Source organism: Ascidiella aspersa, chromosome 4 (assembly GCF_963924565.1).
Source record: "Ascidiella aspersa chromosome 4, kaAscAspe10.2, whole genome shotgun sequence".
Classification (NCBI taxonomy): domain Eukaryota; kingdom Metazoa; phylum Chordata; class Ascidiacea; order Phlebobranchia; family Ascidiidae; genus Ascidiella; species Ascidiella aspersa.
In genome coordinates this window covers 18,736,235-18,799,094 of record NC_139450.1, presented here as the reverse complement: position 1 = coordinate 18,799,094, position 62,860 = coordinate 18,736,235, and the positions used below count along the sequence as shown (strand labels likewise).

The window sequence follows — 62,860 nt, the reverse complement described above, 5'->3', positions numbered from 1 at the left end:
TAAGGCAGTGTACGCCTCTCTGTTAGCACCTGTTGTGCATGTTGCTCCAACCAACATACCAATATCAGGCCTAAACAACTAGCAAAACTTTCGATTTAATAGTTTGCGTATTAGGCACATAATAGTGTGTTTAATATTGTTTGAAACTACAGATTTAAAGTCTGTTTTAACAGTAATTGCTCGGACCAAGCCATGGTAAAAATTTACCGAGTAAAAGTTTGCAAAAGTATAGCAAACCATAGGCGTTAAACTATTTTAAGTCTTTAGGAGAATAATAATATTTGCTTTTCAAACACGTAAGCTGGCCAAAATGTAATAAAATGGCCATACACATTATCTACGTAAATTCTATTTATCAAATATATGTTTCGATCATTCCCCAAATACTACGCCATATTTGAACCCCTTTCGCATCTAAGTGGGGAAGTTTTCGGCCCATATCTGTTTTTGCTTGCAGAAACAAGTTAAGGAAAATGAAAAACAAAACATGAAATATATAATATAAAATACACAATACAAAATATTAAAAAATAAAAAGTATAAAATAAAAAATTAAAATTAAAAAATGAATATGAAAAAAAAATTGAAAAAAAAAAAATAAATAAATAAAATCAATTTAAAAAAAAAATTAAAACAAAATAAACACTAAGCCCTGAAAATATACCCCCCTGACAAACTATACAACAACCGCACCCCCGTCTAGTTATATGGGCCGAAAATTTATTTTCGGGACATATATTGTTTTTGCCGCTATTCTTTTTTGGTTTCCTATGGTATGTTTCAGACCGAGTTTTGTCCGAAGCTTTATAGAAAAAGTAGACATCGTAGAACCTTCAAATTTTCAGACATGGCGTAGAGTGGTATGTAGGTGCTTTGTAAAAGTTTATGAGGCTGCACTCCCAGGGGCCTTTGCTTGGGGGGTAAAAACCTGAAATAGTGCGTTTTAGCACTTTGTAGCTAACGACAGCCATCTAGCAGCAGAAAAACTTTCATACAGAATTCGTTCATATTCGCTTGCTTTGTCCAGCTCGCGTCGCGACGAGGCGGCTGCTGGCATCCCTGCTGCGCCCTATTGTCCCGCGCGTGCAACATTTGTGTTGGAAATGGCTTGCCTAGTAAAACTATGCACATGCGACTTGCCTTTCATAAAGAGGCCTCTCTAAGTAAAAAAACCTATTGCTCTTACAACACAAAATATTTTACCACCGCAAATTTAAATGAGAATCCTACAGGCAGTGTACACATCTCTGTTAGCACATGTTGTAATTGTTGCACCATTCAAACATATCAACACCAGGTCTAAGCAAATATAATTATACAAGGGCCGCAACAACAAAAAGCTTAAGTTTAACGCATTCTTAACGACGACGTTACAAAGCTACGTCATAACATGGCGTCATAAATAAATAAATCTTGCGTTTATTGGATTTAAATTGGCAAAACTTTCAATATAAAACGTGGCTTATTAGGCACATAAACGTGTTTGCATATTGCTCAAAACTACAGATTTAAACTCTGTTTCAACAGTGATTGCTCAGACCAAGGCATGGTAAAAATTTACACAGTAAAAGATGGAAAAAGTATAGCAAACCATAGACGTTAAATCATGTAAAGAGAATGAAAATATTGACTTTTTAAACATGCTAGCTGACCAAAATGTAATAACATGGCCGTAAGCATTATCTACGTAAATTTTTATTGATCAAATGTATGTTTCGATCATTTGCCAAAATCTACGCCATATTTGAACCCCCTTCGCTTCAAAGCCATAAGTTATTATATTATTATACACAACTTATAATTTTGTGTAGATATGTTGGATTGGAGTAACATACAGAACAGGTGCAAATAGCAAATATTCTCCAAATACGATGTTTCCAATATTCTCCAAATCGTATTTCATCGTATTGTCGCGGTAATACACAAAGAGGTAAGGCCGTGAATAAAGTTTCACCCACCGTACAATTAACGGAGGGAAGCATTTCGAGTAGGGATGTTCAAGGCAGAATAACGGCGACACATTTATAATGCTTGCTTTAAATGCGGCGTCAGCGTTTTTTCGGGCGACCAATTACTTCGCATTAAGCTTCGCCTAATAATCAAGTGTCAATAGGGTGTATTTACCGCCGCAAATTTAAATGCGAAATCTTAAGGCAGTGTACGCCTCTCTGTTAGCACCTATTGTGCATCTTGCTCCAACCAGCATACCAACATCAGGCCTAAACTTATCTAGCAAAACTTTCGATTTAATAGTTTGCGTATTAGGCACGTAATAGTGTTTTTCATATTGTTTGAAACGACAGATTTAAAGCCTGTTTTAACAGTGATTGCTCGGTCCAAGCTATGGTAAAAAATTACCTAGTGAAAGTTTGCAAAAGTATAGCAAACCATAGGCGTTACCATTTTTAGTCTTTAGGAGAATGATAATATTTGATTTTCAAACACGTAAGCTGGTCAAAATTTAATAAAATAGCCATATGCATTATCTAAGTAAATTCTATTTATCAAATATATGTTTCGATCATTCCCCAAATTCTACGCCATATTTGAACCACTTTCGCATCAAAGGCATATTTTAAGTGGGGAAGTTTTCGGCCCATATCTGTTTTTGCTTGCAGAAACAAGTTAAGGAAAATGAAAAACAAAATATATAATATAAAGTACACAATACAAAATATTAAAAAAAAAATTAAAAAAAAAAAATTAAAATAAAGTAAAAATTGAAAATAAACACCAAGCCCTGAAAATATATCCCCTGACAAAATATACAACAACCGCACCCCCGTCTAGTTGTTTTTGGTTTCATATGGTTTGCTATGGCATGTTTCAGACCGATTTTTGTCCAGAGCATTATAGAAAAATTGAACATCGTAGAACTTTTAAATTTTCAGACATGGCGTAGAGTGGTATGAAGGTGCTATGTAGAGGTTTATGAGGCTGCGCCCCTAGGCACCTCCAATTGGGGGACAAAAAACAAAAGTGTTACGTCATCGTTTTAGTTCATAACAGCTGTCTACTACTATCTAGCGGCAGAAAAACTTCAATACAGAATGCTTTCATTCACTTGCTTTATTCAGCTCGCGTCGCGACGAGGAGGCTGCTGGCATCCCTGCTGTGCCTCATTGTCCTGCGCGTGCAACGTTTTTGTTCGAAGTGGCTTGCCTAGTAAAACTAGGCGCATACGACTTGCCTTTCATAAAGAGGCCTCTCTAAGTAAAAAAACCTATTGCTCTTACAACACAAAATATTTTACCACTGCAAATTTAAATGCGAATCCTTGAGGCAGTGGACACATCTCTGTTAGCACCTGTTGTAATTGTTGTACCATTCAAACATATCAACACCAGGCCTAAACAAATATAATTATACAAGGGCCGCAACAACGAAAAGCTTAAGTTTAACGCATTCTTAACGACGACGTTACAAAGCTACGTCATAACATGGCGTCATAAATAAATAAATCTTGCATTTATTGGATTTAAATTGGCAAAACTTTCAATATAAAACGTGGCTTATTAGGCACATAAACGTGTTTGCATATTGCTCAAAACTACAGATTTAAACTCTGTTTCAACAGTGATTTCTCAGACCAAGGCATGGTAAAAATTTACCCAGTAAAAGTTGGAAAAAGTATAGCAAACCATAGACGTTAAATCATTTAGAGAGAATGAAAATATTTGCTTTTTAAACATGTTAGCTGGCCTAAGTGTAATAACATGCTTGTACGCATTATCTACGCAAATTCTATTTATCTAATATATGTTTCGATTGGAACACTATATACGGATCTGTTCATAAGTTTAATGATGAAAATAACGGCCCAAATAGACGTTAAAAGCGACATGCTTTATTTTCAAACGTTTCGGCATTTCTAATGCCATCATCAGTGAAATTGCCGAAACGTTTGAAAATAAAGCATGTCGCTTTTAACGTCTATTTGGGCCGTTATTTTCATCATTAAACTTATGTTTCGATTATTTCCCAAATACTATACGACGCCATATTTGAACCACTTTCGCATCAAAGCCTGAAGTTAAGTGGGGAAGTTTTCGGCCCATATCTGTTTTTGCTTGCAGAAACAAGTTAAGGAAAAAAATATAAAATATATAATATAAAATTTACAATACAAAATACAAGATATCAAAAATAAAAAAAATAAAAACACCAAGCCCTGAAAATTTACCCCCTGACAAAATATACAACAACCGCACCCCGTCTAGTTACACTTGTCTTTTGCTTCAAAAATGAGAAAAATCACAGACGAAAGAAAAGTTTTTCAAGATTAGTGGGAGGAGTTATATTTTGTCACCGCGGTCAGAGGTACTAGTTATTGCCTTATTTGCCGGCAGAAGATCGCTGTTATGAAGAAGTATAACAAGGGTTTGCACTTCGAAACCATGCACCGCGATAAATAATATGCTTACCAGGGCAAAGTAAAAAAATAAAAAGTTAAACCAGCATTTTGCAAACAAAGAATTTTCTTTGCCAATATTAGGCAGTCCACATCTGCAAGCAACTCTAAGATTTGTTTCTGCTGACAATTTAAAGCCTAATATCGAGATCCTTGTCCTTGAAAAACGCTGACAGTAAAGCAGCCAGAACAAATAACTATAGCCTAAAATCAGCCTACATGTGTTTATATTTTATTGTGTTCTATTTATTGTGAATTGCGGCCCTTGAGCATTCGACACGTCCTCATTTGGCCCTCAGAGTAATTTGAGTTTGAGACCCTTGCTATAAATAGAATACAGCAGGAATACGATCTCTAGGCCTACCGTTATACACAGTCACTACACATCAAACGCAACATTGATTAAAATTAGCTAAAAAATAATTAAATTAATCGCTAAACAACGCAAGGTTTTCTTATTTATTACAATTCACAATCATATTTTTTTTAACATATTTTAGATTTTTTATAAATTTAATAAAGACAATCCTACTAATTCCAAAAAACCTTAGATTACATAGGGTTAATGTGGGACTAATTATAAATATCTCTCTTCAAAACAAGAATGCAGTTGTAATAGCTATTTCATCTGCAAATCATAATTACCTAAAAGATAACAAGGTGTTGCCAAAATAACCTATTGTTTTGGCCTAAAGCAGGGAACCTATGGCTCGCGAGTCATATATGGCTCTTTTTGTGACACCTTATGGCTCTTTTGATAAAAAAATCTTGATTGCAGAAAAATCTATCATTTCTCAGCATGATCTCTAATAAAATTGCACGCGGGGCTAGCTATTTCTACTATTTTTATTTTTTAACACAAATTTTCGGCGCTCCGCGCGAATCCTATTTGTTTTTCGAGACTTTTATCCCGTTCGAAGGAATCTCTTAATATCTAAAAGGCCCTATTCTTTCAACGGAAATGCGTAATCAAAGTTGCGCAAACTTAGCTTTGGCCTATTCATTTTAGGTGCATATCTCTCTTTTAAAAAAAAACTTAACAAACGGCCTTGCTCAATTTACTATTTTCTGCCAATTGCCAACCTATAACTAGATGTTAAAAAAGTATTATATAACTCTCATGGAAATAGAACCAAGAAATATATTCTTATGTGGCTCCCTTAGCTAAAAAGGTTCCCGACCCCTGGCCTATACAGTTGATATGGAGCACGAAAAACCTTTTTTAGGGCAACGGAAATGTGTGTCATCACATAACGTGGTGTTGATATGTTGGATTGGAGTTGCCACCAGATTTCGCATTTAAATTTGCGGCGGTAAAATAAGTTGTTTCTTAAGAGCATTTAGTAATTTTACTAAAGAGAAGCCTCTTTTTAAAATGCAAGTCGCACGGGCCCAGTTTTGGACGAGCCACTTCGCACAATGAAAGTCTCACGCGCGGGACAATAAAGCGCAGAAGGCGTCGCTTCGTCACTTCACAAGCTGGACAAAGCAAGCGAATATGAACGAATTCTGTATGAAAGTTTTTCTGCTGCTAGATGGCAGTCGTTAGCTACAAAGAGCTAAAACGCAATATTTCAGGTTTTTGCCCCCCCCAAGCAAAGGCCCCTGGGAGAGCAGCCTCATAAACTTCTACAAAGCACCTACATACCACTCTACGCCATGTCTGAAAATTTGAAGGTTTTACGATGTCTACTTTTCTATAAAGCTTCGGACAAAAATCGGTCTGAAACATGCCATAGGAAACCATAGGAAACCAAAAAAGAACTAGACGGGGGTGCGGTTGTTGTATATTTTGTCAGGGAATATATTTTCAGGGCTTAGTGTTTATTTTCAATTTTTACTTTATTTTAATTTTTTTTTTTTTTAATTTTTTTTTAATATTTTGTATTGTGTACTTTATATTATATATTTTGTTTTTTATTTTCCTTAACTCGTTTCTGCAAGCAAAAACAGATATGGGCCGAAAACTTCCCCACTTAAAATATGCTTTTGATGCGAAAGGGGTTTAAATTGGCGTAGAATTTGGGGAATGATCGAAACATATATTTGATAAATAGAATTTACTTAGATAATGCATATGGCCATTTTATTAGATTTTGACCAGCTTACGTGTTTGAAAATCAAATATTATCATTCTCTTAAAGACTAAAAATGGTTTAACGCCTATGGTTTGCTATACTTTTGCAAACTTTCACTAGGTAATTTTTTACCATGGCTTGGTCCGAGCAATCACTGTTAAAACAGGCTTTAAATCTGTCGTTTCAAACAATATGTAAAACACTATTATGTGCTCAATACGCAAACTATTAAATCGAAAGTTTTGCTAGATGTTTAGGCCTGATGTTGTCATTTTTCCCAAAAGACTTGAGTCAAGCAATTCATTTGAAAACAGTGACTTAAGTGCAGTACAACCAAAGAAATCTCTTTGAGTACAACACTATACGAAACCGAGCGGGCCTTCAATATTTTTCGCTAAAAGTGTGATTGCTGGAACGATGTAACCAATACAAGGACTGTGTAAAAATTTCAACTCTGTATCGTCACAACTTTCGGAGATATTGCCCAAAACCTATTCCAGCGCGCCAAGTTCGCGCAGGTCCTAAAATATGTTAAGCATAATTTTTCGTATTTATCAATGAAAGTATTAAATATCTAAAATTGAATGAATATTACTCCACGTATAAACTCATCTTTTTAGTTGGCATTTAGTGACGTTATGTTTAGAGGAAAAGATTGAGCACCCCTGTGTAAAACAAAAGTCGGTGTCTTTGGTTATAAACGTTGATTTTATATCAGTGACACTATAGTATATTAAAACAGTTTTAATATACTATAGTGACACCCGCCGCACATAACAGTTTTTTTACACCTTCCTTTGGTCGCTGGTCTAGAATCATACGACAACTAACGTTATTTGGGTTAGGGTGTGGGTTAGCGTTTTGGTTTGGGTAGGTCAAGCTATATTATTGAATAATAATACTTGACCCACCCTCACCCAAACACTAACCGACACCCCAACCCAAATATTGTACTTTGCTTTAAAAATTGTTTCAACACTGGTAGGATTCTATAGACCAGCGCCCACCTATGTCCTTTATGCATGTGGCATTCAGAAATGAAAAGGTTTGTAGTTTGTACCGGTACTCATGTCATGTCCATTAGTATCGGCATTATTGTAGTAAACCCTTAAAATAGGCATTATGTAGTTTTTTTTTTAATTTCTGCAAGCCAATGAGGTTTGAACACAAATCGAGTTACTGTTTACTGATTGTTAGTATTTGCTCTTATCATAAGTTAGCAAAGAGTACTATACCAATTAGCATAACTGCGGAGTCGGACTCAGGTTATTTTTAACCAACAGTTATATATAGACAGTTTAATGAGTCAAAAAGTGCAGAAAATAGGCGATAGACTGCAATGCGATTTTTTAAAATTCTGTGTTAAAAACATTTATTTTTGTTTCAACTTTTATAGCTACTTTAGCTATGTACATTAAGTAAGTTTAATTTTGAAAGTTTCAGATGTCTCAAATTTATAAATGGTTGTTGTTGTTATATGTGTTTGGATTCTTACATTTATAATTTGAAACAATATTTTTTTATATTTATTAGGAAAATACATCCGTTATAGTCAAGTGGGGTAAAAAAAAGAATGATTTTATAGCTAACTTGTCTGTCTAATTTTTGTTTTTAGCAGTTCATAATTGTAATTTTTAATTCTAATTGCAAAAACTGCACTTTTCCATAGTTTCTTGTCCCCTGAAGCAGTAAATTACCTCAACAATATGAGTTTTTGGATTCGTGGGTCAGTCCCACGACAACCTGGAATTATTTGCTTTCTATTTTTTATAAAGAAAACTGTTAAGTTGCCTTTATTTTATCTTTTTCATCACAAAAATCTTCAAAACATTCCCCTATGTTATGGGACAAGTCTAAAATACTTGCCCAAGCCTACTTCTGTGGTCTGCACTTGCTAGGGTTCTGGGACACTTGTTATATTTTCTGAAAATATATTTTCTACTTTTTCTAAGGTAAAGTTAAAGAGGTTTAACATCTTGAGGTAATTACTTGTAGGAGCCAGAGCAGTGCACACGTCAGCTTGTATTTTCGAATGACCGAGCGAGTGACCGCTCGGAAAGAGCACGATAGAAAGACGTGTCGCGTGTAGCATGTCGCGTAACACATATAATAAAAGGATACGCTACAAAACCCCCCACCAGTGCGTTAGTCACGTTCGGTAACGAGCAGGCACAGTAATAACACGACCACGTCGAGTTAACCTCGGTCGAATGGGAAAAGAGGGTTGCGGTGGTATGCATGGAATATCGGGACGTTGCGGTAAACATTGGGTAAAAGTGGGGCGAGTATTTTCCATGTTTAATAAATCATTATCAGTGTAAGCCGGTTTAAGTCGGTCAATCGAAACAGTATCTACACGGCCATTAGCATTAATTTTGAAAAATTTACTGTTTCTTTCTATAACGTTAAACGGGCCGTCGTAAGGACACTGTAAGGGCGATCTATGACAGTCACGACGCACGAAAACAAATTTACACGTTTGAAGTATACGCGGTACACTACTATGCGATTGTCTGTGTCGTGATGTCGCAATGGCGCGAACGTTCTCCATTGATTTCCGGAAGTTGGACAGGAATGTTGTTACCTCCGCTGTGGTTGTAGTGGTGCCGTGTGACGGTGGTGAGAAAAACTCCCCTGGTAACCGCAGTGTCGTGCCGTACACCAGCTCTGCGGCAGAACAACCAATGTCTTCCTTCGGGGCCGTGCGAATGCCGAGCATGACTGCAGGAAGTTGGTCCACCCAGTGGTTGTTGTCCAATCGGGCTTTGAGTGCTGCTTTCATTTGCCGGTGGAGTCTTTCCACTATTCCATTGGATTGCGGGTGGTAAGCGGTGGTTCTTTGGCGATGGGAACCTAAGAGGGAGTTTAGGTTTGCCCATAGGTTAGACTCGAATTGACGGCCTCTGTCGGAAGTTATGGACTGTGGTGTACCGAAACGAGATACCCACGACAGCAAAGCCCTGGCACACGACTCTGACGTAGCATCCACCATCGGGATCGCCTCCGGCCACCTAGTGAAACGATCTATAGAAGTAAATATGTAAGAGTAACCCTGCGACATCGGAAGCGGTCCGATGATGTCCACATGAATTTCTGCAAACCTTTTGTCGGGAAGCGTAAATGAACCAAGCTGTGACAATGTATGGCGGTGAATTTTCGCCCGCTGGCATTGTAAACACGTGCGAGCCCACAGCCCAACATCTTTGTTTAAGCTATGCCAAATGAAACGATCGGAAACTAGTTTACGAGACGCGCGAATACCTGGATGTGAAAGGTTGTGTAGTACATCAAAGACAATGCGCCGAAATGCTAGTGGCACAACGGGTCTGGGATAACCTTTGGAAACGTCGCATAAAATAGTATCGCTAGATCCAAGGAGCGGAAGATCCTGAAATTTAAGTGACGTTACAGCTGTTCGGTATGCACGAATGTCACGATTACCTTTTTGTGCTGTAGCCAAAGCGGCAAAATCTATCGCAGGAGACATCGTTGAATTTATAGCAACGCGAGATAATGCATCTGCGGCAGAATTGTGAGTGCCCTTAATATGTCGAATATCCGTTGTAAACTCTGAAATGAAAGACAAGTGACGAACCTAGCGTGGAGAAAGTTCGTTGGAGTTTCTATCGAACGCATGACTTAATGGCTTTTGGTCAGTGAGCACTGAAAATTGTCGTCCTTCTACAAAGTATCGAAAATGCCGAATGGCCAAATATACTGCGAGAAGTTCGCGGTCGAACGCACTGTACCTGGTTTCGGCGGGTTTTAGTTTTCTGGAAAAGAATGCAATCGGTTGCCACTTGCCATCGAGGTATTGTTCGAGAGATGCGCCCACAGCAACTGCAGAAGCATCTGTTGTTATTCGTGTTGCCGCATCAGGTTTGGGATGTACCAGCATCGTTGCTTTGGCAAGTGCGTGTTTTGATGCTAGAAAAGCAGTTGTACAGTCGTTGTTCCATACGAAATCGTTGGTTTGCCCACCCAGGGCAAGGTGGAGTGGGTGGAGAATTGTTGCTGCTCCTGGGATGAACCTATGGTAAAAGTTTAAGAGTCCCAAATACTCACGAAGGCCTTTCTTGGATGTCGGTTGCGGGAAATTCTTAACAGCTTCAACTCTTCCGGCAAGTGGCGCGATTCCTTCAGTTGAAATGCGGTGTCCTAGAAATTCAAGCTCTGAAGTACCGAACTCGCACTTGTCTGGATTCACGACAATGCCGAATTTTGCAAGCCTTTGAAACAATTGACGCAAGTGCCGCCGATGTGCACTTTTGGTCGGACTGAATACAAGAATGTCATCTAGATATACAAAGATAAAATCCAGCCCTCTACATACCTCATCCATGAAACGTTGAAATGTCTGGGCTGCATTGCACAACCCGAATGGCATACGTGTGTACTCAAAAAGGCCGAACGGCGTAATAATGGCGGTCTTTGGTACATCTTCTGCTGCTACTGGAATGTGGTGATAGGCACGGATGAGGTCTATTTTGCTAAAGATTTTCGCTTCGTTTAAGTTAGCAGATGAGTCCTGTATAAGAGGAATCGGATATCGATCAGGAATAGTTCGACTGTTTAGATTCCTATAATCGCCACATGGCCTCCATTTGCCGGACTTTTTGCAAACCATGTGCAAAGGCGAAGCCCATGTACTAGACGAACGGCGCACGATTCCTAAGTCTAGAAGGTTTTGGAATTCCGCTTTAGCGATTTTCATCTTTTCAGGAGAGAGTCGACGTGCCTTTGTATGTACTGGGGGACCATTAGTTACGATGTGATGCTTAATATTGTGTTTCAAAGAAACGTCATTGTAAACCGCGCTTTGAATAGAAGGAAACTCTTTAAACAGTGTTCCAAATTCATTTGGGGCATGGGTTAATGCTACCAAACCAAAAGAAGATGAGCGGGAAACACCAGCGGAAACACAGTTAAATGTTTTAGCATCGATAAGTCGATTTTTACCAAGGTCGATTAGTATTCCGTTATGTCGAAAAAAATCTGCGCCGAGAATCGGTTGCGTGACTTCGGCTATAATAAAAGACCATACATACTTTTTGCTGAGCCCGATGTCTAGGTTGATCGACCGCGTACCAAATGTTGCGATGGTGCTTCCGTTTGCTGCAACGAGTTCCAGCTTTCTTTTACAACTGTTGCGATCCATTCTTGTGGCAGGAACAACACTAATCGCAGCACCGAGTCCACGAGGTACCTTTGTCCAGTGGTGCGGTCATTAACGTGAAGAAGGCGGCGAGAACAACCAGCGGCACTAGCCGCCATTAGTGGCTGGTTGAGGCGTTTCCCTTGTACTCGCAGGGAGAAACGCACTTTTGTGCTTTAGGACCGAATCGCCTGTGGTACCAGCACAGTCGAGCGTCGTGCAGGTTTCTTGTTTGCGGCGTATTGCGCTTCAGAATTGCAATTTCTTTTTGCAGTTGATTGACTTGGGCCAAAATGGGTGACGTGTCCATCAGGTCAATCATGTTGTCAGCTTTCTGCGCCAAAGCTGATAATTCCAGATCAAGTGTGGCCAAAACTACTCGCAAATTGCCTGGTAATCGTTGAAGAAAAAGTTCGCGAAGCAAATTTTTCGAATCTTCTTCGCCCATAAGATGTTGCATTTCTCGCAACATTTCTGAAGGCTTGCGATCGCCCAGGTCTTCATGTCGAAGAAGTTTCTGTAAGCGTTGATGCTTGGTCATCGAAACCCTGCTGATGAGTGCACATTTTAACTGCGCGTAAGGATCCGCGTCATCTGGGTTTTTTATAATGTCCCGCACAACGGCGGCGATTTCGGGTGACACTGCTGCTACCACATGATGGTACTTTGTTTTCGATAGTGTCACGCCTTTCACACTGAATTGTGCTTCTACTTGTAAAAACCATAGTTCGGCGTCTTGTGGCCAGAATGGCGGAATTTTAACAGCAACGGCTGCGACATTTTCTTCGTCCATCATAGAATTAAGTTAAGTGCGTTGAACATAAGCTAGCCTACAACCTAGCAATGTGTTGTGGTTTTACCTTGCACTTACTTTGCTTGCCGGGGTCACCATTTGTAGGAGCCAGAGCAGTGCACACGTCAGCTTGTATTTTCGAATGACCGAGCGAGTGACCGCTCGGAAAGAGCACGATAGAAAGACGTGTCGCGTGTAGCATGTCGCGTAACACATATAATAAAAGGATACGCTACAACTATTTTATGTTAAGGCAAATTTTGATCAATTAACCTGAAAAGAATAACCTTAGAAGTTTCAATTTAATCTATTTTGCTTAATTGAGCATAGTAATGGACTCCAGCCATAAGACCAAAATAAGAACAACTTCAAAGTCAGAATAAAACACACTTCGGACTAAGACCAAAATAGTACTAATACCTAATAGTAGTGATACAAAAAAATCGGATTAAGATCTAAACCAGTCAGAATAACACCTAAATGGCCAGAATCAGGCCTATACAACATTTTACATAGCTAGCCCCAAACCCCACCCCTCAGTACATCCCTAACTCCCCTAATAATTTCAACTGAAGTTCTTATTCTGTTGCAGATATTATGGTGTATTTGACTTTATTATGTCGTTAGTTTCAATACTGTGGTTTTATAGATTTTTCTGCTTTAGGTCTTATATTCCCTTTTTTGGTCTTATTGTGTGTTCCCATAGTAATACCTTCATGTGGTATTAAATCGGATCGCATCATTTTGTTGAAAATAGCGGGTACCGGAATCGGAATAATATGTCAAGTCCCTATTCGTGACTGAATAATTTCTTTAAATGTTTCACAATTTTCTTTAAATGTTTCAAAACAATTTTATGGGGTAAAAAAATACAATGGGGTAATAAAAAACAGTGTTTTTTACCCCGTTCCCATAGAATAGCAAAGTAAGGTATTTTTCGTTCAAAAGATCAATGTTACATCACAACACAGAATACAGACCATTATCATAATCTTGGTTGTTTAAGAGTTACACAAAAGTTTCTAATGGTTTTGCAAGACTTTTACCATACGAATTTAACAACTAGTGCTTAAACGAGCATAAGTTTATCCAGAGATAAAAAATATAAAAATAAAGATGGTTGATGCCTTATTTTTTAGGTTAAGAATGTAATTATTTACCTAAAAAAATACTCTAGTTGTGATGGCATTTTTTTTTAACCTTGAGTGACTATAATTAAATCGACTGTTTATTATTACATTTTATGCTTGGCTGTCAAATTAAATATTTTATTTTTAACGGGAAATGGAAGTAATATTTTTATATTGGATTTTAATGAGGTTTTACGTAATTTATACAATATATTAGTTCAATCATAAAAAGTACTCATTTTGTAGATATTATTACTGGTAATGATGGGTTCGGTATCATGTGTTCGTTTGAATTGTGATGCATATTTAACATGTTTGATGCATGCTTTGTCCAATGAAACTGAAGAAGTTATGGGTTTATGCATCGGTGAAATGCTGGAAAAGGTAGGATGTAATTTGTAATATTTAAATTCATCTTATTAGTGACATGTTGAATTGAATTTTTTATCAACATTTATTTTCTTTCCTTTTGACTGATGTTTTTAGATTACTGGCTGTGAAATAGGCATTTATGCAGTCCTGCTTTTAAGAAGAATGGACAAAAGAAAAGACAGAGTAGAAATTTCCGTTGAACAACTTTCAAATGCCTCTTCAGTAGCAGAAATATCCTTTTTTCAAGTTAATGAACCCTCTGTTATATACTACTTTTTATCACTTAAATATTGCTAAAAAGTTACAAAAATAGTATTGTTAACATTTCCTTAATTTGTGATTGTTACGATTTAGCGAGAACAACAGGCAAAAATCTCCGCATTGTGGGATGGTATCACTCTCACCCTCATATTACTGTGTGGCCGTCTCATGTTGGTGAGAAATTCATTTCGTTTTTGTTGTTGGCAGTTTTGAAAGTTTTTTTTTACAATGAGTCCAATTTAGCAATTTACATAATAGAGAAATTTAAGTATGTTTTCTATTATGTCTGTTATAAATCGGAGAGAAACAGATAATTTGGGTAATTGAAACACATACATACAGTTTTTTGTTTGTTTAGATGTGCAAACTCAGGCCATGTACCAAATGATGGACGAGACATTTGTAGGATTGATTTTTTCCTGTTTTAATGAAAATAAAGCCAACCTGGTAAGATACTACATGCTGTATCAATAATGGCTTGATAAAGGCTGATATGTTGTGCTACATATATAGCACCATATAATACTAGTATGCATTTTAATAATATAAATATTGTACCAATGAAACATGAACACACATATGTGTGTTTACAACTGAAATCTAGCCCTTCTGAAGCTGCTTTTTGACCAACCATTACGGCTTACATATCATTAGTATACCGAAAGCCATTGCAGACTCTTTACTGAATCTGTCGATCAATGATGCAAGCAGGGCAGACTAGAAAAACAACTAGCCTGCAGTGAGGTTCAAACTCACGACCTCCGGTCAAGCTGGGACTGTCGCTCTACCAACTGAGTTATGCAGGCTCAGAAGGGAACGAGTCGAGAAACAACCAATGCTTGCTCAATCTGTTAGTACAAGCAACTTCAATTGAAGGGGATTCACAGTACCATATCATTATCCAATGAAACATGAACACACATATGTGTGTTTACAACTGAAATCTAGCCCTTCTGAAGCTGCTTTTTGACCAACGATTACGGCTTACATATAATTAGTTATAATTATTGTATTAATTATTTTTATGTATAAAGCACCAAAGTGTTGGAATGATATGCTTTCAATCATTGTCAAGCACTACTGAAACACACAAGTAAGTAAACTCTATTTAAATAAAGGCATGTTATTAAAGTAGAACTGTTTTTTACAGATATCAAAGAATTGAAGTGCCTATTTATCTAGAGAGAACACAGACTTTAAGTCAAGCCAGTCTTGAAACCCTAACCAATCTTCCAAAGACATTAATGCAAGAGGACAGTGATGCATATGATGCTGCCATAAAGTATGCAATGTGCTTTTTGGTATAAATATTTAACTGCTTAATCTTATTTAAACATTATAACAGTTATTTTCCCAAACAACCAAGACAACTATTTCAGCTTAAAATTAGGGTAAAATGTTTTCACTACAAACAAAACCATATAAAAAGTCAACCACTGTAAATACTATCATGGACTTTTCTGAGAAAACACAAACAATTATACCTATTTCTGTGTTATCCAAGCCCTCCCATAACACTTGTTTTAAGCGGCGCAAGTATTTCACAAAGAAGGTCTCTGAAGTAGGGTTGTTCAAAGCAGGGAGTCGAACCGTAACCGAACCGGAACTTTATCAACCGGTTTTGGGCCATTTTTTCGTGAACCGTAACCAAACCTAAACCGTTTTTTATGAGATTTTAAGGAGCTGAACCGCATATTTTGAAAGAACCTGAACCTTAACCTAACCCGAAACTGTCAAAAAAGCGGTTCACTCCAGCATGACGTTAGAACTCGTATTTTACATAGTTAAGTTATGCAATCGTCAAAGTTTTATGAAAAAAAAATAATGTTTTTTAAATAAAACGTTGCTTTCACTTTTTTTGATAGTTTATTAATAAGCTGCTTGTTTTTAATGCGTCACGAAACTTAGATTTATTACGAGTTAAAATTCAGTAATTATTATCTATATTTAATGACCAACGTTTTTAGGTTGAACGGAACAATTATTGTATCCGAACCGGAACTTTATAAACCAGTTTTAAAAATAAATATAGTCGAACCGAACCTAAACCGGAAAGTCAAACGGTTCGACTCCCTGGTTCAAACTAGAATGTTGAATCCTTGGATTCGAATCCAAATGGGATGCGCATACAATTCTGCCGTTTATTTCGGGTAGTTGAAACCGATAATATTTTTTTCCTTTTACCACAGGTGGTTGTGCCTGATTGTACATACACGCGTGGCAAGTGTGGATTAGGGTCGTTTTTTTAAAAGCAGGAACGAATTGCTGAATAGACCGTAGTGTAGTGTTGCATTGTACTCGCTATATTGGTAGTTTTTGCAACAACCTGATCATGTTTACAAAAATGCTTTAAATGCAAGTTGTTAACAATGTTAAACATTTCAGAATTTTTTTTTAAATATACACATGTTAGCAAATTGTTTTACGATTTAGTGCTGTGACTGTAGGCCATGTAGGGTAAATATGAATAATCCCTTCCCCCAAACAAAATAGAAGTTAAATAATTTAATAAAAAATATATTAGCATTCGATATTCTGGATTCATTATTTTAGATTCGAACCTTAAGTTCTAGAATCCCCTGGGATTCTACTTTGAACATCTCTTCTCTGAAGTCGTAATGAAACCACAAATTTAAGTTTACTGTGGAATACTTGAAATCATCGACACATGAAAAAAAAAGAGATTAACAGAGCAACGTCGCCCATACTCCGCCCTGTTAAAGCGAGACGCCGGGCGAAAGGGTAGAATAGAAAGAAAGTCGTGTCCTCCCAACAGAAAAAATTTGTCTCTTTCTATGAGAGAAAGTTGCACATCTTTCGCGAGCGCCGTTAAGTTTTATTAGCAAAGGATATTTTCACTTATGACGCAGTTTGGTGCCGGGAATATTTGCTTGAATATTACGCAAGTATAAACAATTGCTGTTACAACTTGTTTTACGTTTGTTAGTAATTCTGGTTCGATAAATGTTGCGCGTTTTCACCTAAACCATCGACTGTAACATGCGGCTTCAGCCAACTTTTATACCACGCCAGTCAATTAGATGTCACTTTCCCATTTTTTGTCAGGGTTTTGCTCATCGTCCTAAGCGGCAATGTTTTTAATGTAATTAGGTCAGGCGTCTTAAGATAATGCAAAACCAACATCAAACGCAAAACAACGTTTTTCGTTTCTTGTTTGGTCGACCGTAATGGAAGGATAATTAAATTTTTCTCTTTCGCCTTTCGTTATTCGTTCAGGTTGGCTGATTAGCAAGGGTGTATTCGACAATTGACAACTCAAAGTCAAGCCGTCTTACTTTTTTATCGTTAAAAACGTCGAGTTAGGCGCAGCTAATGTTTTCGCTGTCTGTGCTAATATCTGATGTTGGTGTAGCAACGGCATTTTTTTAACTGAAGCAGATTCTCTTAAGAGGTTGTTAACTGTGACTTTCAAAGTGGCCTTTTTTATGTAATGGTTGTTACCGCAAAATTATTCTCTATAAGCATATTATAAGACAGGGGTGGGCAATTATTTTTAACCGCGGGCCGCATGAGAAACTTAAAATGCTGTGGCGGGCCGGGTCAAAAATAGATTCTCATTTACAGGCAATATGACGTTAAACTCCGACGCTTTAAAACAAATGAGCTAACGAACTTGTTATTACGTTAGGAGTTGTGCGCAAATGTGCAAATTCAAGTAAAATTTATATTTGTTTTAAAAAACAAACATTAATTTATATTTAGGTGGGTGAGCACAGACAAAAAATTTACATTTCTTGATATATTTGCGTTTATTAAATTGTGGGGAGCGTTGACCCAAAAGTTAAGGCTAAAATACATAAAAATGTCGAACAAAAAACTTACAATTTTTTTTGGTGCTTTTGAGACTTTAAGTTGCTGATGTCAGGGGCGTATCTAGAAATTCAAAAAGGGGGGGGGGTACGAATTTTCAACTTAGGGAATTCCCCGTTGTTTTTTCGTCTGGCGTTAATGACGTCATAAAATAGTGACGGATAGGATGTCATAAAATAGCGATGGTAATGACGTCATAAACAAGAAAAAAAAATCATCCGAAACAGCCAGTTAACGTTCAGCAAAAGCGAACATTTAGACGCAAAGCGAACACGTGCGTTATCGACAATCCTGCCAGGCGCCAACTGCGAAACCCAGTGTGCAATCGTTAACTTCAGGCGAATAACTAAACCAAGACCGTGAAATATGTGTGATTGATTTTGGTAGATCCATTTACGGGACTAGGCTATATTACAAGCACGTCTTTCGCCATCTGCAATACTAAACGGAGATCGTTTTTCCCGGGTGTTTTTTCGATTAGCGCGACATATAAAACTATTTCGAAAAAACGGTCTAACTTTAATAGTTAGTTAATTTAGTTCAGCGTTTGATAACCGTTTTAAGTTTGGGCGCACCTGGCGAGCGAAGCGAGCGCGATTTTTTTTTTGGTAGAACGGCGTTTCTTTTAAATTTCTTGCAAGTTTTTATTACATTGCCGAAAATGAAAAATGTTAAAAAATATATGTCAAATATTTTTGAATACGTTTTCGGTTTGTCCGCGACGAAATTGGCAGCTTTCCACGGCGCAACGGTAAAGAAGCGCTGATCTAGTTCAAAATACAGCATCAAAACGTTAACAAATGGGACGTAGTAAGATCATTCGCGCGAAGCGCGAAAAATTTTCGCACTTGCGTAGTTAAAATAGTCAAAAAGTATTTGAAATGAACTCGTGTATAGTTTGTCAAAGAGGCGACGGGCCCGATACAGTAGGTTACCGACCCCAGTCTTACACCAACATCTGATATTAACGCAGACAACAAACAGCGAGAAACATCAGCACCGTCTAACTCGACGTTTTCAGAGAGAAAAAAGCGGAAACCGCTTGATTTATATTATTAATTGTCGAACACACACTTGCTGATTAGTCAACCTGAACGAATAACGAAAGGCGAAAGAGAAAAACTATCTAGCGTTTACGGTCGACCAAACAAAAGACGAAAAACCGTGTTTTGCTTTTGATTTTGGTTTCGCATAAGCTCAAGACGCGTGACCCAATTACATTTAAAAACACGCAGCTTCGGACGGTAAGTAAAACCCTGACAAAAACGAACAAAAAACGATAATGTCACTTACGAAAAGGGGGGGGGGGGTCCGAACCCCCAACCCCCCTGGATACGCCACTGGCTGATGTGTTACTATTTCGTTCATATTTACAAGACGGAATAAATTCGACCGAAGCGCATTATTTAAATATTAGGCCAAGTTTGGTAAACTTTTGTTGGAGAGAGTGCCACAGTGCAGAGGACGCTTATTCTGTAACTAAAGAGATTCGCGCAAAACGCGAAAAAAATTTCCATTTTAGTCTATAAAACAGGCTAAAATAGAGTTTGACTGGGTCATGACTAGATCCGGAAAATGAAAAGCTCGCCCTTGTGTTCGCTTAGCTTATGTATTTTAGGAAAAATAAGCCGCGGCCGGATTAAATTGCTTGGCTGTGCCGTATGTTGCCCAGGTCTGTCCTAAGGCCACGTGTTTAGTGTGCAATTGACACAACCTATTTTCCCTCAACCGCAGCTTGCATTTTAGCTGATTCGGCACACTGCTTGGCGCAGATGTTGCGCTAATCGTGGCATATTAACACCCGGGAAAACGATTTTTGTTTAGTATTGCAGGTGGCGAAAGACTTGCTTGCAATTTAGCGTAGTCCAGTATATGGAACTTAGGAAAATGCGCTGCTGGTAGTAAACATGATTCTACCATAATCAATCACACATACAAATCAAAAACAGCTCCTCTGGTAATTTTAAGCTGTTTTTTTATTTGTATTACTATGCCTGGTAGCAACGGTTTATATATCAATCACACATACTTCGCCGTTTTGGTTTAGTTTTTCGCCTGAAGTAAACGATTGCACTTTATGCGGTTTCGACGCACATGTTCGCTTTGCGTCGTAAAAGTTCGCTTTGCTGGACGTTAATTGGCTGTGTCTGATAATTTTCATGACGTTATTACAAATCACTATTTTATGATGTCATACCCGTCACTAGTGTATGACGTCATTGTTCAATAACGATAGACCAGCGGTTCCCAAACTTTTCTAAAAAAAATTTGTGGTGGAACGGTGGAAATTAATTTGCTATTTCGTGGCCCTATAAAATTCAAGGGTTGGTGCGAGTTTTTAATCGCACGAATTGTTACTTGTTGATTTATAAGGAATCTGTTTTACATAACGTCAGTATCCTGATGAAGACGTTCTGTATAGCACGTCGAAACGTCGATCTATTATATATTCTGCTGGAAGAGCAACACTCCGTTAATACTTTTATGTTTAAAGAACTTCTTAAAGTATATTACCGCACGAAATTTAGGTAGAGTTCGCAAAATGTCGCATTTGATACGGTTTTAATATTAACCAATTTTCAGTTTCAAACAAGATTTTACTTATGGTACCAAAAATACGTATTTGCTTTTCACGCAATGCGAACAATGGCTGCTACAACTTAAGGTTTTACGTTTGTGAGTGGTTCCCAATCGAAATATGTCACGGGTTTTCGTTACGTAAAAGATGTTTGACGTGCGTAGCCGTTAGGTATTTAGTCGTTACATTTCAAATAAGCACACTATATTGCAATTTGCCTTCATTTAACTGTTTTAACAAATTGTAAAATTTTAGTATACGAAGAACAGTTAGATGTTTTACAGTCACGCAGATTAATGCGATAATTTATAACATGTCATCCGATTAAATGCTGCTTTCACACAGGCTAAAAGGTGTGATTCCAATTGTGGGGAATCACTTAGTTAACCCATTTCAGGCACAATCAGCAAAAATAATCAATGGACGACCAACACATATGCTATATAACAATTAACTATTAGGGAAATTAAAATGTTTTATTTATGGATAATTAACTTGTTTACCACTTTACATACTATTTAGCACTCAAGCCAGGATAGTCCGCTATCGGTAACATTATTTTTAAGTAACATGGTAATTTCCTTTTTTTTTTAAGTAACATGGTAATTTGCCTTTTTAATGCAACGGCAATAACACGCGGCTTCAGCAAATGACGCAGAGTGGGACTTTACCCGACCCATTTTATACACAATACGGAACATTATATCGGTTACAATTTAAATTACACATTTATTTAGATTTACACGGAAATGTTACACCATAATATTCGGCGGTGTTCAACAATCAACAGCTTGATGGCTTCATACATTTTTAACCACGCAAAATTGAGGCATTGCACAAATATACGTAATATATCGCGCTTATTGCAAAAGGCTACATATTATTGTCACACGTAAAATCCTACTTAACCTTGTAAACGCGGGGTATTTCGTCTAGTAAATCACATATAGCTGTTATGTGTTACTAACACATTAAACACCCAAATCGATCAAAAATTGTGAGTATTTCATCTTAGATGTATTTTTCGCGCGGATTTTGAATATACTTTTAGTGTTTCTCTAGCACATCACGTTTTTAAAATATCGTCAAATTTAAATTTTCCGAAAAAACGCATTGAAAACAACGCACAGCTGTAATAAATGGCCCTTTCAAACGTCTGACGTAAAACTTTTTTATACCCATAACTCAAGTCATCACCATAGAACTTCTATGATGGAATTTTCAACTATTGCCCCCTTTTAAAATCCTTGATAATGGGGTTTTATTGCCTAAAACAGGGTGGTCCAAACAATGTGGCCCGCGACATCATTTTTTGTGGCCCGCGAAGCACTATTGAATTATTGTAATACGTAAAGTTGAGGGTTTAATCAAAGAAATATAACTAACCAACGATCAGCAAGCATATTGCAATTGTTTGGTTATAGGCCTAGTCTAGTTAGCAAGAACGCCTAATTTTGGTATGTGTTAAACCGATTTGAGTACGTCCTATATGGAACTTTCTAAAATGGCTGTTTTGCGAACTTGTAGACTACATTTGCGTTTTGTTTTTCGTCTTTTTAATGTAGCGGAAAACATAACATAAAAAGTACGACCCTATATAAATTACTATTTTTGCCACTTTGAGGTAAATGAACGATGAAATATATAGCGCTTCGGGAAAGTATTGTTTTACAGATTTCACTATAAATAAAAGTTAACGCCCTGAACCTTTCCATCGTGAAATTCTAGCCAAAAATGTCTAATTAAAAACATTCTACGCTTATAAATCAGTGTTCTGTTTTGTCAAATACGTATTTTTTTTCGCGCTTTGCGCGCACTATTTTGCCAGCGGTCTCGTTATCAAATTACTTTTTGACGATGCTTTTTGTCGTCATCTTTAACCAAACGAAAATCGTTGATCGCTCTTGGCACGCATGTCGCACATATAAGCTGCTTTATGTGGCCCGCGAAGTATTTCAAAGAAATATTGTGGCCCGCGATGCTGTCAACCTTGGACCACCCTGGCCTAAAATGTCAATTTATTTCGTCACTAACTGAACCTAGGTTTTCGGGAAAAAATTCAACTAGGTGGGCAGAAAGTGCACTGCTACAAAAAAAATGAAGTCATTTTCAGAATCAGTGCTGAAAACATATGGAGAATCAATCTATCACATCTCCGTTTAAAATTTGCTGTTGACCAGTATTATCATTATATTATTTTACGAATAAATAGGGTTATAGATTACAGCGTTCCAGCCTTGGTTTGCCAAATGTTTTAATTCGTGCTGCCGTCCGTTCTCTAATATAAAAACGCACAACAGTTTACTGTGTTAATTAGTTTTTAGCTATATTTTATGTGATATATTTGCCAAACATCTTAGCCATATTACCGGTACTACTAATATGAAATATATGATTAATAAACTTTGATTCGTTGTTTAGGCACGATTTATTTTGTAACTTTGTTTAACTTGGTGTGAGAATAATATTCCTTTTTTTAGGTCATGTGGAGATTGCATTCTAACTAAGCTGCATAATGCCTCTGTGCACACACAAAATACTTGCAACATCACTGGAACTGTTATATCCCCCCTCATCAACATGTTGGAACAAACTAACCTCAATCACCAACTAAGACTAAAAGATGTTGAAATTGAGAATGAAGATCTAAAAAGGGCAATATCTGAACTTACGACTATTGATGGTATATAACGCAAATTATTTATTTATGTTTGGGGCGTGTCCGACTTCAGCTAAAAAAACGAGTTCCGAGTCCGACTCAAGCCAAATGTGCTATTTCGTCGAGTCCCGAGTCCGGTTGCGCCTCTACCAGCTGTAAAATTTTGGCGATTTACGTAACTAAATACACTTATAGTGGTGATATATTTAATCCACTCACAATACGTGGCTGGAAAATATCACCTAAGGCAGGGATGTCCAACCTTTTAGCAGGATGGGCCGCATTGTCACTTTAAAAATTTCGATGGGCGGCCAAACCTCTCAAATTAAAGGGGTGACGTCCTAAGTTATGTCATATCGTGACGTCATATAATAACCTAACTTATAAACACCAGCTCTTCGAAAGTGAACTCATGCGCAAATATGCAAGTATTCTCGATCTTATTTTTTTTTTGTTATGGCGAAGCGCAACAATTTGAGTTTTCACATGTTTGGGCTGATATATTTCCTTAAAACGGTCCGGAAAAACACACATCTTACTTAGCAGTGATGGGTGAACAAAGTGTTCGACGGATGTTAAAATGCGACATTAGACTCGATTATAGTCTCAAAAAAACATAAGATTAGGCCTACATCAAATACTGCGCGTTTTACACGTTTTGATGATAGTCGAAGCAATTGTTTTTAATTAAGGCTACTGAAAGTAAGAATAAGTAGTGTGCCGCACGTAAATATCAGGCAGGCCGCAGGTTGGACATCCCTGACCTAAGGGAAGCATGCAGCTCGAAATTTCATCGTATATTATCTCCGTAAGTAAACAAGATATCGATCCGAATTTTTTACACATTACTCACAGCAACCTAAGTTAGGCCTAGCCATAAACATGAATATTAATATTTTATTATTATTTTTAGATAAAAGTCTAATTGCTGACGAAGTAAGGTTGCTTTGAGTAATGTGTGAAAATTTTGACTAAGTATTTAGAGTAGACTCGTAGGATCACCCTATGTGAGTCACTTGAGCACATTTTAATTTTAAGGCTGAATATGATTGAATATTAACATTTTATTATTTTAAAAAAAAGTCTGATTGCTGGCTAAGTTAGGTTGTTTTGCGTAATGTGTAAAAATTCCTGAACGATATCTTACATACGGAGATGTTACACGATGAAATCTCGACCTGCATGCTTCCCTTTGGTTAAAACATCCACCATATGCTATTCAGCATTTACAATTTACAGTTGGCAGCCATGGTACTGCACATGTGCACGTCGAACTCGGGATCGGGTAGTTTTACGTGGTCTTACTCGAGTCCCGAGTCCGACTATAGCAAAACAAAATGATTTCGCCGAGTCCGACTCCGCGGCCCTGGTTGTAACTTTGTAAATGCGATCTAGGTTGTGCACATGGATTGGGTAGTGTTCCTACGACAGCTTTAACACTGAAACTTCAAAAAAATTTCTTCTTTTTTCTCGTTTTGTTGTTTCTTGTTGGGGTAACATTTTTAGCACAAAGTCTGTGTAAATACCATTCCATGTTTTCTGTCTATTAACAATACACATATCGTCGAAATTATAACAGCCCTATTAAATTACAGTTTTGCTTATAGATAAATGATAAAGTATTCCCGATCCCAAGTTTTTTTGTACATATTCTTTTTGTGACAACAGACTAGCAACAGGGACTCACACATTGTTTTTGCGCATATCTATGTATTTTATGTGTGCCAAATGTGTCACATCTCCTTGTAAATCAAAATATTTGCCAATCTTAATCAAACATAAGCATTTTTCCGCGCTTCATGCGTATTTGAGTACAATATGACCCTATTTTAATTACATGGTTCATTGAGACCCCCCGCTGATGAAGAGTAACTACATTAAAATGCTTGAAGCCACACGTTTTTATATCAAAATTCTGAATGGAAATTCATTACGACCCGCCGAGAAGCTGAGTTTGGTTTGGCCCGCGGCCAGGAAAAGGTTGCCGACCCCTGGTCTTAGTCAACCCACGTCATTACTCTTTTTGACAAACGAAATATTAAAATGCCAAACTAAGCACATAACGTTCTTTCTGTTACAGAAAATCTAATTTGAAACCCTCCTTCCTTCTCTAAAATAAGCTTAAATGACATTACTTTGCTGCTAGCTTCACGCGTTTTTCATCTAGTTCTAAAAACATTAAAATCACAGTAAGCAAAAAATTATGTATTTGAAATCAATAAATAAAGGTAATGTTATCGACATAAATATCAGGGTGTCGTCGTTGACTTGGATGTACGTCATTTTAATAAGTGCCTGCAAACAAAAATATTTTAAACGTAAAATTGCTTTTTAAGTTATATTAATCTTTGAAAAAATCTTCTTACACTAGATTAATCCTCTATAACAGGGGTGTTCAAATGATTTCTGCCGTGGTCCACCACAGCCCTACCAGACAACATGATGATCACCAAATACAAATAGTAAACATACTGGACACGCTTTACTTTATATGGTGATTTATTTATGTAAACGCGATAACTTTAATAGTTAATCTTGTTTAGTGTTTGTTAACCTTTGTTTGTTTAAGTCAGGGCGCACGTGGCGAGCGAAGCGAGCGCGAATTCTTGAGGTATACCGGCATTTCTTTTAAATTTCTTGCAAGTTTTTATTACATTACCGAAAATACAAAATGTTAAAAAATATATGTCCAACATTTTTGAATGCGTTTTCCATTAACGGTAACAAAGCGCTAATCTAGTTCAAAAGAGCGCATTAAAACGTAAACAAGCCGGACGCAGAAAGATGATTCGCGCGAAGCGGGAAAATTTTTCGCACTTACGAGTTAAAATAGTCAAAAAGTATTTGAAATGGACTCGTATCTAGTTTGTCAAAGAGGCAGCGGGCCGAATGAGTTACATTGGCGGGGCGCATCCGGCCCGCGGGCCGTAGGTTGCCGACCCCTGTTTTAGACTTTAGGTCTTACAATAGCATCGAATTGGGGCTTTCTGTCGCTGACTGATATCCTCAAACGCTCACAAAAATTAGCATTTGGGAGTCTCGTTCTATGCTTGATTTTTTACAAAATTCATTAACACTGACAATCGGTATTCACATGAAAACACTGTAGAAAGTTTATTTTTTTAAGACTGCATTAGAAGATCCGCACAAAACGCTGAAAAGATCCGGAACCGGATCGCGATTCGCCATTTGAACATGACCGCTCTATAATATCTGTGTATGGCAGAACATAGCGTTTTTTATCAATAGCTTTGTATATGTGTAATATGAGCCTATGGTAAAGTGGTAGAATATCCTTGTTTAATGTAAACTTACTTGCATGGGTTGCCACACACCAGCTTCGATATCAGATTGACAAACTTGTTAGTAAGAGAGTCAAATCCTCCTGAAATGACTGAAATATGTTCTTCCACTGGCTCACTTACCATGTCTTTCATGGACTCGTAGTCTAGCTTCCCACTTAGATTTTTAATCCCAACCACGTTCACCTGTCAGACGGAAACAAGTATTCATGGGATGCATCGTACGTTGTGTCAACGAACATTTATACACGTAATTTGTTGTCAGCAGTTAAAAGTAAAAAATATTTATTTTATCTTACATTTACTCCAATTTTCTTTAGTTTTCGTGCAGGAGTGACCGCGTCATCCTGAGAAACTCCGTCTGTAAAAAGCAGAACGATGTCTCTTACGTTTTTCCTGTTGCCCTTAACATTGATGCTTGTTTTTAGCGCGTGCTGCAAAGCCATCCCTGTGCGGGTACCTGTTAAACACATTTAAGAAATATTTAAGATTATACCTTTGCATAATAAATTAAGGGCAGTCAGTTTATGATTTGTTGTTGTTATTGTTGCTGTTGAATAGTAAGTTTTGGGTGACCTGAACACTTGCCCCCCTGGAATTTCAAAATGCGATTATTATTATTATTTATAAGTGTAATATGTATTACTTATAAAGGTTAAAAATATTATACATTATCCATTGCGCCCAGTGGCGTATCCAGGGGGGCGGGAGTTCTTACCCCCTTTTTGTAAGTGATATTATCATTTTTGTTCGTTTTTGTCATGGTTTAACAAACTGTTCGAAGCGGCGTGCTTTTTAAGTAATTGTGTCACGCGTCTTAATCTAATGCGAAACCAAAATCGAGCGCAAAACGCCGTTTTTCGTCTTTTGTTTGGTCTACCGTAAATGCTGGAAGTTTTTATCTTTCGTTATTTGTTTAAGTTGACTGATTAGCAAGTGTGCATTCGACAATTGACAACGCTAAGTCAAACCTTCTTTCTTTTTTTCTCGCTAATAAACGTCGAGTTATACGCAGTATGTTCCTCGCTATTCGGTCTATGCGCTAATATCTGATGTTGGTGTAACATCGACATTTGTTTAACTGAAGCAGATGCTTAAAAGGAGTGACTGTCATGAAATGGTGACTGTCGTGCGCGTTTCAAAGTCTCCATTTTTAAGTAATGATGGTTAACGCAAAATTATGCTCTTTAAGCATACTCTAAGTCTAAGCCCACGTGCTAAGTGTGCAATGGACACAACTTATTTCCCCTCAACCGCAGCTTGTAATTTAGCTGACTTGGCACACAGCTCGGCGCAGATGTTGCGCTAATCTAATAACACCCGGGAAAAACATTCTTTGTTTCGTATTGCAGATGGCGAAAGACGTGCTTGTAATTTAGCGCTCGTTCCGTTCATGGCGCTTGAAAACTGTGCTGCTGATAGTCGAATTATGTGTGATTCTACCACAATTAATCACATATATTTTACGGTCTTTAACCTGAAGTTAACGATTGTACACCGTGGTTTCGCAGCTGGCGCCTGACAGGATTGTCGACGACGCACGTGGTCGCTTTTGCTGGACGTATTTGGCTGTTTCTGATTAGTTTTTTTTTCTCACGTCTTGCAATCACCATTCTATGACGTCATACTGTCACTATTTTATGACGTCATTATTCATTAACGTCAGACGAAAAATAGGGGAATTCCCCAAGTTCAAAATTCAGAACTCCCCCTTTTTGGATTTTCTGGTTACGCCCCTGATTGCCCCCCCCTGGAAATTTTTCTGTGGGCGCCCCTGCCTGTTACTAATAATTGCTGCAGATGGAAACGGTTTACAGGTGTACAAATAACAGACGTGAGTTGTTTACAGGCCTTCAACCAAATGAATGTGTGCCAAACAGAGTGCTTTCCTCAAAATTTTGAAAAATCTTCGCCATGACAGCACTTCTTTAATCGATGTCACTCCGTCTACTTCAGCACTTCAGTATTGAGACTACGACTAATGTTACGATTTTTTTGATAGGCTTACTGTTTAATTTTTAAATCGAACTTTTCCAGTCAAAAATGCCTCTGTTTCCTAAATCGATGTTGTCTTTTCAGCTATAGAAGAGTAAATAAACATCATCTTAAAAAACGTTTCGATACGCACTTAAATCAGCATCAGATAGTAAGAATTGCTTACTGCGATTGGTAAGAAATAGTCGCAGAAGATTTGTGGGAAAAACTGCAATAAACTAAAAACAAAAAAATAGTTTTGTAGAATGTGTTTTTTTCCTAAAACATTTGTGGGTTTGGTAAAATTGGTAACGTAAAAGATTGTTTAAATTGATAAACTGAGTGTCAAAGTATTGACGCGAAGGGCAAAACAAAAATCGCTATCTTAATAAAACAAAATTTTATGTTCTAAAATTTTAGTAGGCCCCTACGGTAGTTTTTTACTTTGGCCGGCTATTTTAGGGACTTTGAACGGCTATAGGTATTCCAGTAGTTATACCACATTAGATATATCAATGTTTTTACCTGAACCATTGTATGGAATATTGTGTATTCTTGTGTTTAACTCTTTATAAGAGTTGATTTCTCCAATTTCAATTTCAGTAGAAATGTCAACTTCCTAAATCAAAAATGTAGTAAGCCTTAATTCCATGCATAAAAATCCAGGCTTACTCTGTTGTAAATACTTACCATTAATGTTATAATAAGCCTAGTCCAATTATTTACACAAGTTTTTCATCTTGCCCTCACCTTGTTGTACCGGAATGCACCAACCCTAAGTGTGTCATCACTAATATGGAACGAGCCGATAATATCAGTGGCGAAACGTAAAAGTTTCTTCCAATTTTCGACTCCAACTGAACTAGAGCTGTCGAATATCATGATAAGGTCCAAGGTAGCGTATGGAGGACATGGTCCTGCACGTTTTAAAAATATTTATTATTAAACTTAGGCCTATAGTACGTCCTGTTTTATCCGGGACACTCTAATTGAAGTCCCACTTAAATGACCATAAAAACTTCTAGATCTACTCACAGTTTGTACACCATGTCGTTTTTTTGGCCTATGCCCCCACTAAGACTGCGCGCGAGACAGGGGTAAATCGAAAAAAAAAAATTGAAAAGTTTTGGACCAATTTGCAAAGTATTGGAACAAGTTGTGAGCAGCGTCCCTCTAAAGTGCACAACTGCGCAGCCATACTATACATTGGCGCAGTAAAATTTGCCTTCTAAAATCGAAATAATCTTTCCATTGTCTGCCACAACAGTTTTGAGCATTTCGCATTGGCCATCATTTTATTTGATACTTGAAATTTTATATTGATGCTTGTCAATTTTTACGTAATGTATGTCTCTGTTTTAAATTACTTTGCCTAATCGGTTTAATCATCCATGCTGTGTACTTTTTAACACAGCAGTACATACCAAATTCAACTAGATAAACGATAAAAAGTAAGGCGGCTTGCAGAAATTAAAAACCTTTTAATTACAGATTTTATTTGTGTCCATAGGCTAGTGCAGTGCTCTTCAACCTTTTTTGATTTGTTGAACCCCAAAAATTGTTGTGGCGAACTCATGCACCCTGTTTACTTAAAAGGCAAACTGAGTTAAAAGCGATGTAAAAAATCAATATGCATATCAATATCATCATGTCAATTAAACCAAGCGGAGCTGCCGAAGTTTTACACTCTGTCGGTGAGATATTGACTATGGCTGCAGGCTCCTTGCGAGTACTATTGCATGTCATAAAACAGCATTCAAACTAACTTGAGAAAATAGCAAAGAGACTATTTAACGAGTGTTTTGTCATTAAAAATGTCAAATACTAATGGTTCATTAACAGTTTGTGATGCACCCTTGTATACCTTTTAGTACTGGTGCACCCCATGCATATTTTTGTGCACACTAGGGTGCACCAGGTTGAAGAGCACTGGGCTAGTGTACCGTAGACTCACAGCTCTCCATAAATGCAATTTCTGACAGTGACGACAAGTATATCCACTTTTTTGTTGCGCTTTGACCCAATCTATAACTTCTGTGTAATATCGCCATTGTATTGTATTGCAGGTAACACCTCTCTATCTTGAAATTTATCAGGATAAACCTACTGAATTTTTTGGTTTAGTATTTTTTCGCTTGACCGCTTTGGGCTATATCCTTCACTGTATTTAAACTTGATTAGCCTACAGTTATTCATAGTTCAACCGCGAACATAAAGTTAATTGAGAATATTTGCATTATGACGTCACGCTTTGTTACGTCATCTTTAAAATGTTCACGACAAAAACATTGATCTGTACCTAGCCCCCGCTAACTCACCCTTAAAATAGTGTTGCTCATTAAACAAATATTTGCTCAGTAGAACATTTTTGAGGGGACTTGTGTCCCAACTCCTGGATCGTTTCCTGATACGGGTACAAGTAGCGATATTTTTTCTATTAATATAGTAAAAGTTGGCAAAAATATATGTTGAGGAGACCATGGAAAAATCTTGACTAATTTGTCAGGCAGAATTAACTTGGCAAAGCAGGTTTGTAGGCCTATGCTTTTTTAGCTTTAGGATAGCTACTAGATTTATCATTTTGTTTTGTTACGTAATGTTTGAAAACTTACGCGAACAACAAGCACTTGGCTTTGTCCATTTGGCCTTCTCCGTGCACACCGACACTTTGCTCCCTGTTGCCACAAATCCCTTCGTCTTATCACAAGTCGTTATACACTTGCTGAATGCAAAGTTACGATTGGAGCACTGTAATTTTCCACCACTTGGTGCTTCGAGTTTCGTCTCACATTCGATACCTGTTTATAATTATGATTTCGTGACAAACGTCGAAATGAGTATAAATGTAAGGCCCTTAGCTAATTAATTGTCGAACAAGCGTAGCATTCCTATGTAGTTTTCGCTAATCCCACAAAAACTGTGAAACATTTAAAGTAGCGCGCTATCTTTTAAAGGATCGTTAACATATTTTACGCAAGTATATTTACGAATCGGTTGATAATGGAATAGGCTTTAAAACTTATAATTTTTTTAATTTAATTATTGGATCGGTATTGCCAAACTTATATTTTTAGCGCAGAGTACAGCCGAAAAAATGAAGTGTGTCCAATTAACGCAATGTTTTAAAAATATTTATACATTTTACTGGCAAGATCTCTATAATATTTTCGGTGGAATTTGCCACTCTTTATGTACTATTAATTTGGCTGATCAGACTACAAATATCACCCTGCTTTCAGGTAAACAAAAGAGGGCCTCAAACACGATTACAGAATAGTTTGTACTTTATACTATTGCTTTTACCGTGATAGTTAGCTACAAAATGTTGTACAAATCGCATGCGACTAAAATATAGGCCTAATACTAGCAATTAGGTCGCATCTTGAGAATTGTTTCGAAGGTAACAGAATTCAATGAACCATGCATTTTTATAAAGTAATGCATTTTTTAAAACTTGACCTATACTAAAACAAGGGATTCTGGCTACAATAAGCCCGATTTGCCGTTAATTTCACGGCTAAATACACTTTATTTGCGTCCTAAATAAATCAGAGAACAAATATAATATAAACCTCTACTAAAATGAATTATGAAATACTTCCACCGGCAACCCTGACCCCTTTAAGCAAAAACCTCATACCGGTACCCTAAGACTAAGTTATAAAAAGCATTTTAAAACAAAACAAAAAACTAAATTGAGTTTATAAAAACTGACTTATGTATAATTTTGTTGTTAGGGCTGTTTTATGTATTGCAAATAGTCTACCAACCCTTATTTTTCCGGGTATTGGTCATATTCGGATTGTATGCGATCTCGATGTTTCGCCACCAATTTCCCGATCTTGGTCAAACGTTACCAACAGACAGCCGGTCTACTTATTAAAGTTAAACTATAGAGGACCGATTATAAATAAACTTACGCTTGCACCAAGGACCACGCGAGCTCCACTGTGCAGTTCGCAAACAAGTAATTTCGTTTTTCCCGATTAAACGGAAGCCTTTCTTGCAAGTAAACGTACAAACACTTCCAGAAATGTCAAAGTTTGTGCACGTTTTAGTTCCGTACTTGGGTAAATACAGCCTCTGCTTGCATTTTATGACTGTAGTAAAATCAAATATAGAATAGCGGTATCATAAGGAGAAATAAAACATAATAATAAAATTAGCAAGATATTTACCGGTCAATTTTTCTGATACATCTGACGAATACACTTCCATAAATTGACAAAGGTCAATTTCGATCTGTTTCTGTGCCAATTTTAGAAACATAACTTTGGCTTCTTCCTTCGTGACTTTTCCATCATGCGAAAGAATCTTTTGCATTTGAAGGAACTTGTAGAACTCCAAGAAAGAAATTTTGCCATTTCCATTTCTGTCGGCTACCTTTTTTATGAAATTCAATATTTTATTTATCGTGTACGAATCCGGTGTAAAATACAAAAAAGAAAACGTTCGTCCTGGTTTCGCAACAGCTTTTTACGTAGACGATAAAATAAGAATAGTATTAAATCTTACATTTTGTTTTCACCTTTCTTCTGAAGTACGATTGCATTATTTATTTCAGTATGATTTATCAGAGCCTTTTAAGAAATGCGAAGGTTTTATTGTTTATAAATGGTTTTTAGCTATTTTTTGACAATAGCGAGAAATACTTTGTGCCTTGAGAATCTATGCATTCATTTCAGGAAAATTCAAACCGAATCGAATTACCTACTCTTAAAGAAGTATTGTCTTTAAAATTAGTTAGTGACGAGTGCTTGGATTAGTAAATGTATAGTTTCATTGAATAATTAACTAGAACTTTGTAACAAATCACACGTTTAGGATTTCTTATATAGCAGTATTTATGCCGCTAAACCCATCTAGATACACCAAATGTTCCATATATTGTTTACCGGTAGGCCTATAGCTTTTTGCAACAGATTATAATTTAATGAACTGCAAAAAGTTTTACAATTATTTTCATTTTATTTGCGTTAGATTCCTTGCCTTTAGGCTTCTGAAAAAAAAATTACCTACGTTAGATGCGTTTACATTTAATAATTGCGTAATATTTTCACAGGTAACAGGTTTGAACTGGTTTATAAAAGGAGTTCAGAACTTTTACGTAAACCGCAGGGTTCATCACACCTAAAGCAATAAAACAGTTTTAAAAAACAGAGTGTCAGCGGAACAGTGATCGACAAGCAGAAACCAACTGTCAATGGTTTTGAATTCCATAAAGATACACCCTTTTACACCTTAAAGGTTCGAAGCCCCTGATGTAGGGCCTTCATCCTTCATGTTTTAGGTTCATGTTTAAACAATTTTTAGGAAAGGTCGTTCTAAATTTACAATCGTACTACGTATTGTTTTGTCAGTTTTGCCCACTGATGTATCACAGTAGATGCAAAGCGCAAAACCTTTTGTCAAAGTTTTACTTTATTTTAGCAAGACTTTTAAGTTATACGAAAAACATACGGTATATTGGCCGTAACTAAATTTCTACCAACCACTTTTTCCTCTTCTAACCAAGAACTCATTGCTTCTTGGAACTTTGGGAAGTCAACTCCCTTCGTGTGAAAATTCTTGTTTGCTGCAAGGAGAGTTGCAAAGAAAGCAATATTCTTCATCTTTCTTCCTTCCGACTGCAGTTTTGCCTCCCAAGCATGAATAAGGCCGTCATCGTTAACATCAAAGCGGGAAAAGAAACGCTGCATAGCTGAAAGTGGAATAACTTCCTCAAAACCTATATTTCTTGGGTTGTAAAACAGCGAAATTTTTTGAAAGCTTATTGTTTACGACGGTATATCTAGAAAACCAATCCCACTTGGAGTGACTGATCCTTGTTAAAATATGAACATGTGTATATTAGTTTCAAAACAGTTAACTCTACCTTTGAAGCAAGTGGGCTCACTTCTTTCGACTCTCATGCCGATGCAATCTGGCGAGCGACAACACTTGTAGCAACGTTGTGGGGACTTCGGTACATTGTGATAGCAATTAGTTGGGTTCTGTCGCTCGTCGTTCAAACATGCAAACTTCTGCTTACAACCTGCATTGACTCGCTTTAGGCTGTATAAGCCGGTTCGCTGATCAGGTTGTTCGTATCGAATCTCAGTGTAGCAGACCTGTATTAAAAGAGAAATGTCAATCCTGGACGAGGTTAAGGTATGTCATATGTTTCCCTTATAAATTGTGTATTGCGTTAGCACGTTTACATTGTTTTAGGAAAACATTAGTCCTAACTAACAATTGCAGGAAGAGCAGCTTGTTAGGAAAAAATGGCGAACACTACAGTATCGAATCGCGCATCATTCCTGGCCGTGAGAAGTTTTTACACGAAAAAAGTCATTTATCCAGTTTGTACATTTGGGGTAAACTCAAACAATATGTACATTATCGATGCAATTTATAAAATATTTTTATTATTCATTGTAAATCCTCTTTGTAAATGACTTTATTTGGCGAGATGCTAAGTTAAGATTAATCCTTATCCCCGAATTTACCTGCTCCTTTTGCCAGCAACTTTTAACTTTTCCCGTTGCGTAACATTCTTGTAGCGATTTTCCTGTACACGTCAGACAACTTATACCTTAAAAACGAAATAAAGTTGATTTTGCAAGTGTGTGAAATCGTACAAATATTAAGTATATTGTATGTTTGGAATTTACCTTTCGCTGCTCCAGAGCATATTTGAAGTAACGCTAAGAAGCCTATAAAAATCATATTGTCTGTTTAAATGTCACACCTCCTGTCCGAAACCTAAATAAAGGAAGAAAAAATCATAGTCTCTATGTAACCTAAAGTATATTTGTCTGGCATGAAAACTAGTTATAAAATATTTTTATTTTATTCTAGCTCTTTAGTAAAATTTTCATATTTCTAATGCGCCAAACGTATATTTAAACTGACTATTAACTCTTCAACCCAAACAGTGGTTATAGACGCGAACTTAGCGGCCATTTAAAATCTTCTAAAAGAGCAAACCGCGGGTTTATTTTTACTTGCTTTAAGACACCATGTTATGATATGATTTTATGGCGTCGAGTCTGAAAAGATTACCCTAAACGAAAAAAAAATCATAAATCCGCCTAACAACGGCCACTTATATTGTAGTATAAATTTTTGCTAAGCAAACAACAGAATTGTATTTATAACTAGACGTTTTAAACAATAAAAACGAACAATACGCTGGTCTGGTAGATTTTTCTCAGCAAAAAATTGAAAGTAAACATTTCCATGCACTATTGGCTAAACGTTATAATCAAAGTGTCTACCTCGGCATGCAGGACACTTATGTTTGAAATAAGATTCGACTGCGCCTAAACAAAGACTATATGCACACTTCTAGTAAATAAGAAAGGTATAATTTTCTGCGAAGGTGAACTGCAAAGCGCTAACGATGCTTTATTGCTTGAGTCAGGGCAGTGCAATCGGAAGCCTCGCGACAACTATAAACTTTATTGGCACATTTTTATCGCCCTCTCGCCTCTCTTTGTCTTTTTGCTTGCGTAAGTGCCCAACATACAAATTGCCCCAGCTTTTGTCGTTTTAATTTCATGATTTCATACTAATACCCGTGCATTACGGGGTCAACGCGAGACGTTACCTTTAGCTTTTACACTTTCGAAAATATTTTTTAATCGTAATTCACTTTTCGTTTGACTCACGACACCGAGTCGTCCATTTCTCTGTTGTATTGACATATTTCATGATGAAATTCTATATATATGACTATATATATATATATATATAGTCTTCACTACAGTCTTGAAGTTATAACATATGTATATTTATATTTCGATTCGGTTTCCAGTAAAATTTACGACAACCAATTATAATATTCGGATTCGGATTTTTAATAATAACGTCTACGCCTATTGTCAGTGTTCCTTAACTGATGCGATATAAAAAGTCGTTAGGTGCGCCCCTAAAAATACACAGGTCGGTCTTTTGTGACTTTCGCAAAAAGGCTAAGGCTTAATTTGTATCACTTCCTGTTATATTAATTTTATGTTTAGAACTTTGATCTTCATAATATTCGCTGGTTAAATTATTTTCTGTATTATATGCTCAAATCCAAATGCGGAGGAAAATAATATTTGAACCGTTTTTTGAGTATTTCAACTTGAGTTGTAAGGACCATGTATTTTTAGTATACCACCAGTTTCAGTTAACTAGATAGTTAAGTTTGTTAAATTGTAAAACATTTTCATTTATTTTCATAATTGTAAGTATACCGTAAGCCAAGGTTGCCTCGCTAAAATGCATATCACTTGCTGAGAACGTCTCGTCTGAAAAAAACGTTTTATTTTTGGTAATACAAAAAAGTATAAAAAGTAATTTACAAATCCTACACATTTCGGCTTTACCCTACTTCGAGCGAGATTTATTTATTTGTGTCCATAGTGGAGACAGTCGCTCTAAATTTCAGCAAACGTTTTGCAAAATGGAAATAGACACATCGAAAAATATCAAAAGCTGCCATAAGAAGATAAACTTTTAAGGTTATATGCGTTAAACGTTAAAGAATGCGTTAAAGAAAATTGGCGTTTTCGATTTATTGCCTTCCAATTTGCAGTTACGCTTTACGAGTTTTGATGGTTGCCCTTTACGCTGACCCGGCATTTATAGGTTTCTAATGCAATAGGATTCTTCTGAAAGTAAAAAAGAAAAAGACAAAAAGAAAGGCAAAATGGTAGTATTATGCAATCCATTTCTGTAGATCCTAGCATACTGATATTTTGTAACCCCTGAGCTTTTGCTTTGGTATATTGGTTTAAATCCATCGATGTAACGTTTGGAATATGGACTAGGCTATATCACTATACACAACACGGCTCTTCAATCAGTTTCATGTAGCTATTACGTTGAGGTTGTATTTGTATACTTGTGTGCTTATTTTTGCCTATTTTGAGTCTTTTAATGCAGGAAATGTCACATGCTTCTCGCGAACCCCATTTTTCCTTTCCAACTTGTCTCAGCCCGTTTTGAGAAATCTTGTCACAATAACACGCCGTACAAATTTAAGCATAAGACTAATTAATTTTTTTACGACGTGTCGACGTTTTTACATCAGCCTACCCTTGGAACAAAGTTACAGGATCCACTCCTGCTCAGAAGTAGTTCCGATAGCCTATATATATGTGCTGCGGTTGCAACGCTACATACCGCTTTTTGGGCAGCGTTGCTAGCTGAATTTTTGTGATGTTACTATTTATGCGTTGATATTGGGGCAATGGAAAATTATTCTTTTCGCAAATTTGTCTGCTTGTTGACCTTTTCTTCGCCGTATTTACAAGTTATTACTTGGGTATGAAATGTCACATAGCGTTCATTAACATCAATCATAATATAACTTGCGATTGGTCTGGCTTTCATATCGGCTTTCGGAATCGTCAAAATTTTCATACAAGAATATATGGTTTAAGGATTTGCCTTGAGCAAAACAATTTAACATTCAGAGGTGTGTTTTATCAGCAGGGTCATGGCACAGCTATGGGTTCTCCTTTATCGGTGGTGGTTGCCAATATGTTTATGGAGTCTGTCGAGGAACGGGCTTTCGCTATCTTTCTTGACCCTCCCAGATTTTGGAAACGCTATGTGGACACTTTCGTCATCGTCAAAACGCATCTGGTTGACGCGTTCCTTGCGCATTTAAACAGCTTAGAGCCCAGCATAAGCTTCACTATGGAGGAGCAGGCTAATGGAAAGCTTCCATGTTTAGATGTACAGGTGATGAGAACGAGTGGCCACCTACAATCTCGGATTTGTCAAAAACCAACGAGCACACGGAGGTACTCGAACTTCGCATCTCACCATCCTGTATACCAGAAGCGGGGAGTGGTAACGGCGTTGTACGATCAGGCCAGACGGGGTTGACCTCGGACCCGGGGCGTATTGGAGGAGGAGCTTCGACGTGTTCGCGAGTCCCTACGTCTCAATGGGTATCCACCGTCCTTACTAAGACAAGAGCGTGCGGCCTCAACGACCAAATCCCCTACTAATACCAAATGGGAAGGGTACGTTACGTTACCGTACATTCCAGGCCTGACGGACGTTCTGCGGCGCATGTTACGGGACTTCGGCATAGCAGTTGGTGTAAAACCTATTAAGACGTTACGCCACTTGCTGTCGCATCCTAAGGACCCAATCGACGTCAACACAAAGGGCGTCATCATTCGAGATTGGCGCTCCTAGAGCACGGAGCAAAATGAGCTAAAAAGCTAGTTATGCACAAGCGGCAGGCAAAAGTGCAGTGAGTGCACTGAAAAGGCCTAACTGTTTAAGCTTTAGAGGAGCTATGCAGCGAAAAAGAGAAGACTTATGGAATTTAATGAAAGAGGTTGATTTTCCTCTGAAAAAATTATAGGAATGGCTGAAATGAAAGGGAGGCTAGTAGACGTGACGTGTACGACCAGGGAAAATGTACGTGACCTTCATAGAAGACTACTGAATGTGTCATACATTCGTAATGTTCGTCTTTACGAGTCCGATGTGATTAATGTGGGAATTGGTTGGGTACCAATCCCACTCCCGAATGAAGCTATTGAAAGCCGGATTGAAGAACAGTTTGGAGAAGTAAAAAAATGACACACAGAAAAGACAAAGAAGGGTTATTAACAGGAATGCGAATTGCAGCAATGAACAAAGCGGATGTAGAAAAAAATCCAATACCAAGCTATATAAGAATGAACGGTTGTGAATTTTATGTTACCTACCACGGACAAAAGATTACTTGCAAGTATTGTGACGAAACTGGCAACAAACAAGCTGATTGCGCAAAGCGAAAAGCTGATTACCCACAGCTTCACAGTAAAGCAAACCAATTAGCAATTGCGCCAGGCCAGATAACCAGCTCATCAACGCCTCTGCGCTCAAAAGCGGGTGACAAAACTGCAGTGCAAACGCTCGAGAATAAAAACGAATCACTGCCCGGGGTTGATGCAATCCCCGTTGATAACCAAAACAACGCAGAATCTCCAAGCTTACAACTACAAACATCCCGAAAGCGATTCCGCACCAGTCCACCTTTTCTCCCTGACAGTAAATCAAGAAGCAAGAGCGAAGCTACCGTCTCACTGGATTGCCCAAATTGTCACACGGACAGTCTTCTGGATCCCCAATGCCGTCATTTTTACTGCTGCAAATGCAAACAAGAATATAGAGTTACCAACGCATGCTGTGATGACACCGTCTTGTTTTTGGTGCCCTTGGAGGAAACAGTGGCTAACTGCCCCAAGTGCCAGGCCAAAATGAGACTTATGCCCTGCGTGAGGAAATACAACCGGAGTTTCGAATGGACGGCGATATGTTCGAGTGCAATGCAAAAGGTACGCAATAACTTGTGTGTGTAACACTGTAAATGCCCTTTCAAACATTACCATGTCCAAGGAATGTGTAAATCATCTATGCAAATATAAAGTGATACACTGCAGTTGCGGGAAAAAGTCCGCCGAGGTTATTGAACCGAGCCGGCCATATAACTGCAGTTGCGGGTTCCAATATGAATGGGTTATCGAACTAGGAGTACAGATGAACAATTAGATGTTTTATGGTAACTATTTTGGTGTATATTTTTTGTTGTTGTATAATGAGCTTCAATATTGCATCATTTAATGTGGGGGGTATTCGAAATCCGCGCAAACGAAAGCCAATATTTAACTTTCTTAGAGAAAAAAACTTTAATATTGTCCTTTTGCAGGAAACACACTCCTCAGTAAGGGACGAAAAATTATGGGCACATGGCTCTACTCGCAGTAAAGGAGTTGCAATTCTATTGACAAAAAATACCTCGACGTCGATTAAGGAGCTAGAAATAGACCTCGAAGGGAGGTATTTAGTTGCCTCGTTAACGGTTGAAGGCAAAGGGTTTAAATTGTGCAACGTTTACGCCCCAAACAACGACGATCCTAAGTTTTTTGATCGACTATTTGCGAAACTTTCATCTATTGACAACTCAGAGTTAATTGTGGGGGGTGATTTTAATACGATTTTGCAGGGTCCCTCTCATTCTAACCAAAACTCTCGTGCCAGAGTTGTATCGCACATGCAATCCTACAAGTTAAGTGATGCGTTTCGATTTTTGCACCCAGCATCCCGCCAATACTCAAGGTTTCAGGTGAACCCCTTGACCGCGACGCGTATTGATTTCTTTTTAATATCATAGTCATTATTAAATTACCTAAATTCCGCAAATATCACACCAGGCATTAAATCAGATCATAAAATAGTAACCCTTTTAATGACAGTCTCGAGTTCTCCTCGTGGCAAAGGATACTGGAAGCTAAACACAAATCCCTTGCTCAGCAAGGAATACATAAAAAACACGAGGCGCACAATACATGATTATGTGGCCAACAATCCTAAACATGAGGTGAAACCACACATTCGGTGGGATGCTCTTAAAGCAGTAATCCATGTAATCCATGGAGAGTCCATTAAACACAGCGCCAAAGTAAAACGAGCAAACTACAGCCAAAAGCAATATTTAGAACGGGCGATAGAAGACATTGAACGAGAATTAACGCTGACAAGTCAACCCAACACGGTTCAAAGCGATAAGTTGGCCAAATTAAAACTGGAGTTAGATAACTTGATTGAAAGACGTACACAAGGTGCTATTATTAAAAGCAGAGCGTGCTGGGCAGAGATGGGTGAAAAAACACAAAGTACTTTCTAAACTTAGAGAAGCGCCACGTTAAAAAAAAATCAATCAACCGCCTAAAAGTGGGTGATAAAATCCAAACAGATCCAAAGAACATTATAAAAGAACTGGCCAATTTTTTGGAAAGTCTATACAAACGATGCGATGCTAAATATACTAAGACACAAATTAACGTACAATTATCGACATTAAATCTGCCGAGGCTAGACGCAATGCAGAAAGAATCGACCGAGCGCCCAATCACGCTTGAGGAAATTCTAGCGGCAATTGACACTATGCCAAGGAATAAATCCCCTGGCCTTGATGGATTGCCGGTAGAATTTTATCAGACTTTTTGGCATGACATAAAAACCTTGTTTTACAACGCTTGGATGTATACTGAAGAAACCGGTAAATTTAGTCAAATTCAAGAGCAAGGTGTAGTAACACTGATCCCCAAGGCACATAAAGATCCTTCGCTGATAACTAATCACCGCCCCATCTCTTTGCTTAATGTGGACTATAAAATTATGTCAAAAGTTATAAACAACAGGTTAAAATCCAATATCGAGTTCCTAATCAGTCGAGACCAAAATGGCTTTATGAATTGTAGATATATTGGGGATAATCTTCGCCTGCTCTTTGATATTATCGATTCCTCCGATTTTTATAAAATTACGGGTTCCATACTATCTTTGGACATTTACAAAGTGTTTGACACTGTTGGTTGGGATTTTATTTAAGCAGCATTAGGAAAACGGACATAACCTAATAAACTGGATAAAATGTTGTTATGTGGAACCTACCTGTAAAATAACCAACAACCAACAACAACTTTTGTCGCTCGAATTTAAAATCGATAGAGGTGTCCGGCAAGGAGACCCATTATCTCCGACGCTTTTTTTGCTATGTATCGAATGTCTAGCAACGGCGTTGCGAAAAGACGAATTTATAGGAATACAACTGAATAACGACGAATTAAAGTATCTCTACTTGCTGATGTTAGTCTTTTTAAGAGGCGAACAGAAAGATTTCGAACGAATAATTGGTGTGCTAGATAAATCTGGAGACATGTCCGGATGTACAATCAATATGCAAAAATCGCTTGCATTCCATATAGGAGCCAGTCGCTCTTCGACAGAAAAACCTTACGCGAACAAAGGCCTCGAGTGGCCAGAACACTCATTTAAGTACTTAGGTGTAAAAATTCTACTAAAAAACCCAAAGGAACTGTTTCCGCTTAACTTCGGTGAAGTTATACATAAAATTAGTGCAGTCTTAAACCTTTCGGTCCGCTCGGGGGCTAACTCTTCTGGGACGAATTTGTATCCTAAAAAGCTTAGTGATTTCCACACTAATTTACAAAATTAGTGTTCTTCCGGTCAACCTGCCCGAAGCATGGATGCGTAAACTAAAAACGAAATTGGGTCTAGATGGGAGAGAGTTAAGCGAACAAAAATATGCGCAAATACCGAACACGGAGGAGCAAATATGTTAGACGTTGACGCATATATTATGTCGCTGAATATCAAATGGGTGTCAAAACTTTTTGACGACGAGTACAATGCACCGTGGAAAACGCTTGAAAATGGCGTTTAACAGACAAAGAACTCGAATGCTGGCTGCGAGGAGACTTATCTGTCGCATCAAGGCAATGTTCTAAACTAATACCTTTACGCACTACTAGAAAGGCAATAGCAGACTGTAGGAAGTATATGACAATAACACAATTGCAAACACTCAAGGCCCGTCCTTTATGGGTAAACAAAAACGTCCGACTCAAGACGGAAACGTTTTATGCAAAGCCACTTATCAATGCGGGAGTTTTTGACCACAATGATCTACTAACGACTCGGGACACTATATGACCTATGATCAACTGGCAGTTAAGTACAAATTCCACCCAAAACAATATAGATTTTAAAACCTTTATTAAAATGATCGCTGCTCTCCCACATGAGTGGGACCACTCCACGGCAGGATCTCCACCCGATACTAAACAAGTCACCACTTTAAGGCAGATACTTCAGGTACATAACTCATCAAAAACTTTATACAATGAGATAAAAACATACACTACTGATCGTCCGCATAAAAAACAACGCAAGTGGGAACGGGATTTAAATCTTGTACCGAACAAAACCGATCTTTTGATATCTGAAACCAACCGGTGTGTTTTTTGCAATTTAAATGTTGAAACAATTTCTCATGTGTTTTTTATTGCGAACATGTTGTAAAGTTTTGGGAAGAATTCACTGCTTGGATTTCAGCAAAACTTTTTATATCCCTACAAACCATTCCAGTAACTGTTCTGTTTGGTACTGTAAATAAGGATGATTTGCTAAACTGTTTACTGATTTGTGCTCGCTTTGTGATTTATCGATGTAAATACGCCAAAACTTTTCCTTCTTTATTAATGGTTAAGAACATGGTAAAAACAGTGAAAACATCAGAATACCATATTGCGCTAGGAAATAAGAATCTTGCTGCTTTTCGAGTTAAATGGTCCAGTCTGTAAACGTATACCTGACGCTTCTTATTAAGTGCAACCATCTTTTATCTCTCGTGCGTCATTTTCTTCCCCCGTGTAACTTATTATCGCGTAATAAAAAAAAAATATTAAAAAAAAGAAGAAATAAAACGGCGTTATCTATACCAGTGCTCTTCAACCTTTTTTGGTTTGGTGCACCCTTAAAGTTGTTGTGACGAACTCATGCACCCTGTTCACTTAAACGGTAAACTGAGGTAAGAAGCGATATGAAAAATCATTATGCATATATCAATATCATAATGTCAATTGAACCGAGCGGACCTGCCGAAGTTTTACACACTGTCGGTGAGAGTTTGATTTTGGCTGCAGGCTGCTTGCGAGTACTATTGCATGTCATACAACAGCATTCAACGTCAAATATTAATGATTCATTAAAAGTTTGTGATGCACCAGCTTGTATACCTTTTAGTAATGGTGCACCCCAAGCATATTTTGGTGCACCCTAGGGTGCACCGTGCACACCGTTGAAGAGCACTGATCTATACCATTCCATGTGGCGATAGTCCGATGGTTTATATTAGCAAAACAGGGAGATTGTTTAACACACGTCGGAAAGAAAATATTCGCGAAGTGAATAACAACGACACTAAGAGATCGGCCTTGGCGCAGCACGCCTGCAATCGTCAACACGGTATCAATTTTGATGGGGGCTCTGTTATTGCAAGAGAGAGCGACTACCGAAAACGTCTGGTTCGGGAATCCTGGCATGTACACCAAAGGCCGGATACCATGAACATCAAAACGGACGCTTTGTTTCCAGCGCCGTACCGGCCAGTGCTAAAAGTGCGTTGTCTTATCGCTTTGTATTTCTGAACGTTGTCTTATCGCTGTGTATTATGAACTTTGTCTCGCACATTTTTATCTCCCTTTTTCTTTGTGTCATTTTATTTTGCGTCCTGTTGGCCATGTGTGTCAGTCCCTGACAAAGGCTTGCCTTATAGTAAGCCGAAACGTTGGTTGAAGAAATATATGCCAAAAGAAACTAATTTAAATAAGAATATAACCCATTTTATCCTTCGTGTGGTTAAAATTCGTTGCACCGTCATTTCGAATTGTTTTCGATCACCCTTCGAACATCCTCATTTACAAACGGTAGTGGGACCCAGCAGATTGCTATGTTAAGATCTACAATTTCGGATAGTCTAAGTCGGGGGTCGGCAACCCCTGGCACGCGTGACAGAAGTGGCACGCGAGATGGTTTTACAGGACACGCCAAATGATTTAACGCGCACGATATATCACCGAAAGTGCAACCATTACACCACTATCCCATTGTTAAGATTATTATTACATCACTAACACTAGGGCTAACTAAATGGTTGCACACGATTGCAGTTTGATCTGCAGTGCTTGTGTCACAATTTAGTGTCTTAACTGTTGTATTTAACATTATTTTTTGTAGGCGTTAAACTTGTTTTCGACTAACTGTTCGGATTACGTCACAGTACCCTAAAATTGGCGCGATGTTTACTGCGTTAAAATAGGGTAGGGGTTGGGAACCTTTTTTGCTAAGGGAGCCATATAAGCCAAATATTCTTGGTTGTATTTCCATGAGAGCCATTTAGCACTTTTTTAACATCTAGTTATGGTTTGGCGAAAAATAGTAATTTGAGCAGGCCGTTTATTTAGTTCTCTTTTAAAGAACAGAACATGCTATGCACCAAAAATTTAATGAACTAAGTTTGCGCAACTTTAATTGCGGATTGCTGTTGAAAGAATATGGCCTTTTGGAAATTAAGAGATTCCATAAAACGGGATAACAGTTTCGAAAAACAAATAGGATTCGTGTGAAGCGCCAAAAAATTGTGTGTTAAAAAACGAAAAATAAAGTTAGGAAAGCCCCGCGTGCAGTTTTATTTGCGATCATGCTGAGAAATGATAGCTTATATTTTTTTGAAAGCTAGATTCTTTCATCAGAAGAGCCATATTGTGTCACAAAAAGGACTATATATGGCTCGCGAGCCATAGGTTCCCGACCCCTGAAGTAGGGCATTTCAACATTCTACGCTGTATACCAGGGGCGGGCAATTTCTCCGGTCGGCGGGCCAGATATGGCCAAATGAAGGACTTGGCGGGCCGGATTAAGTACTATCAAAGCTTGCATGTTTTGTCGCATAATAGCGACTAACGTTGTACTCGTTAAACACGGCAACACTTTTTTGCCGACTTAAAAAATAAACTAAGTACAACTCTATAAACCGAAAATCGGTTTGTTGAGATGTTATGAGATAAATTACACGTTAGGTAAAAATTTGTCAAAATTATTTCAAGTCAAAAACAATTAAAAATGCACATAAATCGTTTACAAAATTAAAAAAACTATTCTTTTTTATAATTGACGTTATGTTAAAATGTTATTAAAAAAAGTTTTATTGAGTTATATTTAACGACATTTTAACTGTGTTATGTATACGCGAGCTTCCAGAATTATCCACCCTGTCCAAGTTCATCGCATTACGCTCAGCTTCGTTTTTGCATTATACAGTTGTTCATTTCTGATTTGGACAAATGTATTGAACAGTATTTGCTGTTTGTTTTCTCTTGACAACATTTTGTAAAATAACCAGCGTCTTTGTTTTCTTCGGCAATTTATAGTTATTTGACTTTTTGAAATGACAAAAATATCAACTAAGGATTTCAATAATGTTGCATAAACCAGAAAAAATAGCTAATTTGTGTTCGAGTGAAACATCAAAAACGTGTTGTTGACGACGCCAAGACACTAATGCTGGTGTTTAAAATAATCAATATATTTATAATAGGTCAAAATTTCTTTTTTTAGGTAAAAAAATAATCGCCCTACTGATGATGCTTTTATTAGCGAATTATATTTATCTCTTAACATCCAAACATTCTTTATTATCATTGATGTGCAACCAGAATCATTTGTTTTTCACCATTCGAATTTTGTTATTTAAAAGAAAATACTGATTCTTGCCGATTTGAGTGAAAAAGTACTTGGACATTCAATCCAAATTCGCGACACTCCTTCTCAAACTTACATTTCTGGGCAAATCCATGGGAAAATGTCTTTGTAAATTCTAAATATAATTTCAACCCAAAACAAAGAATCTAAAAACACAAAGAAAACAAAGAGCAAAAGAATAACTAACAATCTTTATAAATTGACGTAGTAAGCAAGTAGTGGGGGATTGTGGCAGAATGTGGCCGCGGGCTACATTATTATGTAACACCAGAAACTGTCTGCGGGCCGCACAAAATCTCTTTCCGCGGGCCGTATGCTGCCCGCCCCTGCTGTATACGAAAGGTTGCCGACCCCTGGTCTAAGTGATTTTATATATGAGACTTTACAAGCAGCACGTTTGATAGTTTTAGAAGTCACGTTGATTGTTTATCCTTTCATTTCTGCCATTACTTCGTTTTTTTATAGGCAAGTTGATTTCTTTTAGCAACTTTATTATTCATCTCTTCCCAGTGCCATTTCTGGGCGAAAGCTAAGGCAGTTGGGTCTTTCTTAGCAGGTGAAGGATATTTGCTGTCAAACAAAGAATGGATGGAATTTTGTAGGTGTGTCGCAAAAATTTTAATCACTGTTATGATGTGCCGCAAGTGCCTAAGGTTGCGGAGCACTGTGTTATACTAGTGATGTGTTTTGCAATAACGTTAACGTTTTAAAGATTATATGCACCAGGTTTAGCCAACTTATGTTTGATTGCGATCGACTAAAATATTTTTAGTGACTCTGGTTCGATAAAAAATGACAAGAACACCTATTAAACATTTTAATCGTTAATTGCATTCCAAGCCATCGACGGAGGTTATAGCCAAACAACGCTTTATAAGGCGTGTCCAGACAACAATTGATCATTTTAATGTTAATTTTCTATTTGATCATTTGCTATTTTAACCGCTTGTGTACGACAGCTACTGTAATGAGTAATGACGTAACACATACAGTATATTCGACGCGTTGACCAGGCGAAATGTGGCGATGATCGACCGGTCGATCGTGTTCGACGTGTGGGTTACCCCTGATATATACTATTAAAATAATGTATTTTAAAATATTAAAGAACGGTCGTAGATAAACAAGAAAATAAATTGGTTGTTATAAATTACCAGAAAATGTTTAAGTTCAGGTCGTTTTTCACGTTTTATTCCTGCGAAATTGCGCATAAAAGACACATGCGATAACGAAAACATTTTTTTCTGAAAAAAGGAACTAAAAGACAAGCGACAAGCCTACAAAATATCAAGTTACTTTCAACTGTACGGTATTTCTAAATATAGTTATTTGTCTCTGAAATCCCCCAATAACTTTATATGCACCCTTTCACGTCATAGTCGACATTGTGTTGATATTATAAGTGCTTAACTTTATGCCCCTGAAAATGTTAAATAACGCCAATGATTGACAATATCTATTTTGCTTTTCAATTGCAAATTTTGACAGACTACAAGGTAATTCGAAGAAACGTCCTGCAGACAACTTGGAGAAAATACATTTCTGTTGTGCTAAAAGCAGTTCTTCCCACTGCACAATATTACAGAAACAGACTCACACCAAGCACGTAAAATCACAGTGATTATTGGTGTTGATTGGTTTATAACAGAGGTCGGCAACCTACGGCCCGCGGGCCGTTGCACCGTCATTTTTACATCGTCATATTCGATCCGGTCCGCCGATGTAATTCATCTGGCCTGCCGACTCTTTGACAAAGGACACGAGTCCATTTCACATACTTTTTGACTATTTTAACTACGTATTTGCGAAAAATTTTAGCGCTTCGCGCGAATGATCATTCTACGTCCGGTTTGTTTACGTTTTCATGCGCCGTGGAAGGCTGTCAAATGCGTCGCGAAAAAACGGAAAGCCTATGCAAAAATATTGCACATATTTTTTTACATTGTTTATTTTCGACAATGTGATAAAAACTTGCAAGAAATTTACAAAAAATAGCGGTATACCAAAAAAAATCGCGCTCGCTTCGCTCGCCAGGCGCGCCTTCACTTTCAACAGTTAATAAATACTAAACTAGATTACATTTTAGTGTTATCGCATTCCCTCAAAGTAGTTTTATTACACGTTTCATGATAGTATGGAAGACGAAGTGTGAGGTCGAATTTTAAACCAAACAAACGCCTTTGTTTGCGCTTTGCTCAATGCTTTACTCACTCTCTAAATGTAAATAAACACGCTATTAAGTACAAAAAATATCCTAGGTCCGCCTAATTCAAAGTTGTTCTAACATTTCAATAACACAGTTCTTAGTTATCCTTTTGTGCGGCCCGCAGAGACCTTTCTGAGTTTGGTTTTGGCCCGCGACTAGAAAAAGGTTGCCGACCCCTGGTTTATAATATATCGTGCATTTTATTTTTTATGCCATGGATCTGAAAAGATATTGTAATTTCTCCCTGTCAAAGCTAAATATTACCTTTCAATCATGGTGAAGGGGCGTTAAACATCGGATATCAATTTAATACACAACACGAAAGAGTGAAATTTCAGCAATGTGCCAGTTTTGTGGAAATCTGAAGTTTTACATCTGTCCGATTCCTATTGTCTTCAAAATGCATGACAACAGTTAAATCGCATATTCAGAGGTTCAATTGCTAGTCAAACGCCTTGTTGTGCCACCGTGCAGTTAAAATGTGTGTTCACACTGAAGTGATGATTAAGGTTCTTGCGTTTTTGATTAGCAGTATTTACAGTACAAGTCGTTATAACGTTAGGCAGACAGTGTTGCAAAATTACTTTAACGGTTGCGTTGTAACTGTGATTGCTGAGTGAAATAGATTTAAACCACTTTGCTCTTTTTCACACAAATCCACTCGCTCGTATTACTTCACTATCATGTCGACTTCCTCCACGATTTGACTTGTGGCCTTCATCACTTGAATTACTTGTGAATGAATCGTGACGTCGTGATGAAGCACGGTCGTGACGGCGAGATGAATTGTTGGGTCTGGATGAGCTTCGCGGTGCTTGACGGCTATAATGCCGGGAAGAATCTTTCTTTTCGTAATAATCCGGTTTGGTGTCGTATGACATGGTTTGCTTGTATTCATAGGCAGGTTCCTTGTAAACAGTCGGTTCTATCGCAAAATAAACTAATTATTGTACTATGTCCAACCAAGCGTAGCAAGCTGGTCTCCCATAAAAAATAGTCCATATAGTCGATAACCCCAAAACTGTGAAGTAGATAAATTAATTTCCAAACCCTGAGTTTTGTCATTGTCATAAGGCAGGAAGCCATGCTTTTTAAAAACTATTTATTTACAACTATTGGTGACATTTTGTTGCTCTATCAATGCTTTTCCATTCGTTTAAAAGATACATAGGGGGTTTATTAATTTCATTTATCGCAGCTTTGTTGCACAAATCGTCATTTTTGTAGAATATATAGAAGTTCACATTGACATCCTATATTGTGGCCCTTTTCTTCTCCCTTTTTTGACTACTTTTGTGTATTCTAATCAATTCTTTGAAAGTATCTCGCTTTTTAGGCGTTTATTTGTTCTAAATCCCTAAGGCTTAACTGCAGCCATAACTTGGAAAACTACACATTTGAATGGCAGTTGGATATAAAAACAATTTTGACTTTTAAAAGAACGATGGGCGCTCGCCAGAAACAGTAGCGAAAGGTATTGGGCGGCACTTTTAGGTGGGCTTTGCAAAATCCTAAAAACATAATTTTTTTTTTAAATTTTTATGCTTTCAATTACCATCCATTAATTGCCAGCACTTTTCGAGAGACAGTTTGACAAGCTGCACAAGTTGTGCCAGCATAAGTCCTTCTTAATTTCCCTAACACTATATGGTTTTATTTCTTTTAACTTTAACGAAAGTGCGTTGAGCACCGTGGTTATACAACGATTCATTCGCGAGAGGGTATAAAACGCGCGAAAGTCAAACGATACGATATAAGGATCTTCGGTTTTATTAATCATTAACCTGTCCTACACAGACGATAGAGCTAATCAAGTTGGCCATGGAATTGTGGCCAGAATTTGCCAAGCAAACCATCCTTGTTAACATAGTTTTTGTTTGCCGTCTATGACCTTGCGTTGACCATAGTCGCTAAAAGTGGCTAAAACGCCTTTTTTCAGCCGGCCATCTTTGAAAAAGCCAATTTTTAAGTTGGCCATGTTGAACACAAGCCAACTAAGTTAGGATTGCCATACGTCAGGATTTTCGCTGAGATGTCAGGGAATTCAGTGTTTAATCTGCGTCAGGGCAAAATGGAAGAATCTGGGCGTGCAAAGCTATTCATTATTACGTCACACACGACCAACGTCGACCATGTTTAATACCTTTTATTAAGTTTGTTTACGCCTTAGAAAAGAGTTTTGTGTATTGCGTTGTATTTTAGGCAGATTTAGTAATATACGTTTAACCGATAGTATGTTTAATCATTTTTTTTACTGTAAGTTAAATAAAGGCAAAACCTAGACAAGCAAGATTATATAGTTTTTTTTTTTAGCAAACATGGAACTGTATATTAACACAATTTAGAACCTACGGCGACCTACTGTTTAAACATACTTGCTTTAAATAAGAGATCTTCGAAACTATTTATGTCTTAGCTCGTTTGGTTGAAATCGGATTAGCCTTTTGGTTAACTTAAACTATACAAATTTCGGCTAACTTAAACTATACAGAGCCTTTTTTCACGCTGCACGCATTACGCAAGTGTTTACTTTTTTAAATATAAAAATATGCCACGTTTTGTAATTATGACGTAACTTGTGACGTCCCCTTATCTGGAGTTGGTCAATGCAACCGCAGTAAATTTGTCCAGGATTTCGCGTTTTTAAATATGGCAACCCTAAACTAAGTGCATTGATTTACTGTCTTTTTGAATTACCCACCAAAAGGGATGTACCCAGTGGTGGGATTCACCCGGTTCGCGTCTTACACAATTTTATGAGATCAGCAAACCGGTTAGCGATACTGTTTACTGTTAATGTATTTTTGCATCTTATATTTTTTTAAATGTGCAATGGTGAAGTTCGTACGTAACAGTTTTACAGTGTGTTATTTTTATAAATGTAGTTATTTTCGTTTTGTGATTGTTTGCCGGAAAATTGAATTGCTGCGTCATGACTAAAAGTCATGAGACGACTGTTGCTTTTTAGTTGTGGCTGTTGCAGTGATGGGATTCAGTCAGTTAGCAGCATTCGCTGGACCTGGGGTTATATCCTCTTCTTGCAACTACTTTAATCTCAAAAATAGATCGTTAGATAGTTTGGTTTTAAAGAATGTGATTATGAAATAAGCTGTTAATTGCTAATTTCACCCAGAAACAACATTTACCATGTTGGCTAATTTTAATAAATAAACCGGATAATTTCATCATTTAGTTTAAATTTACTTTTTTATTTTCGTTGTTGCTATCATTCTCTTTTATGAACCAGTGTTAATGTATGCCCGCTGCTCAGTTCATTTGCCAAAAAATATGACTTTTTGCCAAAGATCTGGCTGAAAAATATGACTTTTTATAACAGAACCGGCTAAAAAATATGATTTTCGTGACAGAATCGGCTAATTAAAAAAAATTGATCCCAAAACTGAATACAACCATGGAAAGGCGCGGATCCAGGATTTTTGTTAGGGGCATGATATTTTTCAAAGATACATCATAAAGTCACGTCAAAACACGTGACGCCATGAAGAACTAACCTTAAGTATACCACACGGTTTATTTTATTTTGTTAAGGCCGTATTTTTTTCTTATAGGCAAAAAATACCATTTAAATAGGCAAAAAATACCAGTTTGGGCGGTGCCATGGAGACGTGACCCCCCCCCAACTGGGCTTGGTAGCCTATATATGAAACGTTCGTATAGAAAAATTCGATATTACCTACCAAGCAATAAACAATTAGGCTACCTACAAAGCAATAAAACAAAAATAATATATGTTATCCTAAATGATATTGTTGTACTCAGGATGGTTGAGTTTGTATTGGTGTGTTGCATATCGCAATTTTTCTAGAGTTTTATAAAAAAATAAATATCATGAAACTTTACATGTTAGACATAGTGTAGGACAGGGGCGGATTCCGTTTTTTGAAGGGGAGGGTTTGGCCCTAAAAAAGTTCAACTATGACATCATAAAGTTACTACATAGAAGACGTAACTTGAAGAAACCAAGCTGAAACAAAATATAAATAAACTAAGACGTCAATAGCGTTTGCACGAAGAACCGCGTATAATAAATAGATTATCGTGGAAAATCAACCATTTAAAAAAAAGATTGGACGTCAGCATGCTTAGATGAAAAGTTTATCTTAAAGGGCTGAAATGTAGTACAAAAGAACTGAAATACGCGTTACGCGCGAGCAATATTCGTATATAGGCCTATGTATAGTTAAACTGAAAAAATTAGATAGGGGTCAAAAATTTTAGATAGGGGCATGGCTTCGTGCCCCCTGTCGTAGGGTCGTATTAGGATGTGTTTTAGGTAGTAAAATATTTATTAGCTTAAATTAAGGAGGTGGTAATATTAATTTCCTTATATTAGGAATTATACAAGGTGGCACCATAAAGTCTAATTGTTTGTTTTTATGGGTTGAATCTACCACGACAAATAGACGGGTTTCTAGGCAAATTAAAGCAAATAATGGGGTGAGCAACTACAAAGTATACCAGAAGTTTTATTTTAATATGTTTAAAATAATTTATGTTTGGTCTATTTAGGTCTAATGCTAAGTTTCAATTTATCCTAAATGCTACGATTTTTGAATAAAGCAAAACTTATCATAAAATTAAAACAGCATAGAGATATTTCCAAAACATTTTTTTACGATTATAAACATTATTGTATATTTAACAACCTGTATTACCCTTTGCGGTGTAAACGTAGTTGGAAGTAGCCGGTGTGTAGGTTTCACTACCAGTAGACTTGGAAAAGCAAGTGCAGCAAGCCATCATACAACCCGTTGCCATGGCAAAAATAAAAGATATCCACCCAAGGTAGATACAAGCTCCCAGCTCGTACTTAAGAGGTTGATTGACGTAATAAGGATTGTTGTATTCTCGAATCACCTCAGCCGCATACCAGGAAACGCAAATACACGTTAACACACCTGCATTATATGTTTGATATACTTTAGTAAATGTTTTTCTGTTTCATGTTCATATATTAATATTCACCTGACGTGATATGACACACTCCACCTACAATAATGACCCATCGCTTGGTATTACTTTCTTCTTCGATAACGCTTGCACATTTCATGCCCAATATCGAGGTAACAACCCCCACCACAGATGCAACGAAAGAAACAATCATCAGTGCTCTGAACGCATTCAGGTAAGCTGTAGAAAAATAATGAAATACTAGAAGAAAACAGAATGTGTAGTGTAGGGCAGTGGTTCTCAATCTTTTTAACACACGGACCAGTAAAATTTCAACACAAATTTGGCGGACCAGTCGACCTTTAAAAATCAAAATCAACCCAAAATGTAATAACGCAACAGTATGCAACTAAAGCACTTCTTAGCTTTCACATACAACTGGACTTAAAGTTTAAGACTTAGACGAGTTGTAGTCTACTTTTAAGCAGTCGGCCAAATCATGCAGCATTGTGACGTAAAATGAAATCCAAAGTAGACGATTAGCTCTATGTTACGTCACAATACGGCAAATTACGGAGCTGGCGAATTTCTAAATTTGATGGATAAGCCTTCAACATCTTGAATTTTGCAATTGAGATATAAAATTGTAATATATTTGGCGGACCGGCAGCAAAGTTGACGCGGACCGGCAATGGTCCACGGGCCGGCGGTTGAGACCCACTGGTGTAGGGGACGTCTTATTATTTGTTCTTATTATCCGAAACTAAGTTTTATAATCAACCTTATGACGTGAACCAAACGCAGTCCTGTCACCATAAAACATGGACCGCGTTAAATAACACGAAGTTGTTATTTACATTCCGTTAACACGCCTCTGCCAAACGATTCTATGGCCAGCAGAGGCGATGTGTACAAAAGCCGTTTACATTAAGCCAAACGACTCTTGACTTAACTTAACTGGACTAAACGCAACTAGACAATGGCTCAACTCACTCAACTAAAATTATGTATCGGACAGAAGTTATTATGCTGGACTGTTAGTAGTAGTACTGTGCATGGACCTAAGCTATTCCTGTAAGTTGATTTTCATTCTGATGTTATTCAATAAACTCAGATACGTTTAATACCTTGCTGTGGCTATGCTGTTGGAACACGCAACCTTCGAACAACCTTTAACAAATGGAGTCGGATCAATCTCAGCGTAAACTAGCACCAGTCCTCAACTAATATCAGTTTTAGCCCTGCAGTAGGCCTATATTAATGCGTTAAATTTCCTATATAAGCATCCGGATGATAGGCAAACTTTTTTACTTAAGAAAGTTGATTTAATGTGATGTGGTGCGACTCACATATTTTATGCTAAACCCCGTTTCATACAGGTCCTAAACATTTTTAACCCTCATCATTGTTTTTTTATTGTTAAAATAAAACACAGCAATTTTACCGCCCTGAACCTTTCGTAACAGGTAAAAATGTTTCGCTATTCCCAAATGGTTTTCTTACTGCTATTTATTTCAAGTACAGCCGTTTCAAAGCTTTTTGTTGTTGATGGTAGGCCAATAAATTTGTGTGGAATATTAAGTACAGTGATTCTCAACCTTTTATAGCTTACGGCATCCCTCAAAAAAAATAAATAGATTTTCGGCACCCCGACTGGAGTTTTCGTTGAGTACCGTATTTACTGCAATGTCACTATAAATGGAACTAGAAAAACACAACCAACCTAAAACATGTAAAAAACATGTTGATATAATGGGCTCTGTGTTTTTTACAACCACTGTGAGCACTAAATAGTTCTTTATAAAATTAATCATGGGGACTGCACGTTCTTTCAATTAGTAAAATAAGCCTACTGTATTTTTAGTAGGTTTTTGATTCGGGACTGTAACATTGCGATGGCATTAGTCCGTAAAATGTTTAAGAGTCTATGCTTGTGGCAAGTTAAGTACGCCTCAGATTCATATCACTAATTCTGAAATAATTAAATCAAACAGGCTTAATAACTATACGTGAACATTCGCCCAAAAGAATTAGTATTAGTTAAATATTTGGTAAAACGTAACCATATAGTTGACATATTGTACTAACCTGGAAGTCCAATAAGCGATTTATCGTAGTTGTCGCAATTCCAGTATGCGTATGCATAGCTGGTGCATCGTATCCACAAACCTTCAAACGCTTGGATCATATTCATGTTCGGGTCAGACGCCACTCTGGAGTTGATTCGCCATTGTGGAAGAACAACGACTATTAAAACCATGATCAAAGACAGAGTGCCCATGATAACCGATACAGTCACTAAATTGCTGTTCATTTTTGCCGTATTTTTGCTTCACAGTATAATAGCAAACGTTACTATGTCTAGGTGAAAGTATTTATACACCCTCCTTGTTAAGTGGCCTCTCCTGTTTGCGAAATATATTTAGTGTACGCGTACGTGCGAGAGCTTGCAGTGTAGACTGTATCGTCGTACAAATAGAAGCAGCGTTCACAGATAAATGATTAACGTGGATGAAAGTGTATTTTACGTGTTTACATATTGCGACACAACGACCGAGCCTGTTTCCAGCCTGGTCCTCTTAAGTATCACCACCGCCTTTCGCCATAGTATCGAGTTATTGGATACTTTGGTATGTGGGAGATCTTTGCGTAGGAGGTAACGTGGGGTTAGCTCATTTGTTTGCATTGTGCTAAAAAAGGATACATTTAACTAGATAGTTAAGGTGACAGCTCCTTTTCAAGGGCTTGGAAAATCTTTCTTTTTTTTATGGTGAATTAAAATTTTTATTCTAAAATATTCCATATATATACTCTATTATTTACCAATAAATAGTCAGATATTGCAAGAATTTGTTTTGCGCCGTCTGTTTATGTTCAAAGAAATTTGTAGATTACATCACTGGTTCTTATTTTTTTATTAGGACATCATTGGAAAAGTTTTGTGGACAAAAAATCATGACACGCACCATCAAAAAGCACTTTTTTGCGAGTGTCAATGATATTTTAATGGCTTCTGGGCATATTTTGCCACTGCATCCGAAAATAATATCCGTTTCTTTGAATATTCTCCAGTGTTTACACGTTCGCGTTCGCTGCGATCCCGAATTTTCACCAGAAGCTACACCAAAAGCTAGTCAGCAAATAATTTCTGGCAGATTATTTCAACGTCAAAATAAACTTAATTACGTATATTTTTTTCAAAAAAAAATTTACCACCGTCTTGAGAATGGACTATATTTCTTAGATTTTGAAAAAAAATTAATATTCGAAAAAATATTAATATTCATTATTAATATTCGTCATAAAAAATAAATTAATTTTCATCCCTGGTTAAAACTACTTTTTTTAAGTAGCGCAGAAGTAAACCTTTCCAATGATGTCTCGCTTGCTATAAATTTGTTGGGGAGTAAGGGTTTAATTCGGCAAAACCGATATTAATATTCATGACATATCGCGATAATATTTGAAAGCCTCCAGTACCTTCATTTATAATCACAATCCAACGAAACTTTCACACGTAGATTTTCAAAGACGTAGTTTGTCAAAGAACAAAAAAATTCCAAAAATTTTAAAGTTTTAAAAATTTCATATTGATCTATTAATAGTTCCGATATCGCGATTTTTCACCCCAAAAACATCCGACCACAATAGACACAAATAATTTTCATCCAACCATAAAACCAAACATATTGCATAGACATTGATCTCACCTTTCCAATGTTGCCTCGCTTGCTATAAATTTGTTGGGGAGTAAGGGTTTAATTCGGCAAAACCGATATTAATATTCACATATCGCGATAATTTTCCAAAGTTTCTATAACATATCGCGTTGCCTTTGTTTTGATTCAAGCGCGTAGTGCTAAAAAATTCCTTTGTTTAACCAATTGTTAGCTTTCATTGTCCTTCTGCGAGTTTTTTTATGTCTCTGCAAGATACTATTGTTCTTCTAAAAGTTAAAGGATGTGTTATCATTTCGCACCAACTTTTAGCACTATCGGTATGAAGTGAAAAAGTTCTTATGGACCACATCTTTTTATAAGTTCAATTTCATGGTCATTTCATTTCAGTTTTAAGATCGTGATGAGTATACATTATATAAAGCATGGTTTAATCAGACAGGAACTGTTGCTGAAATCTATTTTCAAATAAGTGGAATCCAGTAGTGTTTTTGTCAAATGTGCATTGAAATAGATAATTTAACTCAAGCAATATTTGCTCTTTGATCAGTGGTGTTTCAATGAGTAAGAAATATTTTGTTTCACATGGTAATTTTATTTACATCTAAAAATGACATGCAGGTAAAAATAAGTTGGAATTGGTTAAAATCCCAAATTGAACGCAAAGATGATATTTCTCAACAATTTGTTCTTGCCGAAAGGGATGCGGGGGAGAGCACTTGAAAATGACCAAACCCTCATTTCAACAAACCCATTTGTCAGCTATTTTAGTAAAACCCTCAGCAGAGCAGGTTTTTCAATAAGTTGTCTAAGAGTGCAGATCAGAACTTATCTAAAGATAACAGGACACAAGGGGTCATGGAAAAGAGTCAGCAGGAGTTAAAAAGAACGCGATGCTTTGGTAAGAAATTTTGTAATGTTGCCGAATTCGCACAAGTGTACAACGATCAGAGCGTCGCTTTAGTACGCGAGTTCAGAGACAATATAAGGCTGGCGCAAAAGTCCAAACGTAAAAGAGCAGTCGTCCAGCCACAGGAAGAGGAAAAGCTGGGCTAATAAGCCAAGAACCACAGGGCCAGATAGGACTATTGGGAAGTATCTTCAAGCTCCTTCAAAGGGCTTGAGAAGCTCTAGTTCGAACAAACGCGGAAAATCGACATCAAAAACACGAATAAGGGCCACGATTGTAATTCCAATTTGCCTGTTAGTTCCTGGGGACGCCGTTGTTGTGGTTAAAATATCAAACCAGTTTTACCATGGATCAAAATGATCACCTTGAATTATTGTCAAAAGACAAATGGCTAAGCGATAAGCATATTGATTCGGTAATGCATATAATGGCAACACAATTTCCTCAAATTGGAGGGTTACAAAGCATTCATGTTTATGAAACTCCGTTTTATTTTCCTTCAGTAAATTCTCCTGTCGGAAAATTTGTTCAAATTATAAATGTTCATTCAAACCATTGGGTAACGGCGTCCAACATTTTTTCAACGGAGAGTAATTCCATACAATTATACGACAGTTATTATAGCGAATGTAACTTGGACGATCTATTCAAGTTGTCCAAACTTGTCTACTAAATTTTAAAAACATTAAATTCGAATTTCCTAAGGTATGCCAACAGAACGGAAGCTCCAATTGTGGTCCTTTAGCAATAGCTTTTGCAGTTGCGTTACTATCAGACATCAAACCAGAACAGGTAATATTTAAAGAGGCAACATTGCGCAGTGACATTCAGAAAATAGTTTTAAATCGTTCTCCATTTTTTACGCGTAGGAATAGACCAGGTTTACCAAGAAAACCTTTAACTATAGACACTGGCATTTACTGTAATTGTAGATTAGCCGATAACAAAGCGCTTTTCTCAATAGAATGCAGCAGTTGTAAGGAATGGTTCCACAGGGAAGGTGTTCAAACACACGTTCCTCAAGGAGCAATTGATAACAACGACGAACCCTGGTTTTGCAAACAATGTTAAAAAAACAACAACACATGATGAACAAATATTTGGTAAGAATATTATTTGTAAACTTTTAAATTGGTAAAAAATGAACAACAAAAAATAACCCAAATTTAAAAGTATGTTTGCTTATTTCTGTTGTTACGTGGAAATAAGTGTATAATCTGCCAGAAATTATTTGCTGACTAGCTTTTGGTAGAAGCTATACACAGCACAAAAGCCAGCACAACGAAATACAAAGGCAAAATAAACATATTTATGAAAAAAAATTTAGAAAAAAAATATACTACAATAATAAGAATGGACTATATTTTTAAAATATTAAAAAAAAAATTAAAAATTATGAAAAATATTAATATTCCATATTAATATTCGTCATAAATGACAAGATAAAAACATTTTCCCACCGTTTAATTAACTAATTCCATACAGAAGTAGGTATCATTTTGGACGTTTCGAATAACTCTTTATTCATTTTCAACAGATAATGAATAAAGAGTTATTCGAAACGTCCAAAATGATACCTACTTCTGTATGGGCTTTGATATTCTTATTACGTCTTACTACAACCTCCAACCATTATGCTCCAATTAACAAATTGTTGTAGACCTTGAGCGCACCTTTCTAGTGATACCACACTCGATGCCACTAGTATGGGGAATAAGGGTTTAAATCGACGATAACCGATATTAATATTCATAACATATCGCGATAATTTTTAAACGTCTGTAGCATCCTGAATTCGTGATGAAACTGAACGAAATTTCTACACGACACTTTAGTCTACGCTACCTGGCCAAAGAAAGCAAAAATTTCAAAAAATTTAAAAGTTTAAGAAATTTTATATTTATCACTGAATATGAACAATATCGCGAATTTCGCTCCCAGCAACACCCCCCAAAAAAGATCAAATTTTCGTCTTCCAACCGTTTAATTAACAAATTGTTGTAGATCTTGATCGCACCTTTCCAGCGATACCTCACTCGATGCCACTAGTAGGGGAATAAGGGTTTAAATCAACGATAACCGATATTAATATTCATAACATATCGCGATAATTTTTAAACGTCTGTAGCATCCTGAATTCGTGATGAAACTGAACGAAATTTCTACACGACACTTTATTCTAAAACATTCATCAGTGAATGTAGTGTCAAAGAAAAAATTGCTTTGTTCTAACCACGTCCTCGCATTCATTGTTTTTCGTGAAGATTTTAGAAGTCTAGGTCTGCGTCGGACCATTGTTCTCGTGCTAGGCCTTGTTCTCGTGCTAAGCGCAAAAATAATTTCCGTTTTAGTATATACAAAATAGGATAAAAATCGAATTTGGCGGGGTCGTGAATAAATCAGTCCCTGGAAAAGTGTTAACGATACAACCAAACATGTAGAAACTCACCCTTGTTTTCACTTAACTTAGCCTATGTTCAAGGAAAATAACGACCTGTATGTTGCCCAGGTCTGGGGTAGAGGGTATGGGACAATCGGGGGCCATCGGTCTGGCATCGGCCGGTTTGGTTACTACGTTTGGACGCCCTAGTCTGACCGGCATCATCAGGGCGCTGCTGTTTTGGCATCGGATTTTTGGTCCGGTTTGGGGTTATTGCTGGGTAATGGGTGGGGTTAGAAAATTGGTTGTGGTAAAATTATTAATGGGTGGGGTTTAGAAAATTGGTTGTGGTAAAATTATTAGGGAAGTTAGTGTTGTACTTAGGGGTGAGGTTTGGGGTTAGTTAAAGTGTTGTTTAGGCCTGATTCTGACCTTTTAGGTCTTATTCCGACGGATTTAGGGCTTATACGGATATAGACGGTACTAATACCATTAGGTATTAGTCCTATTTTGGCCTTATTTCGAATTGTGTTTCATTCTAAAGTTGGTGTCGTTCTTATGTCGGGCTTATGGCTGGAGTCCAAAACCACCCTCTTAATATATTTTTACAAATAGGTAAACCCAGCACTTGTGTTATCGTATAAACCGCTTGTTACACTTCCAAATCCATATTTCTCCTGTGGGGCACGAGATTAGTAGTTGAGGCTTCTGACTCTCGTTTTAAGGTTGCTTGAAGGTTGCGTGCGTATAACTCGTTAGCCAACCACAATACCTCTGGTGATTATTAATTGTATTATCTGATAAGCGAAACACCCAGTTGAAACTATAGAAGGCGGACAATCAACACTGTTAACAACACAGCGCTGTGAACAGCACAGCGCTGTCAACCGCACAACACGTTAACTGAGAAGAAGCCTTGTTTACACGCGGATAGCGGCCTTAACTAGCCACAGACAATCGAACTGCTGACCGCCGAGATAATCGCGGAACAGCACATTTAGCATTTACACTTTGGTGCGAGTAGACAATAAATCTGGGGCATAAGCCGTTACAGCGTAAATTGCACAATAAACACAAAATCTCTTAGTCGGTAAATAGCCGTGCGCTACATATATCTATCCAACCCATTAAGATTTGTGCTTTGGACAATTAGAGCGAAATGAACATGAACAAGGCAATAAGTCACACGAGTTGTAGCTTTTAGCAACACGTTCAACAACAAGATGTTATTCTTCTGTCGATTAGCCAACAAACGACAGGTGTTTTGTTGTTGTTTTTTTGACTCGTCCACGTCCTTCCGTCATTCATTATGAAAAACGTGAACTGTGAAAACATAAAAGAGAAAGCAGTAAATTGTTCGTGAATCCATTCTATTAATTATTAACATTGAACAACATCACCTTATAATTTACAATTTTTTTAGTTTGCACAATTCGTTCAACGTAAGTTTTTTAAACAAACGACGCATCACAAGAAAATACATTTTAAATTGCTGCTTATTCACTATTGCTTTTAACAAAGGCAGGTAATGGGCTTATCCCTAAATTCGTGTTTGGACTTGCACGAATTGAAGCATATGTGTCGCGCGTGGAGAAATCATTATGCTTTTTAACGAGGAATTTTTTTCGTCTCGTGTTTTGTTTTCTACCTAACTAGACGCGTTGTGCGTTCTTTGATTCAGACTTCCCTAACTAAAAACCCAAAACGTACCAAATGTTTAAAAGAATTTGGAATTTTGACACAAAATTATTTCGTGCACAACAAAAATAAAACGTGATTCACATGTTTAACGCGTTCATTTCAAACTATTGAGCTCCAAGTACAAAAGAGTAAGCTTTTTTTTAAATTTATCAACAGATCTTGCGATCGGCGTTTCAACTCAAATTCGTACACAAAAAAAAATTATTTCCGGACCTTTCGGTCGGCATATTAACTTATATATTTTTTTAATATTTTTAAAAGTATTTTCACCTGGTTGACACGACAGAATCAGTTTTGTGAAAAACATGTTCAACGGCAATTGCGTTCTCCATGATTCTGCGTGGTGATTTGTCCTCCATCGGCGGCGCTTTCTTTAGCTTGCACCGTACTTCATCAATGGGGTTCCTATTTCAAGCAAATGCTTTG

At 37.2% G+C, this 62,860-nt stretch overlaps 5 protein-coding genes and 1 pseudogene across 6 annotated transcripts; 3 read left to right on the top strand and 3 right to left on the bottom strand.

Annotated features, from left to right (window-relative positions):
- Window positions 1–11,762: 11,762 nt before the first annotated feature.
- LOC146148548 (uncharacterized) lies at window positions 11,763–12,437 on the bottom strand. The gene has a single exon (XM_083388066.1). It carries the CDS (start codon window positions 12,435–12,437, stop codon window positions 11,763–11,765), a length of 675 nt encoding a protein of 224 aa, XP_083244192.1.
- A 1,364-nt stretch (window positions 12,438–13,801) lies between these two features.
- LOC146148547 (lys-63-specific deubiquitinase BRCC36-like) lies at window positions 13,802–27,900 on the top strand. 2 transcript variants are annotated; one of them, XR_014494787.1, is made up of 9 exons: window positions 13,802–13,951; window positions 14,054–14,170; window positions 14,287–14,374; window positions 14,559–14,647; window positions 15,235–15,293; window positions 15,351–15,482; window positions 23,090–23,292; window positions 25,658–25,762; window positions 26,891–27,900. XR_014494787.1 is itself a non-coding variant. In XM_083387257.1 (8 exons), exons 1-8 carry the CDS (start codon window positions 13,829–13,831, stop codon window positions 25,669–25,671), a joined length of 825 nt encoding a protein of 274 aa, XP_083243383.1. In that variant the 5' UTR covers window positions 13,802–13,828; the 3' UTR covers window positions 25,672–27,900. The 2 variants fall into 2 exon arrangements, 1 of the variants encoding a protein (XP_083243383.1); XM_083387257.1 differs by having other exon boundaries at window positions 25,658–27,900.
- Window positions 26,580–35,252, bottom strand: LOC146148546 (uncharacterized). The gene is made up of 11 exons (XM_083388064.1): window positions 35,198–35,252; window positions 35,033–35,118; window positions 34,420–34,654; window positions 34,037–34,245; window positions 32,723–32,927; window positions 32,465–32,644; window positions 31,157–31,342; window positions 29,295–29,461; window positions 29,070–29,163; window positions 26,870–27,030; window positions 26,580–26,756 (listed from the first exon to the last, which is right to left on the bottom strand). Exons 1-11 carry the CDS (start codon window positions 35,250–35,252, stop codon window positions 26,580–26,582), a joined length of 1,755 nt encoding a protein of 584 aa, XP_083244190.1.
- A 2,772-nt stretch (window positions 35,253–38,024) lies between these two features.
- Window positions 38,025–38,408, top strand: LOC146148545 (uncharacterized). The gene has a single exon (XM_083388063.1). It carries the CDS (start codon window positions 38,025–38,027, stop codon window positions 38,406–38,408), a length of 384 nt encoding a protein of 127 aa, XP_083244189.1.
- A 486-nt stretch (window positions 38,409–38,894) lies between these two features.
- LOC146148544 (uncharacterized) lies at window positions 38,895–40,073 on the top strand (annotated as a pseudogene).
- Window positions 40,074–49,502: 9,429 nt separating this feature from the next.
- On the bottom strand, window positions 49,503–56,047 carry LOC146148543 (claudin-4-like). The gene is made up of 4 exons (XM_083388062.1): window positions 55,855–56,047; window positions 53,842–54,006; window positions 53,532–53,774; window positions 49,503–49,780 (listed from the first exon to the last, which is right to left on the bottom strand). Exons 1-4 carry the CDS (start codon window positions 56,045–56,047, stop codon window positions 49,503–49,505), a joined length of 879 nt encoding a protein of 292 aa, XP_083244188.1.
- Between the last annotated feature and the right edge of the window lie 6,813 nt (window positions 56,048–62,860).

Coding starts and splice junctions, on each gene's coding strand:
- LOC146148545 (XM_083388063.1), top strand. CDS start 38,025: ATGGGTTCTCCTTTATCGGTGGTGGTTGCCAATATGTTTATGGAGTCT.
- LOC146148546 (XM_083388064.1), bottom strand. CDS start 35,252: ATGATTTTTATAGGCTTCTTAGCGTTACTTCAAATATGCTCTGGAGCA. Junction 34,655..35,032: donor GTTGCTGGCAAAAGGAGCAG/GTAAATTCGGGG, acceptor CTTTTAATACAG/GTCTGCTACACTGAGATTCG. Junction 26,757..26,869: donor TAAAGAAAATTGGAGTAAAT/GTAAGATAAAAT, acceptor TCCGTCTGACAG/GTGAACGTGGTTGGGATTAA.
- LOC146148548 (XM_083388066.1), bottom strand. CDS start 12,437: ATGGACGAAGAAAATGTCGCAGCCGTTGCTGTTAAAATTCCGCCATTC.
- LOC146148543 (XM_083388062.1), bottom strand. CDS start 56,047: ATGGGCACTCTGTCTTTGATCATGGTTTTAATAGTCGTTGTTCTTCCA. Junction 54,007..55,854: donor ATCGCTTATTGGACTTCCAG/GTTAGTACAATA, acceptor ATTTTTCTACAG/CTTACCTGAATGCGTTCAGA. Junction 49,781..53,531: donor CTACGTTTACACCGCAAAGG/GTAATACAGGTT, acceptor ATTTTGCGATAG/AACCGACTGTTTACAAGGAA.
- LOC146148547 (XM_083387257.1), top strand. CDS start 13,829: ATGATGGGTTCGGTATCATGTGTTCGTTTGAATTGTGATGCATATTTA. Junction 14,171..14,286: donor ATGCCTCTTCAGTAGCAGAA/ATATCCTTTTTT, acceptor TGTGATTGTTAC/GATTTAGCGAGAACAACAGG. Junction 15,483..23,089: donor GCATATGATGCTGCCATAAA/GTATGCAATGTG, acceptor TCCTTTTTTTAG/GTCATGTGGAGATTGCATTC.